Source organism: Alosa sapidissima, chromosome 2 (genome assembly GCF_018492685.1).
Source record: "Alosa sapidissima isolate fAloSap1 chromosome 2, fAloSap1.pri, whole genome shotgun sequence".
Lineage (NCBI taxonomy): Eukaryota > Metazoa > Chordata > Actinopteri > Clupeiformes > Clupeidae > Alosa > Alosa sapidissima.
The window spans coordinates 14,093,818-14,165,906 of record NC_055958.1 but is presented as its reverse complement, the minus strand read 5'-3'; the positions used below and the strand labels follow the sequence as shown (position 1 = coordinate 14,165,906).

The window sequence follows — 72,089 nt, the reverse complement described above, 5'->3', positions numbered from 1 at the left end:
AAATTATATTTTTTTAATCAGTTAATTAGTCATCAGTTAACCTCTGTAAATATGTATTTAATAGAAAATGACAGTTGTTTGCTAAAATGACACTGTTTTTACTGGAAATGTCCACATAGCATAGCAAAAAGTGTGTAAAAATGTGCCATTTTGGAATACGGCGGCCATATTGGATTTTTGAACAAAATTCAACATGCCCCAAGTTTTAATCTGTTCCAATAGGGGTTCTGACCAGGAATCCACGGAGAAAACTTTGACCAAAAAATAGGCCTAATGTTTCCAGCAGATGACCTGTCTATATTACTGCGCTACACTCAAAACTTAATTTTAGTGTCTCTACCTCTCAAAAGTTAGAAAAAGACATAAGCAGATTTCATGTTTATGGGTTGTTGAAGTGTGGACTAACTCCTACAGTAAATTGCGTTCGAGAAACCGCTAACCAGCTAAAATGACATCCTGACATGACGAATAGCCTAGTCTTGAGGTTACAAAATGTTTCGACGTGATAGCTTGCCCTCACTCACTGACCGTGTCAGTGTAGAGCTGACGGTAGGCGGCATTTGTGCAGGCAGCTACAGACATGTACCGTTTTTGACGTGATTGAGCGGGTCGCACAAATTTGCATATGATTAGGGAAGTGAGGCCTGCATTTCTAATGTGTCCAGTGCCCCTTACTGGTCCTGTGCCCCTGGGCAAATACCCAGTTGCCCTAATGGTTAATCCGGCCTTTAAAGGTTGGATTTTTCTCATTTTTTAAAAAGGTGCTCTAAGCGATGCCACACGTTTTTTAGGCTAAAACATTTTATGTCACTTACTGCAAACATCACCTACTGTAACCAACTGCTAGCTGTCTATGTCCTGAATACACTGTAAAAAATGTGATTTCTGTGGACAGCACAGGCTCCAAAAACGGCAACAAAAACAACCTTGAGTTTGAGCAGCACAGGAGGGAGGGGAAGGAAGTAGCGAGCTAGCTCTCTGTTTTGTTTGAAAGTCAACAGAAGTGATGTTACCCAGCATCGCTTAGAGCCCCTTTAATTAAGGCATTAAGATCCATTTCCAAAAGATGATTCCTCTTTTTAGTCAACTTTAGCAAGGGGCTGAATACTTTTAATAGGCACTGTACATCCTTTGGTCAGTCATAGGACTTCATCAGACCTTTAGTTCCTTAAATCCAACAAAAACATTTGACCTATATGTTCATAACTTTGCAACTGTTCAAATGGATGCAACAATATAATGAGTGAGAGTGGTCTGAGGAGGAAGGGAGATTAGAGAACGTTTTTCCAACTGCTGAGTGGTATTGTAATATGATTGAGCATCCAGTCTTGTTTGATATATTTTTTTTAATTTGTGCTTCTTTGTTGTTTTGTTTTACAGCAAAAACAATCAGAAAACAAATATGCTGGACTTCTGTAGCCACAGATGTACACTGCTGGCAGCCTTCCTTGTCGGTCTCACGTTTTTTGTCAGTTTTTGGCTTATCCAGTGGCCTTCACTGTTAAATGGCCTTCACTGGAAAATGAAAATGACCTCAAGAATTGAAACTGAAGTCATTGACTTGAATATTAATGCCAAAAATACAACTGTTTTAGTGTGGTACTGGCCTTTTGGAAAGAAATCTAGTGTGGATGGCAATGTGTGTTGGGAGAGGTTTGGCATACCAAACTGCAAGTTGGTGGACGATCGGTCCATGTTCTCTCAAGCAGATTTTGTGGTTTTCCACAACCGTGAGCTAATTCAAGGTCAACAAAGACTGCCCGTGGACCAGACCCGACCACAGAGGCAGAAGTGGGTATGGTTCTCACTGGAAAGTCCAGCACATAATGGTAATGTGAAGCCCTTTGATGGGCACTTTAATTGCACCATGTCTTACCGCCGTGATGCAGATGTTTATACACCATATGGCAGTTTGGTACCCCAGGACTTCGGTACTGGATTGACAGTTGAGGATTTCATACCAAAGAACAAGTCATCTATGGCTTGTTGGGTTGTGAGCAATTATGCAGCCCACCATAAGAGAACTGCTGTTTACAACAGACTGAAAACAATTATACCAGTGAATGTGTATGGTGGAGCAGTGAATAAGCGCCTTGATGGTAATGTTCTGTTACCCACAATTTCTCACTGCTACTTCTACCTGTCTTTTGAGAACTCCATTTTCAAAGACTACATCACAGAGAAGTTGTGGTACAATGGCTTCATGGGTGGAGCAGTGCCTGTAGTTTTAGGTCCACCACGGGAACAGTATGAGGCGGTGGCACCAAAAGACTCCTTCATCCATGTGGACGACTTCCCTTCATTAGAGGAGCTTGGAAAGTTCCTGAAGAGTCTGGCGGAGGATAAGGAACGCTATGCCTCATACTTCAACTGGAAACTGAAGTATACGGTAAAAAGACGATTTGGCGATTGGAGGGAGGAATTTTGTAAAATTTGCCCCAAAGTCAGTAGCTTACAAAAGCATAAGGTCTATGAGGACTTCCATAATTGGGAATGGCAATAAAATCAGAGGAATCAAAACACCAACAAAAAGGAATGGATTGGGCCTTCTGTGACATATTCAGATCATGCTGTTGCATTTGTATGTATTTCAGAAATCGAATTAACTTAGAGGGTACCATGTGTTCAGATACAGCCTTCATACACATAACTACTTACACTGTCTTCTAAAACTGATAGTTCCGGTCCTTGATTGTGATTGGCTGAATCACGTTCGATGCCGTTGTAAAATCCAGCACAAACATACACCTTGACCGCATTCCGTTCTATAGTACTGCACTACCATAACTTGATACAAAAGTTAAAGTAACTGCGTCTAGACGTTGCTTGGCAACCATTCAGCTAGAGGAAATATATTTCTTGGCGGAAGAATGATTATCTATGAATAAATCGTTACATTTCGTGCTTTGCCTTTACTTTATGAAACTTTGCCAGCTATTTATAGCAACAGTTTTAGAAAAGCAATAAGCCACTCGAGTCCGTAGGTTTCGCTGATTCTACAACAGCTAAGGGGAGTTTTAGGCCTCTCCATAAGTCAAATTATGTCTGATAATTTGTGACACAATTGATCATGGAACTGCAGTTTGGGAGGGACAGAAGAAGCAGCGCCCCTATGTGTGGCTCATGTGACATGTAGGCCTACATGATCTACCTGCTATCACTTCACTATTTGACACTACCCTATATGGAGACATATCGGATATCTCATGTTATAAATCAAGAAATCATTTCAGAAATTAAGTTTTGTGCATATGGGTTAGCAGGCTACAATAAATTGCCTAACAGACAGCCTAATTTCGAGGTATCACTAATACCTATTAAATAAATATAAAGGACACAGAATAGTGACAGAACTGTAAGCTCAAATTCAAAAACGTTTGAAGTCTACCCAAACATATGCAAAGGGAATATAAATAAATTGTGTTGCATATAGCCAACTTAATTAATGTAAATTTAAAGATTATAATTAGCAGTTTCTATGCTTTTTCCATTGATAGTTACAGGAAGCCACGTTGTTGTTTAAACTATTGTTGCTTTTAGCCCACACCAGTTTCACTTGCTGCATTGAGGTATTCTCACAGATACCTGCAACTGCTTCCCCTCCATCTAACCCTCTTCTCAATCAATTGTTTTGTTTTTTTTTTACGTTTTTATGTATTCATAATTGTTATTTTTTTTATATTCTGTGCTGTTTTATTCTACTGTTGTTTCTCTATTCTTTCTCACTGCCCCTTTCCCCTTATCTTCAAAGAAGCTTGTGCTTCTTGTCAGGCCATCACTGTAAATAAGAACTTGTTCTTAATGATCTGCTTAGTTAAATAAAGGTAAAATAAACAAATAGAGTCAATGAGAGTAATGCAATGAAACCATTGTAAAGAAGTCCTTTGATGTGTATGGTTTAGCTGAAAACCTTTTGTGAAACTTTGCATTGAAAACATTGACAGCTTTAGTCATGCCATGTGCACAAACAACTATAGCCTATGTAATGTTGTCCCCTTTGATCAGCATTTGGTAGGAACAAATCTTATCAAGCAGGAAAATGATGCTCAGTGGAAACTGGTTTTGCGAGGATACGGAACAGTTTGGCAATCATGTCAAATAGAAAGCTAAGTCACCTATCATTAAGTCACATGATCAACCGTTAATAATTGATTATAGTTGAAGAATTATATGGTTTAACACAATGCCAGTTCATCTGTCTGACCTGCTACAGTCAGGCTCATAAGTCCCATGAGGGAGTGTGAGGCAACCTTTGAGCAGGGATGGGCAGTAGAAACTGACTTTGAAGAACCTGACTTTGTATTTTGTATCAGAATAGGTATTTTTATAATTAAATTTAAATTAAATTAAAAATACTGCCAAATTTTAAAAGCAATCACATACTTGGTGATGTGATGACATCAATAAATGACAATGAATGTAGACTGGTGCTGATTTAGTCATTTGCCCAGACTTGTTTTTGTGATTAGAATATTAAGATTCAGGAAGATGATCCAGTTCAAGATGAGTAATGTGTAGGTTGCTCACAAACAGAGTGTGAATTACCCCACTATAATTGGGGGGTACTGCTCCTTCACTTCTTCTATGACCGTCATGGTCCACTACCATATCAATCCCCACCGTGATCACCAAGTGCAACATGTGTTGTGCAACACACACAAGGTCTAAACATGCGACAAACTGATAATCAGTAGGCTACAGAATATCTCATCGTTCTTATATATCCTGTCGTATCCCTGCGGCCTGCTCACGGCATTCATCCTGTGCCTCTCCTGTCTGCTGAGCACCCCTTTCCGTAACACATATGAACAGTGTATAAAACCTAACTGCACCTACACTTTTAATGTAATTGTTTGTAGATCTTAGTGTTAATATTTCATGCTTACTCTTTTAGCATTAAAATGTCTGTGTGCCATTTCCTTCTCCTCATAGTGTCTCTTTGAATAAAATAAAATCCTAGTTTCATTAAGATAGTATCAGGGTTCTCAGATGAAACTACATTTATCAAGCTAAAAATATGAAATAATAGAATGTAAAAACAATACCAACCAATTAAAAACATTCAAATACTAGCATACTATTTAGCCTAGGCTACTTGGGCCTTTTTATGTTTCCACAGGTTTCACTGATGTTATGTAGCCTAGGCTTAGCTACATCAGACCCTCTTGTGCATACCGGTAATATAAAAACACAGGATCTGTGCCAAACTAATTTCAAAAGGGCACAATAATTTATTCAAAATAAAATGAGAATAATCACATAGGCTATGGAGTTCATCTCCTTGGAAATGACAATTGATTTTACCTAACCACAATGAAAGGTCCACTTTACTAGCCTCAGTGGGTAAGTAGCCAGTAATTCAATGTATGAAGACGTGACATGAGCTATGAAAGAACAAAACATGTTTATAAATTCAAGTCTCTAATGCTTGCCTACAAAGTAGTCTCCGGTTCTGCTCCCACCTACTTGAATGCCCTCATACAAACTTACACTACCTCCAGACCGCTGTGCTCCTCTGACGAACGACGTCTAGCTCTACCACCGGTACGCTCAAGCCAATCCAAACTTTTCTCATCTGTTGTTCCTCGTTGGTGGAACACACTGCCAGTTCCTATAAGGGCAGGGACATCCTTTTCCACTTTCAAAAAACTCCTGAAGACCCAGCTCTTTAGAGAACATCTACTCTCATAGCAACACTTACAACAAGTCTTACTGATCCTAGCACTCACCAGCCGTTTTAAACTGACAAGTAACTGTTAAAAACAGCACTCACCGACGCACTTATTCTTACTGTACTCTAATGTTTTTTTAAACTGTCCTAAAATTGTGAGAATTGTTCTAAAACTTACTGTTTACCATGTTGTTAGTCGCTTTGGTTAAAAAGCGTCAGCCAAATGTAATGTAATGTAATGTAATGTAATAAATGAAGGTTGTAAAATAACACATTTTCAACAAGCTAGACGTCAGCTAGCAATTTACATTTACCCATGCACGTCAGCAGCAAACCGAATTTAGCCTACTGGAGGAATTTACCTAGCGTTTTGTCATTCAATGTTGACACTTGCTTGTGAAGTTGAAGTCGTTCGCTTTCTCAGTTGCTTCTAGCGCCACGGTGGTTAAAAATGGTACGGTCCACAATAGGGGTGTCTGAAATAGCTTTACATTAAAATATTCTTACGGTGAAAATAGGAGTTGACTTGTATTGTAACTGTAATGATATTTTTTCACAATATCAGAAAAATTATCTGACCCCCCCAACTGATATTTCTGTCTATTTGGGGGGTACTGGGTCTTCATTGGGGGGTATAGTACCCCCCAGTACCCCCTGTAATTCGAACTATGCTCACAAACACAATACACTCCCTCTCACACCAACTTCATGTATGTTGTACATATTGTTGTAATATACTTTGTTATGGATAATAATGCATATATTCCTTGAAATACTTTGGAGTAAAGATTCACATTTTTCAAATTAATGCTCGTCTCAGTTCTTATCTTAGTCTTATTGAAATGATCGTGGCTGGCTGAGGTGTTTACATCCAATAGAATAATATTGACTAACATTGAAGACATTGACATTGTTTCCCTGTGTCTCTTAAGATTTTAAAGAGCTCAATGAAAATCAAACCAGCTAATAGGCTAACTGAAATAAAACCATGAAAAACTCTAGGTGAAGTGTGCTCTATGGTGAAGTGTATGTGATGATGGCTATTTTAATTTCAAAGGCCAAGGGAACTTTATCAGTGTAGCCAGTGGGACTTTAGGACCCAGGAGCGAGTGTTTTCAGTCAGCTGCTTAGCCAGGAAAACGGAGCAGAGTGGAACCAAAGATGGTTGATTACGAAGATACTTCCTGAGAGGCCATTTCCTGTCCTTGGAAATGTATGCAAATAGGGTAGCAGTAGTACACGCCCTGCACAAGGGGGGACCACTATCCCCCATTTATGCAGTGATCGGGCAGAATTTGTCAAAGCCTTGGATGCACATTTCGGACACAGTATCATGATCTTCAAACCCTCCTCCCCATTTCAGGAGAATGTTGTGACAGTATGACCCTCCAGTCAGGAGAAAATCAACATTAAATATAGCCACAAGCGGCAATGGCGGGCCCGAGCACCTGCGGGCCGCAACCTGTGACATTTCAGAATCCAACAAAGCACCGACGTGGTGCATTTGTAAAAAAATGTACATTGTGTGTCATCATAATCATAATATAAATTAACCTGAGATATTTCAGATTATTCATTTTAAGCAAAGAAAATTTCTGATACACTTTTTGGCCAGATAGTGGCGCTATATTAGGCATTTGAATTACACATTTGAATATCATCACAATAATGATATCCAATATTTTGCAAAGTTTCAGATCAACCAATATAGGCACATTTTCCTGCTTGGCCAGGTGGTGGCGCTATGCCAGGCAGGTCCATAGGGTCTCTGGATATCATCATAATTATAATATCTATTAACCTGAGAAGTTTCAGACCATTCATTCAAAGCATAGAGCATTTCTGGCATATTTCCTGTTTGGCCAGATGGTGGCGCTATGCTAGGCATGTGAATTATATGTGTGAATATCACCACGATAATGATATCCAATATTTTATAAAGTTTCAGATCAATCACTTAAGGCATTGTCCATTTCTGGCACATTTCCTACTTGGCCAGGTGGTGGCGCTGTGCCAGGCAGGCCCATTGGATGTCTGGATATCAACATAATCGTAATATCTATTAACCTGAGAAGTTTCAAACCATTCATTCAATGCACTGTGACTTTATGACACATTTCCTCTTTATATGGTGAGATATTAAAATCTTGACATATTACAACATATCAAAAATCCCTTCGCAATTTAACATCAGCAACATCCTGGCATCATATTTGCTAAATTTATCATGAATCTGACAAACCGTCTAGGAGGAGTATGTTAAAATTGATCATGTGACATCACTGTAATTGCCATTCTTTCTGTTGCAAGGTGGTGGCGCTATGCCAAATATCCATAAAGGGCATGTGAATATCATCACTCCCAAGGTATTCAAAGACCTGTGAAATTTTAAACATTTCAAGCCATGCATGGTGAATTAAGACACATTTATTGTTTATGTGGAAGGGTATTAAAATTCATAGTTTTGCCATTTCGTCAAATTACAACAGATCAAAAAAAACTTCACAATTTAGAATCAGGAGCATATTGGCATCATGTATACCAACTTTGACATGAAACGGATCAACCGTCTAGGAGGAGTACGTTAAAATGGATCATGTCCACAATCAGGGGGTCAAGAGCGTGCAGATTAGCTTCGGCATGTTAGCATACGCCATTTTCAAATATGCCGCTGCATGGAGCATTTGGAATGCGCGTACATGTTGGTGGGCGGGTACCTATCCGGCGGCTACAACCAAACGTTATTCAGTGCGTATTTCTTGAGGAGCCTATAAGAAGACGTGCATATTATGGTTGTTTATCCATCATATGACAAATAAAGAAAATTCTATTGATCTTCTTTCGTTGTTGTTTGTCCCGAACAAACATAGCCTAAACATGATTAAAGACAATAAATTACACAACAGCGGCATAAAGACTTTGTCTCGTTGCACCATGGGTCTCCAACAGCTCTCAACCTATAGCCGCCCCCTTTGGAGCTTGCCAGAGGCTGAAGCACTAGGCTACTACATTTAAACACAATTATTGCCGCGAGGCATTCCAGCCTACGAATTTAATTAAAAGTAAACCATGCATAATTAAAAAAAAAAAAAATCAATTTAGGCTACTTCGCTATGCAATAAGGTTTCCATTAGAGCACAGCGCACGTTCATTGAATGAAGGAAAGGCCTTGTCTCGCAATAAACAGCTGGAAATTCCAACACGTTTTCAACTACACGAAACTTTACAGTGATCATCAAATACCCTCTAGATTTAAATGCCCATCAGTCTCAACATTTAACTATATAATAAAAGTCAAAAAGTAAATCAAATCCCATACCAAAACCGAAAATCGTCTGCATTTGATAGCCTGGTATGCCGCTCCAAACAAAACGCATGTCTCACAATAACGTACAATGTAAGAAACTAGATGTACCGCATAGCGGTACAAAATATGACCGCCGCTCAGTCCTGTACATCCGTTCCGCGAAAATAAATCACACTTCAATTTGTCTCCATATTTTACTCCATCCCCCACTCTTGAAACTTTTGTGTATGCTTGTTTGGCATGCCTGAGTGTGTGTGTGCGGCTGCACAGAAAGTAGCCTACTGGTGCTGAAAAGGTGAATAGATTGTAGAATAGCCAAAGAAGATGTAGCATTGTTATAAAACCTTTAAAATCTCTAAACAATCACAAGTAGGGCAGTTCATCACAGTTCATCCATTGCAACTGGATTGATGAAAGGTCACTTACACCTGTAGGCTACATTGTATTTGGGAAAAGCAAAAGGTATCAGCATAATGTTATTTTTTTATTTTTATTTTTTATGTATTTATAAACAAAAACATCTCTGTCAGTTCCATGCCGTTTTCAACAGCTATCAAAAACAAAGGTCATTTTTGGATGGATGGATTTTTTGTGAATGTTTCTTCTTCTACATAAGATTTTAGTCATCTTTAGTTCATGTAATACTTTATTGTCAATGCACAAATTAAGTAACAGTAGTCTGAAACGTTATTGTTAATGCACAAATTAAGTAACAGTAGCCTAGTCTGAAACGAAATGCTGTTTTACATCTAACCAGTGGTGCAAATAACTGACATGTCCAAATGGGCCTTGATGAAATGCGTCGCTAGACTGTTCATACACATTTTAACGGGCCAAAGTTGAAGAGCTTTTGTCCGTTATTGTTAGTGCAAATATAGGCCGATTCATGTTCCCTTGCATTGTTTAACTGAGGTCCATGGCTAGTCTGGCTTTCATCAGACCAAGCTCAATCTTTTAAGAAATCATGTATAGGCAAAACTGTATCAGACCGGTGTAACGTTGGTAAATCTTCCATTGCACAGAATGATTTTGTAGCACGTGCAATAAATGACAGTCGAAAGATACAAACAGTGCTGCTATACATTTGCTTGGTATAACCGCATTTATAGTTTTCTACAAATGCAATAAATCAAATGCCTCCATCACTCAACCAACGCTAACGGTAACATTACCTAGGTTCTTATTGATATTACAAGATTAACGTACCTGCAGTAAAAACCAAGCATGTCCGATAAACATCCTCAGATTTATTTCGGCTTCAAGAAGAAATGGGAATTACACTTCATGTGAACATCGTCCTATCCTTATTAGATGTTCGCTGCGGTAAATTACAGTCCTTGTATGAAGCGTCCATTGTTTTTTCCAATCCACTTTTAACTTCCAACAAAATTACGTCTCACTGCAACGATGCGCCATCTAGTGGACAAACGACTACTTCTCGCCAATACTGAAAATGCAGCCATGATGATGATGAATATTTATTTTGGCTTTCTTTTAATCCTACTGATTTTCATTTTTTACCGGGGGGTCAAATCACAAATGAGTGATTATGAGCCAGGTTGATGTGGGCCCTTGAGACCAACATACCATAAAAGATTCACAGAGAACTGTGTCTGCCCTACCCTCCTTTCGGGGGGTCCAGTCCAGCGGGGGGGCTGCAGATGAAAACGAAAAATGACGGTTCCATGCTATCCATGTGGGGGTACATGCCCACCAAGTTTTGTGTACCCCGGTCTTTCAGTGTCCCGGGAATCCTTGTTGGTGTACGTCACTAAATGTACACATAAATTATTTTATTGTAAGGCCCCCCATGAACGAAAGTACACAAAACTTGGCATGCATTCAGAGGGTGTCATAATGATCCTACACTTTTAATTTCGTGTAGTTTTGACCTTGTCAGCCAGAGATATTGAGATGAAAACACCTAATTTTTTGCTTTTTAATTTTTAACTAGGTGGCGCTATACATGAAATAAGTGGTAATGGGATGGGTTGACATGCCCCCTTAAGACCAACATACAAAAAAAAGGTGGACCTCCTAGGCCCTACGGTTCTCGAGATATTCACAGAAAACTGTCTCCGGCCACCTACAGGCCAGTTGGTGTATAGTAACATAAATTAATTTATTGTGTGGCCCCCCATGAACGGAATTCCACAAAACTTGGCGTGCATACAGAGGGTGTCATAATGATCCTACACTTCCAATTTCGTGCAGTTTTGACTATGTTAGGTCACAGATACCTTCAATTACACCACCTCATTTTTACTTTTTTGTGTTTAACTAGGTGGCGCTATACATGAAATGAGTGGTTATGGAATGGGTTGACATGGCCCCTTGAGATCAACATACAAAAAAAAAAATGGTCCTCCTAAACCCTACGGTTTTCGAGATATTCACAGAAAACTGTGTCTGCCCTACCCTCCTTTCGGGGGGTCCAATTCAGCGGGGGGGGCTACAGATCAAAACGAAAAACGATGGTTCCATGCTATCCATGTGGGGTTACATGTCCACCAAGTTTCGTGTACCACGGGCTTTCAGTGTCCCGGGAATCATTGACGGAAATTTGGGCATGCGAAAAAGAAAAAAAAAAAAAAAAAGAAAATCTGACTAAACCTATATGACCGCCGCTTCGCTGCGCGGCGGTCATAATTATGTGTTACTGTATGTTTGGCTTTTATGTGTCATGTTTGGCATTACATCAGTCATATTGCTAGCCTATTTGTTTAAATATTTTGCACACAGAAGGGTGGAATGTAGCTTATTATAGCTTAAAATCACACCTGCACACTGCAAGCATTCCACAAATATATAATTTAGGCCACCTACATGGATCTATCCTTCTACAATACCCTAAAACGTACCCGCGCTCAAAATAATGTGTCACTCTGAACTGTGATTTCATCCTGGCACATGGTTTTATTAAGCACACAGAAGGGTGGAATGTAGCGTATTATAGCTTAAATCACACCTGCACACTGCAAGCATTCCAAAAATATATCATTTAGGCCACCTACATGGACCCTAAAACGTACCCGCGTTCAAAATAATGCAACGCTGGGGTACAGTGCCTCTCACACCACACCATCAGCAGCACCAGCTGCACCGTCACCACCAGCAGTAGCAGTGGCAGCAGCACCACCATCACCGCCATCAGCAGCAGTATAGTTATGACATGTATATTGTGTTTTACCTTTTCCGATCTGATCTGTAGGGCCAGACAGAAAACTGACAGCAACAGTAATGAGAGGGATTGTTATGGCATACAATGCCTTTTACAACTTGTCTCTAGTAAGTGTTTTCTTATGCTGAGTTATAGAGGAGGCAAACAGAACTTATTATTTTCCTGTTTTCTTGTCTGCTGTGTTACAGTACAGTGGTGTATAATTGTCATACTCTCAGATGGAGGTCTGTGGGGTTAATTTAATATTTTCTCTTCACAATGTAACCCCAATATGCACACCTTCACATCTGCAGAGAAACACCACTGAAGAAGAGGACGACTCTGGGGAGGATTTCATTGTGTAATCATTAAAAAGACAGAATATAAAACAGTTTTTTTTTTTATTGCAACCAACTTTATTGGGAAGAATATGCCTACTGGTCCAGAGCCAATGGTATCAGTTGAGGTAAGACATTGTAGCAAATACGTTTTTGTTTAGCAGGGGGAGAAGCATTAGTTCCTACAGCATGCGCATCTTTCACTTTTGGCTGAATTTTCGGACCAAGCACCTCAACACATCCATATAGTGCTTTTATCTAATATATGCAAGTGTTTTCACATGATATTAACATGATTTGCATGACATCACCCTGCTGGTCAGTTTTGACCTATGCGACAACCCTGCAAAGTACCATCCAGACAGCTATTTGGCTGCATTTTCAGACAGACCGAGCACCTGAAAACATCTATATTGTAGTTTTATCTGATATATGCAAGTGTTTTTGATATGAAATAAATTGATTATGATACAAAGAGGTGTGCTGTACTGAAATATACCCAATTTCACTGATTTTACTTGCTGTGGGAATTTTGATCCACAAGACATCTTCAGAAACTGACGTTTTGAGAGCATATTTTTGACATGCATTGATAAACAAAAGTTCATTAATCATACCCAAACCATTAAAACATCCATATTTTGATTGATTATGATACAAAGAGGTGTGCTGTACTGAAATATACCCAATTTCACTGATCTTGTCTTGTGGATCAAAATTCCCACAGAAGTTATCTTCAGAAACTGACGTTTAGAGAGCATAGTTTTGACATGCATTGATAAACAAAAGTTCTTAAATCATACCCAAACCATTAAATCCATATTTTGATTCTGTATGATACAAAGAGGTGTGCTGTACTGAAATATACCCAATTTTACTGATCTTACCTGCCTTGGCAAGTTTGATGTACTAGACATACTCAAAAACTACAATTCAGACACCCATATGGCCAGATAGGCCTAAGTAAGTGTCAGACTCATTATTTCATGAAATGTTGGCATGTGGCACAAATTTTGATACAGGGAATGTTTGTGTTTGTCAAATTTGAGACCTCTAGCTGCTTGTATGTTGACAGGAGGCGGAGCCAAAGATCAGAAAATCTAGATTTCTAGGGGGCGCTATAGAGTCTGTGAATATGTGAGGTGTGATTTTACTTCGCTCATATATTTTATGTCATACATAGATGTCACGTCAAATTTTGTCTGTCTATGAGGTATGCAAGTTAGAAATGCTAACCCTAGATTTAGATGGTTATAATTTGCATAGGTCAGACAGGCCTTGATAGGATTACACCAGTTAATTCAAGACAGTGCCAGCATGTGGCACATATTTTGATATAGGGGTTGATAACAAACTTGTTTGTCAAATTTGACACCTCCAGCTGCTTGTATGTTGACAGGAGGCGGAGCCAAAGATTGAAAAATCTAGATTTCTAGGGGGCGCTATAGAGTCTGTGAATATGTGACGTGTGATTTTACTACACACTCATATTTTGTGTCACATACGGATGTCACATGCCAAATTTAATCAGTCTAGGGGGTATATAAGTTACAAATGCTAACCCTAGGTTGAGATGTCCTTGATTTGCAAAGGTTAGACAGGCCTTAAGGTTACACCAGCTATTATCAACTAATACCAACATGTGGCACATATATTGATAAGGGTATAAAAAAAAAATTGTTTGTGAGATTTGACACCCCTAGATGCTTCTGTGTTGCCAGGAGGCAGAGCCAAAGATTGGAAGAAAAGGATTTGTAGGGGGTAGAGTCTGTGAATATGAGGGTTGATTCCATTTCACACACATATTTTCTGTCATCCAAGGATGTTACAAGCCAACTTTAACCAGTCTACAATATTATAGTTAGAAATGTGTAATCTTACGCCACCTACAAATCCCATAAACATAACGCACGGCAACGCCTTGAGGCCCCTAACAACTGTTCCAAAGGTGGGATCTCTGAGACACCCACAAAAAAAAACTGTGAAGGAAAAACTTTAAAAAGGTTGACCACTCCCACTTCAGAGGTGGAGTTGTGGGTGGTAGCATGGAGCTACGAGCCTGAAATTCAAGTCAGACCTTCTGCACATGACCCACATGGAGCGTGCAAAGTTTCATCAACAAACTAGCAACCACAACCCTATTCACAACCAAAATGATTACCCTAGCAACCACTTTATTTAGCATAGCAACCACCATATCTACCCTAGCTAAGTAGCCTTAATCATATATTTTTGGATTGCTTGTAGTGTGTAGGTGTGATTTAAGCTGTAATAAGTTATATTCCACCCTCATGTCCATGAAAATCTTTGTTTTTATACCTCACTCATAAAAAAGACCTTAAACTTCTCTCTCTGACCATTCCTCGGAGAACACTTAATTGGTCAATTGCTCCAAAAATGTTGTCTCTGAACAAACACTTTTTACAGGTTAACTCATCTCAGACTCCCCTAATATAAACCTAATTTCTGATTTTGTCCAGACCCATGTACCTTTCAAAATCTTAACCCTAAGTTAGGTTACAAGGAATCCCTATTTATTGCGTAATTAAAGCAAATTAGCAGTGCAAGCAATTATCACAAAATCCATCACATATCAAAATAGCTGTTGCATTGCAGAGAACTGAGTGGAATTTGTTTAAAAATACATTAAACTATATCCTGCATATGCAATATTTCATGAAGTTACAGGAAATCTTGAAGATCAAAGTTCCCACAGCATGCAAGATCAGTGAAATTGGGTTTCTTTACAGCACACCTCTGTGTGTCATAATTAATCAAAATATGGATGTTTTAATGCTTTGGGTATGATTTAAGAACTTCTGTTTATCAATGCATGTGAGAAATATGCTCTGTAAACGTCAGTTTCTAATGATGTCTTGAAGATCAAACATGCCACATAGCAACTTCCTAAGGTGATTTTACAAGCGATAAGACGTGCTCACAGTGCGGCAGAAGGGCCCATTAAGAGTTTATGTGCCATCAACATGATTTGGAAATGTTATTTTATGATAAAAAACAATGGCCATGAATTGCATACAGTAGGTCAGACAGGGTCACACCACAACATTTCATAACATCAGCACATTATTACATTAATACACAGGATTAGATGTTAAAATCCCTTGTGCCAAAATCCAAGGTAAAACACATTCAGAAGCCCCTGCTCAAGTTTAACTTTAAAAAGCACACTACCCACAAATCCGCCAACAAATGGTCACAAGCACAATACAAATGGCCCATCCAACAGCAGTATATAGTATGCTGCATGTCATTGGGGTTATCAAGTGGGCACCCTCATTCACCGATGTTTCGTTAAGTTAGGCCCATGACACCTCATGAAGGCTTAACAGTGAAACCAGCGTCCTGGAGACACTCCCCTCCATGCTGCCACCATATTACCACATTGAAATATCCAGTACCCAAAATACTCTTAACCAGCCCAGGCATGGTCAAGGTTGGCTAGGTTGGTCCGTCCCGTTGATGTGGACTGAACCATCGCCATAAAAAACCCTGGCCAACCAACCATCAACCTAGGCACAGCCCATCAAAAACACAAAACAAATTAGCCAGTTAGCTTAGCCAGTTAGCTTAGGCCCCATCACAAACACAAAACAAATTAGCCAGTTAGCTTACGCCCCATGCTGCCACCATATTACCACAACAAACATCCAAATACCCTTAATCAACCTAGGCATGGTCTAAGTTGGCTAGGTTGGTCCGTCCCGTTGATGCGGACTGAACCATAAACCATAAAAAACCTTAACCAAGTACCATCAACCTAGACACAGTCCATCACAAACACAAAACAAATGAGCCAGTTAGCTTACCTTAGCTTGCGCCCCAGGAAGGGTAATTTCTCCTTACCCACAACCATTCGCTTGCCCGTTCTGCTGCTAAAGACATGTTACTAACCACCTGCCTTAGACTTCGACCACAAATGCCCAATTCAGACAGCAAGCCAATAGCAGATCTGGCCACAAACCCATGTGCACCGATTTCAATAGGCCTTAATCGTGCACTCCAACCTCGCTTAGCTGCCTCCTCTGCTATTTCAGTATATTTAGTTCTCTTCAGCTCATTGGCCACTTCCACTCTGTCTTCCCAAGGAACAGTGAGTTCAATGAAGTAAACTATCTTCTCTGAATCCGACCATAGAATTACGTCGGGTCGTAGCTTAGTACTCACTATATGTGGAGGTACCGCCATCTGCTGGCCAAGATCAACCTTCATTTCCCAGCCCGCCCCATTTTTCAACTGGCCGGTTTTATACCTGGCCTTCGCGGAACAAGGTTTATCCCCCTGACGTACAAAGTTAATTTGCCTTACCTCTTTACTAGCTGCTAATGAATTGACTTCTCTCCTTTTATCCTCTATTGCCGCTGCCACACATTTCAATACCTGGTTATGACGCCACGTATACCGCCCCTGGGTGAGACTTACCTTGCATCCTGATATGGTGGAGACTGCCCACACACGAGCAAAGTATGCATTTATCATCCTCACCAAACCATTGACTTAAATTCTTGGGAGATGGGAGCACATCATATGTAGCACCTAACATAAATCTGATCTTACCAGCTTTCATGCCCCATAGATCTTTCCATTTAATCCGTCTTTTTTCCACCTCTTCCCAGTTCACCCACTGCCCTTGTTTTGCCTGCGACACTGCCTTAGTACATCTTACAGCCTCCTCCTGTCTATGCATTTCCTCCACTACCATTTTCCTCTTTTCTCCTGCAGAAGCCTTACTCCACAAGGTTTTACTTGCACCCACCCCTAGACCCCCCCGCCCGTGCTGCACATGGCCCATTATATCCCTATGCTTCAATGCTGATTGAACTTGCTTAACTGCCTGCTCTGGGTTCCACTTCCTTCCTGCATTAACTGTGGGTGCAACTTTCCTCACCACTGGGTCCTTGGACTGAGTAAGAGTCAATTCCAATCTAGCCTTAGCACACTTAAATTCCTCTGTCAGACTAGATATTGGCAACTCTACAATACCCTTCCCATACAAGGCTACACTGCTTAAGCAGCGTGGGACTCCGAGCCATTTTCTGACAAAGGAGTTGATCATTTTTTCCAACCTCTCTACCTTTGACAGAGGAACTTCATAAACTGTCAATGGCCACATTAGCCGAGGCAACAAACCAGGCAAAGCTTACCTGGCAGCCCTGACTTGTCAATTTTTGCAATACCTTGCCTAGTGACCGGTCTCAAGTCTTCAACCTGTGATTTATCACTAAGGCTTGCATCATACCACCTTCCCAGACTCTTCACTGGTTTCTCCAGAACTGTGGGAATCACCTCCTTATCTATAGCAAACTTCTTATCTGTTGCCTTCCCTTTAACAATTGAGAGACTCCTAGACTTACTTGGTTTCACCTTCATTCTGGCCCATTGCAGATTACTATTTAACTTACCCAGCAACCTGTTGGTGCATGGAACAGTTGACGTCCAGGTTGTCATGTCGTCCATGAAAGCCCGAATCGGGGGGAGGCGTGGCCCTCCCTGCAACTTCTCCCCACCCACTACCCATTTTGAGGCCCTAATGATGACCTCCATTGCCATTGTAAAAGCAAGTGGGGAGATGGTACATCCGGCCATGATTCCTATCTCAAGTTGTTGCCACCCTGTGGTGTAATCAGCTGTAGTAAAACATAATTGAATATCCAGAAAGTATGCTTTTACTAGGTTTTTAATGCTACCTGGGATTCTGAAATAATCAAAGGCCTCCCACAACAAACAATGCGGCACAGACCCAAAAGCATTAGCCAAACCCAGAACACAACGTGCAGGTCTCTCTTCTCACGCTTTGCTAATTGAATTTGGTGCCAAATCATGCTGGTATGCTCTAAGCACCCGGAGAAGCCAGGAATTTCAGCTTTTTGCACCATGGTATCAATTAGTTTATTCCTTTCAAGGTAATTTGTCAGTCTCCGTGACACCACACTGAAGAAAACCTTCCCTTCAACATTATAATACATTGGATAAAAACAGACTTACTTGAGGTTATTTATGTATTTATTTGTTTGTTTGTTTGTTTTAAATGTAGTGGATGGGAGTTGAGGCGTCTGTGCCTTTAAGACACAGTGGCCGTATTGTGTCACACCTGACTGACGTCACTAGATGCGACACTCAGTATACCAATTAAGGGCTCCGGTGTTTCTTTAAAAAGTATGGCGCTGGTACTGCCACTGCAGCGGCAGAGTTTTGTTTGATTGTTTACCGTGTGTCGGTGTTCAATGCGGGTTTCTTCGGCGAGCTGGAGCCTGTGGATATTCGTCTCTTGACTGCAAAGGTATGTTTATGGCTTGTTTTGCTCCGGTTTAGTCATATCACATGATTAAATGGTCTAAAGTTTGCCTCACCCTAGGGTGCAGTTGTTGGCGTTGTGCTTAATAGCATCATTGGCGGTGCTTTTGCTGTCCTTCCCCTTTAGAGCAACCGGAGTGTTTCAGGCCGGAGGCTAGGAGGTTTCTGCCTTTTCGTATCGGTACGTAGCAGTCTTTTATACTGATTGTATCGCCCGTAGCATGATCACATTTGACCCGCTGTAACTGCCCTCATTAGGCTGCTTAGGTTGACTGTATGCCCCTCCCCGTTGCGAGGAAGTCCCTGTAAATCCCCGGTTGCGGTATGTTGCTATCTCAACTTTTAATGATTCTATTTTACTATTACATATGTGCTTATATGTCTCCATTAACCTCTGTTGCACAGGTGGCCTGCGCACTGCAAGTAACTGAGGCTTCCTTCTCCCACTGACTGCTGTTTTGTTTACAGTGAACTATAATACAACTACCTTTTGATCTGCGTCCTTCCCGCGTGCCCAGATCCTCAGCGTGGTAAAGGGTCTGCATGCGTGATTGTGTGGTGCCATTGATTGACTGGGTGTGTGTGTGTGTGCATGCGTAATTGTGAGGTGTGGGGTGCATGTGTATGTGGTTGTGTGTGCATGTGGTTATTTGGTTAGTTTTGTTTGGGTTTGTGTAGTTTCCTCATTTTGTGTGTGTCCTATATATTTTGTTTGTTTTGTCTCTGTATTTTCTTTGTCCTTTTTGTGAAACCCCATTGGTGGCATGTTCCTCCCTATGTCGTGGCGCCTAACACCGTTTCGTCTGCCTGGGTATTTGTAGTGCTTTCTTTCTAACGTGCCTTGCTGTGCCTGTTTGAGGGTGTATTGGTTTGCTGTGCTTAATTTATCTGTCTGTGTAATCCCACTTTTGTTTTATATCCGCCTAATCAGACGGAAAGGGACATCTATCGGCCATAGAGTCCTGGGCCATATGCTGTATAACCGGTGTGGGTTTTGCTGTGTCTTACCCCTTTTCTTTTGTTTCAGGAGTGGAGGCTCTCGGCAGGGAGGCTGGGCCCCTGGTGGTAGGGAATCTGTGTGCCTCACCGTCAGTGCAGTGTAGTGTCACCTTGGTGTGCCGTGTTCACGTGTGGTCTCTTTGACCCCTCTTCCAGATCGCCTCCCTGTGGTAAGCCCTCCCTCCTAGTTTATGTGTTTTCCTATACCCAAAGAACCAGTAGGCCTACTCTAACCAAACCAGTTCTGAGTGTGTGTGTAGCTGCCCCATTTCCATCTGAGTGCTTTTCACGCTTTTACTGTATTATAACTTGACTTTGAGAGGAAAAATAAAGAAAATATTTATTATTGTCATAGAATCCTGTCTCTGCTTCATCCTTGCACGAACCTGTGTGCTTTATGTTCTGGTATCCTTTGTTTAGGCTATCCAGTTTATTTATCCATCTTTTCCTAAGGGTGACCTATGTCCCCTGGGTGGCGTAGTCGACACTTCAAATTCTAATTGGTAACCTGGTCCCGCTACATATACTTGTAGTGTGTAAGTGTGTGCGACCTAATCACAATCCTCCTCATCATCACTGTCATCATCGCCCTCATCATCATCATCAAATATTAGTGTCTCTATCATTGATATGGGGTGGTTGTTATGCCTTGTCGGATCTGAAGCATGCACCTAAAGCATTGCAGTGGCTTGCATTTGTCTCTCCAGCTGTATTCGGCGTTGGATCAAGAGAGCTTTTGGTCCCACCCGCTCTGTGGCATTTATGATAGAGCATATTGAACCATGCTGTTGGTTCAAGTACTCCACAATGTTCTTCATCTCCTCCAGTACCATGCTCTTCTCCTCAGATGCTCTATTCTTCATGTGCATAGCATCAATTCCTCGCCTTTTTAGGGTCCTGGAAATGGTGTCCTCCTCTATCTGCAAGAGCACAAAAGACAGAAGAGTGCTGTCATGACAGTCCTGTTACACTAGAGTTACTTGAGCTATATTCTGTGATTATAACAGTTAACTGTACTTACGACCCCATCCAAGCAACTATACACCACACAAGAGGGATCACATGCCTCTTCAAAAGTAATCTGGGCCGGATACATATTCATCTGTGGTGACCATTCAATTCCACTGTAGAGATGGATTGCCTGTCTTGGCCTTTTATTGCCCTTTGCCACCTGCTTGGATAACCTAATGGCAATTCCCTGCCCATCTGAAACAAAGATGGAAAACAGACACGCAAAGAGAAGCATTAGTTAGTTTACACTTTTCATGACATTTTCATGTGTCAAAGTTTATTGTAATTCACCTTATTCAGCACTGCCCATTTTTTTTAAATTCCACGTTGTCTTTAAACTTTCGGTCGGCTAGCTACGTCTAGTTAGCTTCATTGGGATAATACGGCAGAAGAAGATAGAGAGGCTAACTTGGGAGAAATGATAAATGCCATCAGGAGGTCAGACTGCAATATTGTACTTCGCTACCCAAGGCTATTCAGCCCTACAGAGTGGGTAGACGATGTGGCAGTAGCCGCTGTATCGTATGGAGAAACTCGCAAATCCTTAGCCTTATTGTTTGGTAACTATAGTAACTAGTTTAGAAAGTCATTATAGAACAGCTGCTCCAAAGCCAGTGTTTACCAAACTTCAGATTGGAAAGGTGTATAACAGAAATGTCTTAAGTCACCAAAATCCTTAATAAACGTTCCTAACTTTAGGATGACCCATAACATATGATGCCAGTCATCTCGATAGAGCTCTGTTTTCTCAATGTATCGCAATGGATGTACTGCTCAATCGGAAGTTCGGAGACAATGTGGGCAAAGCTAGCGCCCCCCATGTTTGCGCGCGGAATAAGGTGAATAGGTCAAGTATGGTGTACCAAGTCTGGTATGAGGACTGGTAAACTGTAGTCAATGTCATACAGTAGATGGCTTGTCTCTGTACCAGCCTCTAAAAGTACTTTGTTACAATGGGGGTATACACTGCAGGAATAACTTTCAGTCTCTATTCTCTGACCAATGTTCTTATCATCCACACACACACACACACATACAGAAGTATAACACATAAATGCACACATCATCTTCGTAGCATCTCAACCTCAGCAGAATGCAGTTTACCTGGGTATTTTTTTTTTCAGATGCAGGAGGACTGCTCTCTCTTTAGATGCTTCTCTTATCCTGCCAATCAGTTGACATCTCACCTCTCGGTCCATGTTTTTCAAAGTTGACTGAAAACATAAATCTCTCTCCTTCTGCTAATTCAATGTTTTTTTTCTGAGTTCTCAATCCTACAGTATACAGCAATAAAATGTTGTTTATTATTATTTACACACTTGATCAGACAACTGTAACAGGCAGATTCTGCTTACTTACTCTGCTGCATCCTCCTCATTTAACTGATGAGTCCCAGCTCTACATTAGAAAAAATGAAGCACAACAATTCAGTACACCAGAAAGCGTAATCATCTGGATCAGAGCTATGTACCCTGGCTTCCATGCTGAGGTGAGGCACATTAATAGTGTCCTTAAAGATGGGAGTAATCATAAATAAATGTCATAAATATATTCAACTCTTACTTGAGCTTGTAGAACTTCATCAGTTTGGTGATGTATTCCCTTTTCCATTTAGGGACAGTGTCTGGAGAACAGATACAGACTTTTTTACATGTCTAAGTTATTTTTTTCGTGATTGACCCACACACCTTCGTTGATGGACTATATATACTCACCTTCCGTGATTGACTCAATGTGTAGATGGAGAGGTGAGCATAACTAATACAAGGGGTTTGGCACCTTCATTCAAATAGCAATTTATTATAACACCAGTGGATGAAACAGTTATGTGAGATTATGTGAACTTGTTAGACCCATAGTGTCAACAACAACCCAAAACCTGGTATTTCACAGCTATCCTGGCAACCCAAAATACTGGAAGAATTGCATTGCCACTGTGTATATCAAGTTGAATCTGAAGACATTTACATTAATTGCTTACCGGTACTTGTTGTGTGTGTACTGTGTGTTGGGCTATGTCCATCTTCCCTTTCTTCCATCTCTCAATATCTCTCTCAGAAATCAACACTAGACAACCAAAATCACAGGAAACGAGAGCAGCCAATGTTACTTACCCTACATTGTTACTACTCTCAACTATTGCTTCTTATGAGCATGGTTTACCTGGTGCCTCTTTGATGACAGATGAGATGTCCTCTTCAGCAAGAACTGTTGCATCTCTGTGAAGACATCATTTATCTCAGACCCGAATGTATGAAAATGAAACAATTGAATACAGTAACATACTTAACTACCACCAGTGACTTTTAAAGGCTGTGGTGCAGGTTTTTTTTTTGTCTTTCCTGGCAATTTTCTAGTTGGTAATAAACATTTAAACAATTATCCATTGTATTTGATGTTGTAAAGTATCACAAAAAAGAAATATAATAAGGAAAAGTAGGTGATAGTTTAGCGGTTAGCAACAGGTTTGCGAGCATTCTTATTTCTCCCACAATGCATTCCATGACGTCACATGAGGTACTCGTTGTGGGACGACAGAGGAAAGGCCGCCTTGATACCATTGAGAGAGACGACGATTAACTTAGTGAGAGTAGCAGCTAGTGAGAGAGTAACAGTGTCAGATATATAAGTAAATATAAAGATAGAGATAGCCTAGATAGATAGATATATAGAGGTAGATAGAGATATAGATAGATAGATAGATAGTGAGAGAGAGAGAGAGAGAGAGAGAGATAGCATAGATAGATAGTAGTGAGAGATAGCATAGCATCATAACATAGATAGCTGATGGAGAGAGGGAGAGAGTAGATATATAAATAAATAGATAACATGGTTTACTACTGTGTTTGTGCCAGGTGCAAGAACTCCAGCAAAACTGGACTTAGGGCCCATTGCTTCCCCAAGGACAAAGGGATCTTCCGAAGCTAGGTGCAATTTGTCAAGGTTAGGTGGGCGGATTTTTCAGCTAGCTCTGTCACCGCCTTCTCGAGAATATGCAGCGCGCATTTCAAGGAGGAGGATTACCACTCAGGGGATGCCAAGATGGTCTCACTTGGTTTAAAGAGTGAGAGGATGGCGAAGTTCATTCCTACCGCTGTGCCGTCTGTGCATGCAAACCTCTCTGACTGCCCTGTCCCGAGGTCCAGAGACACCGTCTGCCGCAAGCGAGATATTGTCACGGTAAGCATCATGCTAATGTTCAAAAGCTGCGCGTTAGCTAGCGCTGTGTGTATTTTGCATACCGTGTTCCCTTTGACACAGCCTCCACTACAATCATGATCAGTCTGACATTAGAGGATATTTCGTGATTCACGAAAGTAAATGTCCATATCGTCATGAAAGCATCATGGCTAGCGTTGGGATCAGTGATCATCAAGCAGCTTTCACAACTAAACAGTGTGTTTGTGTTAGACTGCTACGGTTCTCTTTCACATATATTTGGCCATAACCGTGTCACCAGGGCTGTAGTGGAGGCTAACGCAAGTAAACACAGTTTACCCACCTCTGACATTTCAGAAACAGAGTTTATCCACTTCTCACTTCAGAGTTTAGCTACCTCTCAATACAGTAAATGCACTACCTCATAGAGTTTATGCACCACATGCACTCTAGACATTTATTACCACTAGTATTGATGTAAACATTTAACAGTAACCTTCAACATCATCAAATATGTTCTGAATGTCTTTCATGTATTTTTTAAAACATCGAGTAGCGCATATCAGGGTCCACTGTACTGTAATCTTTTTTCTCTTGTATACCCTCTTCGCTGACCTTTTTTATATTTGTTTTCACAAGATGTTGACAGACGCCTCACAGCAGGAGACCATGGACAGTGTGATACTGGGGATCAGCCCTTGCCCACCTCCACTTCTGATGCTGGGACACAGGTGTACCAGGCTGGCTTTAGTCTGTTGGTTTGTGATGTCATCATATTTGAGTGTTATACTGTATTGGTCATGTGTGTTTCATTCAAGTTTCTTTTTTTACATATCTAGGTCGGTGTATCTTTCTTTCTGTCCCTTTCATCTCATTTGGTGGTGGTTCCCTGCATGTTGCATGTTTTGTTTTGTCTTTGTGTGCTGTTGCTTTGTTTTATACTTTGCACAAAATCATTACTTTTTCTCGTCTTTGTAAGTGGTAATAATTGTCGCTGTACCCCATTCAAGGGGTGCTGCATGTCTGCTCCTCTGTCTGTGTGCTTGGATTTTCTTTTTTGTTGTTATTTGCATGAAATTTCTTGTATGTAATTCAAAATAATTTACCAATCATTTTACCTGTGCCTTGTCAACTTCTGTGTGCGGTGTTATCTGGGCTCACTGTGTGTCTGCTTGATGTGCTTTTGCATGTATCACTGCATGTATGCATGCATGAAATATCATGGGTTTGTGTGTGAGAAAGGGAACCATCAGCTGACCCTCAGGTAAGACCACAATATTGCACACGTTTCGCGTCTAGCCCTTCATCAGTGTTCCTTGTATGTTTTGTGCCTAACCATTTTTTTATAGAGATTTGTTTACTTCCAACCTGTGTCTTTGTCCTTGTTCAGTAAATGTTTAAATGTTCAGTAACCATTACAAGCAATGCCAATAAACTGTTTTTTTTTTTTATCAAAATTCATGTGTTCTGTGTACTTTATAACATTTTAAGGGCAATGGAGCGATCACAACAGAATAAGCATAACAATTCTTTTTATTCATTTTCATCTAAATGAGGCCATTGAAAGCCCTGATAGGTCTGGTCACCACTTTGGAATTGTTGTCTGATGGTTGAAACCACACAAGAGGGTAGAGGCTTCCTTATACTCCTGCCTAAAACCCCATAAGCCCAGCGTATAGCCTGCCTGTACACAGTGTACCGGTATTGCATAGGGATAAGTAGGAAAGATTGTTCAGTTTAAAACTCTTTGAGTAGGTTGAAGACGTCATTTTAAGCCTGTGTCTTATGCATGTTTATTGTGTATGCAACACATCTCTCTCCTATAACTGTTGGTTCAAAGAACTCAGTGTAAAAAGATTGGTAAAGTAAACATAAACCATGAGCATACTCGTGCGTGCTGGCTTGAAGGGGACCATGATCTTGCCTGAAGTGTGAGTATGCTATGTGTAGCACAAACGGATTCAGGCAGTATGCCTCAAATCCAGGACGCTATGTAAGGCACGTTATTTGCTGGCCGCGGGGTGAGCTCCTCGACCAGCGACCAAAACGCGCCCTCCCTACAACACAAGCTCTCCACCACAGTTTCCATGGGACGACACCGCCCACACAGACACCAATTTGCTAAACACAGCGACACAGACACGCTTATTACTCTCTCCCGGTAAGCGGTACCCTGACGGTGTCAATGACAATGTCAATCACGGGGAAAACTAGCACTATAATCACACTGAAGACACGACCAGCCTACTCGGCGTCGGCTACGTTTGCAAACAACATTTTCACCGGAGAAAGAGTAGTTCTAGCCTGAAAGCTTAGAAATAAACACTAGGGGTTCACAGGTGGGTCAAGCTACATCTAGCATAGCCTTCTATTTCTAGAACTTCTGACTAAGTTTAGGGTACTTCTGAGCCAACGACATAGTCACTGTCACTAGATATAAAGAAAACGTTGACTTTCACTCGACAGTAAAAAAAATTGTTATTGTAGGCCTACCCACTGCTATTCATAGACTAGCTCCAGCGCTCGTTGCTGCTAGCAACTCACCAGGACACTTCACCAACTCTCCAGTGATTCTCCTCTGACCATGCATTAATTTCTCTTTGATGGCCATCAGCTGTCGGTATTTCCTCATTCGCCCTCACACGTCTAACAGGTTCCAAATTATATGGGCCATCATAAATGTTAACTGTGGGTCTTGCCTAATCTTCCTCATCCCAGTTAGACAGTGCTAGTAGTAGCTGCTATAAGGCTGAGGCTACTTCCACCAAAGATCTTTTTTTTTTTTTAAGTATAGGCCTATTTTTTGGGCTTTTTGCCTTTATTTGTATAGGACAGTGAATAGTGAGACAGTAAGTAAGTGGGAGAGAGAGATGGGGTGGGACAGGGATATGACCGCAGGTCGGATTCCTTCTTATCTCTGCTTCCACCGATAGACTGTAAAAAATAGCTTCCACCACGTCTACCTCATATGACGTCATCGCCGAATAAATAAAAAATAACCGTTACTAACCAAAAACTACAAAAACTGGACTTTAACACCATTTTGGAGACATATCTAACTTTATATACATATCTTGAGTGCTTAATGTACCCATTAATTGAAAGTGTTGTTTAACCTGCACCACAGCCTTTAAACATTTTTACTGAGAACATCTTATACGGTGAACAAACCCATGTCAGTTGATTTCCTTCGACCGTAATGGAGAAGCCCATCTGTGAGCAAGTCCAGAGATGGGGTCATCTCCTTTGTGACCCTAGCAAACCGTCGAAGGAAGGACCACAGCCTCTCCATTCCCTCCCCATCTGTAAGACCATACCCGTCAAGACGTCTGGTGCTGTACTTGACTTCGGACTGACTGACACTTTTGAACGGTGGTAGTTTTTAGTCAAGTCAAGTCAGGTCAATTTTATTTAGTATAGCGCATTTAACATGCACAGAGAGCAACCCAAAGCGCTCCACATACAGTACAAGACATTGACACAAAACAAAAGACAATAAGACAAAAGATGCTTCCGTGTTCTGAGTGTGGCCCAATAACCAGGACTGCGTTAGCCTATAGCCTACCTCCTTTAGTAGCCAAGGCTAAGCCATAAAAGCGTGACCCCAGATCTAACCAGTTTTGCAAATGCACAAATCATAATACCAAATGCATGTGTGCAACACAAGGCAACGTAGACTAACACATCACCACCTTTCCCGATTTAAATTCTTCGTTTTAGCCCATCCCTGCTCAGTAATTTCCGTTTCAGGAAACGTACACTAACACATCTCACCACCTTTCCCGATTTAAATTCTTCGTTTTAGCCCGTCCCTGCTCGGTAATTTCCGTTTCTGGTTGGATTCTGGGATCCCAATATGTTTGTATCGTGGTCAACCATGTGAATCGATGATAACAGCCTTCTGAACCTGCTAGAAGGTGTAGATGGCCCCTTCTAACCCATAACTATGAGGCTGATTACGATTGATAACGCCCATTCAATCGAGTGATAACGTTCGAGTGATAACGCCTCTAGAGGGACCTGTGCTCACTGCCCAGCACCATAGAGCTCAATTGGCATTTGCCATAGAATACAAAATTGGCAGGTCTGCCACTAGCGCCCTGTGCTTTTTACAGATGAGAGCAAGTTTATCCTGAGCACATGTAACAGACGTGAAAGGGTTTGGAGATGTCGTGGAGAACGTTGTGATGCCTGCAACATCATTCAGCAGGAGCAGTTTGGTGGTGGGTCAGTGATGGTCTAGGGAGGCATATATGCTTGGAGGGATACAGAGACCTCTACAGGCAAGACAACGGCACCCTCACTGCTCTTAAGTATTGGGATGGAATCTTCAGAACCATTGTCCGACCTTATACTGGTGCAGTGGGCCCTGGGTTCCTCCTGGTGCACAACAATGGCAATGACGAACTCCTGAGTACCATTTTGAGTTTCTGTGATGAAAGTTAGGCAAAATGGACTAGCCTCATTTTTCACTTTGATTTTCGAGGGGTCTATGAATTCAACCCTCTGTATAGGTTGATCCTTTTCATTTCCAAAAAAATGATGTGGCATCCTTTCATTACTAGTGACACCTATGTAGTCACAAAGCCAGAACTGAGAGACTCAGGAGAAGTTTTTATCCCCAGGCCATCCGAACTCTGAACTCACACTAGACTGACTTTGCACTCATTCACTCCTCAGCACTCATGACCCCCCCCCTCCCCCCACTCACACACACCTACATTTATAGCACTTTTACATCCCTCTCCCTATGCTACAGACCTTTTATTTATTTTCTTATTCAATCACACGTCAAAACACACACACACACACACATATCTGACTTTCTCCAACTTTTGCACATCTCCATAGAACTTTTTATTTATTATTTTTGATTTCTCCTCCATCTATCTACCCATGTCCTTGATTGCCTAGCCTTTCTGACCCCCCCATCCCCAACACACACAAAAAACACACACACTTACATCATCACTGTCATCATCTCACATACATACAGCACACTGCTTGCTACAGTAAGCCTCCTCTACATACTTGCTGCACACTGCCCCCCCTCCCCCCCACATACGCAGCACATTGTCTTCAGGATCTTCTCCAACACACATCCTCTACATACTTACAGCACACTGCCCCCACCTACCCACACACACACTACACACACACACACACAGTCACTCCTCCACTCCCCTCCTGCCCACACACACATCTTCACTGTCATCACTCACATACATCATACATACAGTACTCTGCTTGCAATAGTAAGTCCCTTCACCATACTTGCAGTACACTGCCCCCCCCCCACATACACAGCACATTATTTCATCAGGAAGCTTCTCCAATACACATATTGCACACTGCCCTCTCCCCACATATACAGCACACTATCCCATCTCCCTTGTCATCCTCCCAACACACATACCAAGACCCCTGGCAGTTGGGTTAGCCCCTTGAGCCGTGGATCTGCCCAAGGTTTCTTCCTTGGAAAGGGAGTTTTTCCTTGCCCCCAGGAGGCACGGGGGACGTGGGGGATATGTCCCACGCAGTGCTGAAGAGACAGCCGTCGTCCCCCTCACTTTTGATAAGGAAAAAAAGCCTTATAGGTACGTTAAATAAATAATAACATATAGGATTTGCGCTAACTGTAAAACTCCCCATTAACAGCATATCATCATTAACCACAGCCATCTACAGTACTGTAAGACTGCACAATCTCATATTCACTCTGTTGGATATCTGAAGCCAGTTTGTCTACTAACAATCATAAAATAATCCAGGCTACTTGCTTAGCATAAATCATTTATCGTCATCTTTATTTGAGGCAGGCTGGTATTCGAGGCAGGCTTTAGACATGCATTTTGTTTGGAGCGGCATGCATACCCGTAGGCTATCAAAAGCATTTTCGGTTTGGTTTGGGATTTAATGTACTTTTGGACTGTTTGATTATATTGCTAAATGTTGGGACTGATGGGTACTGAAATCTGGAAGATATTTGATGGTTCACTGTTAAGTTTCATGCAGTTGAAAAAGTGTCGGGATTTCCACTGCTGTTTATTGCGAAACAAGGCAGCCCTTCATTGAATAGGGGAAGTGCTGTAATGGAAACCTTTTTGCGTAGCCAAGTAGCCTAAATTGAGTTATTGTTTAATTATGCATGATTTAGTTTTTTTTTTTTAAAATAAAATTCGTAGGCTGTAATGCCTTGAGTCGCAACAATTGTGTTTAAATGTAGTAGGCTTCAGCCTCTGGCAATTAGCTCGAAAGGGGCGGCAAGAGAATGAGCTTGAGAACGTGTGTTGGAGACCCATGGTAGGAAAACGACTTTTCTTTGCCAACCGTAGGCTATTAATCCAACCAACATAATACAATACAATACAACAAATAATAAAATATTAAGAAGAGGTTATTTCATTGACTTAAATCGAACAATGTCTTCTAGTGGACTGATGGCAATTGTTGGTATGGTAGGCAATTGTTACCCCGTCTTGTATATGGGAACCTGCCTTTATTTGTCCTGCTATAAATAGAATCAATCCCGGGCATAATTTGAGGATTTATGGTAGCCTAGTGCTCAACTCCTCCTGCTCAACATGATGTTAGCTGTTATGTTTATGATAACAAACTCAACTAGCCTACTTATCAACTCGTTTTCACGAGCCTAACTATAAAATACAAGTCTATCAACGTTTTTGATAGACATTTATTTCAAACATAATTTCAAGACACAAATTGGATACTTCAGTTATCTTGGTGCATAAATCCCAGAAAGTAGGCTACCACACCCCAGAGTGATGGGCCTAGCGTTCTTATGCGTTCAGTGTGGGGTATAAACAAGCTGAGAATTTAGCGGTGTCACGTCTGCCTGTCACAGACGTGGGGAGCTCTTTGAAGTTTGGGATAATGTGATACAGTCACTACAGTAACAGTATTTTATTTTACTTCTTATGTAATTTTTTTTTTTTTCAATTTTATAAATTATTTGTTTAAATGCTGTTTGAACAAACAGTTGATTATATAGGCTATCTGTGTGTTCTGGACTGGTAACTTGTTAAGCCAACACTTGTTAAGTTCTAACGTTGCATAAATATTAACTGCAAACACAGAGTGGAGAGTTGATTTGGTTTATACCAGACAATTTAAGTAGGCCTAACTAGGCTATTTGATCATGTAGTCTATGTTTGGATCATAGGCATGATGATTCATTCATGGCTTCATAAAATATCAACATCCCATGTTGCTTTTTTCTACCATTAGCCCAAGTAGTGACCAGTATTCTCCTTGTTGGTGCCCCCCCAGTCCCAATCCTCACCCACCTTTCTTATGCAGCCCTTGCCACCCCCCCCCCCCCATAAATGCACAAATAGGCTGGCACCAGACATAATTTCACTGCATTTCTTACTTCCAGTAACTATATGCATGTGACAATAAACTTCCTTGTATCCTTGTATCCTTGTAATGCATACCCAGTCCATGTCGGTATAGATATCCAGCATGATATTTTTTTCCCATTGAGATGTGTTCCTTTAATGTGTGTGTGTGTGTGTGTGTGTGTGTGAAATCCAAACGACCTGTAGTTTTTGCATTTAGATCTGCCAAAATGTTGGACTTTTTTCTAGCGACCTTGACCTACTCTATGATGTTGACAGTTGATAGTAATATTAATGTTGGGCAGCCGTGGCCTACTGGTTAGCACTTCTGACTTGTAACCGGAGGGTTGCCTGAAGTGCCCTTGAGCGAGGCACCTAAGGGCTATTTCAAGACACCACATTTTAGATGAGTTGGGGACGTAATTGTCCATTCACATTGGCCGTTCTGTGCATTATCTTTCATTTTCGAAACAGGGTGGCTGCATGGGCTCTGGCTCCAGTCATTATTGTGGCTACTGGCTATTATTGGCTTGATTTGGTCATGAGCCCTGGATCATAGAGCACTGGATGAGATGGCAAACAATAAAATAAAAAAACAAATAGACTCATAGACTGTAGAAATGCGCTACACATGGCACTAAAACTTGAATAGTTTATTTATAGTTCGACTACGGATATTTCACATCATGTTCAAATAAAAAGTGACAGCCCTAAGCCGACTCCCTGCATAGAGAGCTGACATGACTTTGGATTACAGTAAATGCATCTTTTAAAAATGAGCGTAGCCTAGCACCTATTACTGAACAATGCTGAAATGAAATCGCGAAACCCAGAGCCTAAAAGGTATCCATCTACAAAGCTCTGGCGAAACCCAGTAACACTTGTTGATCAAGATGCATTCTCGCCTGTTTCGTATATAATGCGTTATCAATGATGATAATGATAATAATAAAAGGAATGTAGCCTACCTCTCCCAGGTGCACTCATTATCACCTACTCCTGAACAATGCTGAACTCAATCTCGAAACTCGCCTGTCAACACCGGATAATGCATTATCATAATATTTGAAGGAATGTAACCTAGGCTACCTCTCGCTCTAGATGCACCCATTATCACAGTGAGATATTAACACATTATGAACACAAAGAGTTAGGCTACTTCAAAACTTTTATTGACACGTCATAATTACAGGTTTTTGGTTCATACTTTTTGGTATGAGGCAGGTGTGAAGACTCAATACAAATTTAACTGAGGACATCTGTACGCACAACTAGGGTTGGGTATCGTTTCAATTTGAACGATTCCAATTCCGATTTCTTATTTCGATTCCAGTTCCTAGCGATTCTCGATTCCGATTTTTTTAAGGGCAGGGTCAAAAAAAGTTTAGGATATTTTAAATGAGCTAGCTAACCAACAGTCTTTCTCAGGGTATCTGCACATTTTCCAAGTGCAAATTTAAAGACTTTTTAAGACCTTTTCAAGATATCTAAATGAAAATTAAGACTATACCACGACAAAAAGATATATATGACTGTTTATGCAATAGTTTTGTTTTCCTACTAATTTTAACCCCACCCCATTTTGGATGTCTACAGAAGTTACCAAATATATTTTGGCGAAAGAAAAATAATTGTGTGTGAATTACCTTCACAGCTATAAATGCGCAATTTTAGGGTCTGGGCTGCTTGCTTTTGAAACTGGCTGTACATATTTGGTTTTGCTTAATGCTGAGGCTGACTGTTCTTCACCTGTGTCTGTAGTAGCCTAGGGCTACTTGCCAAAGACATGTGCACTGGACTGGATTCCCTTCAATATTTTTTTCAAAGTTAGACTAAGCTATTTACATATTTTAATAAGCCTACTTTATATAATTAACTATGCAAACAGATCAACTTAACATATGCAGCATTTTCTCCTGATTGCGAAGCACTGCACATAATTTGACCAGCAGTCTTCGGCGTCCATAGTTTGTGAAACAATGCTGCGTCCGAGCAAAGACTTTAGATGCCAAGCGCAACTCCAAAAAGGAGAACAAATGAGCTTCTGGCTTGAGGCTGCGCCGGACGCCGGACAGGGCTTTTAAAATCCATAGGCTATGTCCGGCCTAAATTCGAACATATGGCCAACCTATCGCTAACTGGCTTACCAACTCTTTCTCCCGCTCATTCTACCATAGGCTCTCTCATTCCACGTAGGCTACCTGTCCATCTCTCAGGCCTCAACTACACCACGAAAACGTCAGGCATATTATTTTGTACATAGGCCTACTGTATTATTACCGTTTTCACACCTTTAACCAAACCCGTGAAAAACATCTTCACTCTGCAACCACTACCACTACCACTACTCTTCCTCCCGTAGCCTAATAGCCTAGTCACTTATACAATTGCGTTTTAAATACACAAAACTGGATGGAGACATCACTCGCTCTCTTGCACTCGCTGGCGGTCCCATATCCACATTTAATACCTCTCTTTCGAAAATTCAGTTGTATTTAAGACTTAAGGATCTGCGGGAACTCTGCTTTCTGAATGAAATAGTCTGACATTCTCCATGAATTTTAATTCTATGAACTATGCGCTTATTCGTTTGTTTTCAGCCGTTTCTTCTTCCGTTCGGCGGACTGGGAATCGAAACTAGGAATCGAAATTTAAACTTTTGAACGATTCCGGGAAAATCGCAAAGATAGTCCCGGTTCCAACCAATACTCGATATTCGATACCCAAGCCTACGCACAACTCTTTTTTTACCATGTGTGGCAAGAGTGGTATTTTTAGGTAGCCTGACTACGCCACTCTGGGAATTTCACCCAGAGAAATATTGATTTAATTGTAACAGGGTGAGTATGGCACACAAGTTCGTTTACTCAGCAGGCAAGAGACATGGTTCCATCCATAAAAGTATGTTTATTTTAACAAAGGAGTAATGGCACAAAACAATAAAATTGACACACGACAAATGAGATCCACACACAAACAAATGACAGGTACAGGGGAAGGATATCGGGGCTGAGGCTTACTGGCGGGGAGAGAGGTCACCATAGGCCAGGAGGGATCCTGGGAAACCACTCACACGTGCCCACCCACACCCACACACACGGCAAGAAGGATACCCGTCCACGAGCACACGTGATCACAGCACACAAGAAGAGGACACCACCACCTCAGGAGAGCAGCTACTCTCCCCACTTTTAGGCCCCCAGGTCCTAAGAAGAGACAAGACGGGAATTAACAATAGACCAGGACAAGCGCACACACTCACAGGCACACACAGACACCGACACACACACACACACACCAAAAAAAACAAAAACTAACTAACTAAGTGGCCTCCCACCAGTGTATAAACCAAAATAAAGAAATATAAGACAAAAACACACAATTCACCACATACACTATACTAAGTATGCTTATGCGCCGAAGCAACGCTAACGAGAAGCAGGAAACAGCGAGCAGTTTGCAGGGGGGACACACGATCATACAGCAAAGCAGCAGTGAGCTAGCCCAGGCGGCGGTAGTTGCCAACGCAGGCCTGTGATTGCAAATAGGCAGCAGCTCGCCACTCGGAGCCAGACAATGATCTTTAGCAATTCGTCTTTCCTAGTGTGGTTGGCGGAGAGAACCATATATTTCGCCAGAGGAGTGAGGCAAAGACTGACGGTGCGGCAACCAGGCAGGAGGAGGCGTAACGGGAAGTGGCAAAGGCAAGAGTCCAGGCGTTTTCCTAAGCGAACTCAACCTATCATTTTATAGTGTGACCAGGTAAACCAATTGGCTAGCCAATTACAAAGGGTCTCCACCCATTAATCCTGCTACACATTGCACTGCTGTGTTTAGAAAAATGTCTTTACTTTGTATCACCCTCGCGGCACCGAGTCACTCAGCTATAAGTAGCCTAATAAGCAAGTAAGCTATAAGCCAGTCTCTCAGCCAACAGGTATGCTGTGTGTGTTCTGGTGGATGATAAATGGAGCGATGCGATGGGCCAACTTATCAAACTTCCCAGCAGACAGGCGAACGTACTCGTGGTGCTTCTCCCCATCTAACAGCCGCATCTTTTGCACATACGTGTGGAACACTCCTTCACTAGCTCTACCTTCGTTCAGTGCTCGCACATCCCACATTCTTCTTTTCTTCAGGCGTTTCAGGCTTCTTTGGTGGTTGTGTCCTACTTTCAGCGGCGCCTCCAGTTGGTGGGGCAGAGTATCACAGTTAATCCGTAGTGCGCAGGCGCTAACCTTAATGATCTAGGGCGCATTCAGGACAACAGAAATTGAAGTATGCCTCATGAATGCGTCAAAAATGACGCATGTCTTTGACACGCACAAATGTGACGGAGGAGTATACCATTTCCCTCACTGCTCCCCGAGCGCCGCTGTTTCAGGCAGCTTACTGCGTCGGGATTAGTGTGTGCTTCACCTCACTGTGTGTTCACTGTTTGCTGAGTGTGTTTCACTAATTCACGAATTGGGATAAATGCAGAGACCAAATTTCCCTTATGGGATCAAAAGAGTATATATACTTATACTTACTTATACTTAATGTTATAAATGAACTGCACATGCCTGGAAACATGGAAATGCATGTTTAGTTTACATTTCTATCACATTTAGATCCAAAGATACCCCCTTTCTAATTTCGTCCATTGACGTTTCATAATATAGAGGTCAACGACCTCTAGCTGACCTCAGAGATCAAACTGAGAATGGCTCCACATCTTATATCTTATCAAGCGTACTGTATGTCATCAAGAACAAACCCTGAAAGTTTCATGCTCTTGTCATTTTGTGCACAATTGTTATGCTTAACAGCTCCACTACTATGGTACTATTTGGTATTACAGTGGCCAAATTTGACAATAATCTTATTTTTAAGTATTTAAATATTTTAGGGACTTGTTCATGACGAGTATGTGTGAGGAATTACACTGATTTATGGTGAAATATGTAATTATATTAGTTGTTAGTATTCAACCCTTTTCCACCAAAGACCGTATTTTTCAGCCATTTTGAAAAATGGCCGCCGTGGCCCTAAAGGGGTCAAATCTGAGGTGCCTACAATCCTAAATCTGATCAGAGCCCCTTTGTAACTTTCTCTACCAATTTTGATGCGTTAATCACAAAGTGATCTAAAATTTGGGTAGCCCAGACTGTCCTGAAAAAGGAAGATATAGCATGTGATAGATGACCATTCCAATGTCTAAGATAACTACAGTATCTTATCTTAGATTACAACAGCTCAATCTCAACAACACTGGTGACCACTTCTGCATAATTTTAATGGAGTGCAGAAATGTACAGTATTTTTGACCATTTCTGAACTGTGAAACTCAGCAAACATGCTACGTGGTTGTGAACTTGCAGTATAATCATAAATATCAATGTGATTGGTAAGGCTGGACCAATGATTAGCAGTGACGGACTGGACGGTCTGGCATTTGGGCAGATGCCAGAAGGGCCGCGGCCTCTCGTGGGCCGTTTGGGCTGGCCAATCACGGGGCGGCATGCTTGTTGGGTTTGCGCGGCCCCTTCATTGCAAGGCCGGTTCCACATTATCTCTCAGCCCACTATCAAGCATCAGTAGTGTTAAAGGAGAATTCCAGTGTGATATTGACATAAAGTGTGTTGAAACATGATACCGAGTGTGAACGTACTGTATGTCTCATAGCCCATCTCGGCTTGTCCCCTGCAATCTGGCGCTAGTTAGCCGATGCTACCAACAGCTTTTTCAATGGTGGTGCTTCGGCATCGGGCTAGCCATGCAAATAAATCACTGTTTTACACCATTTACGAGGCTCAATGTATCTCCACACTTCATTGGTAGACTTCCGAGGGCTCTGACATTTAAAACGAGACATTGAGAACTTTGAAAAAGCACTGGTAGTTAACTTACAAGACGATGTATACAGACAGTATCTTCACGAAGTTTAGCGTTTGCAGCCATCTTGAATTTAGTCACGATAAGTCGAGCGACGAGTAAGAATGAACAGGTTTGATAAGGGATCAGATTCCAAAAAATAATTCCGTGGAAATGCATGGATTCCAGTTGCTGCTACTGGAAGAAACTGGAATTCATGCATTTCCACTGAATTATTTTTGGAATCTGATCCCTTATCATACCTGTTCATTCTTACTGAATGCAGCAAAATTTGGTAGAAATTGTGCAAATGTATGCACAATTGCACAATTTCTACCAAATTTTGCTGCTCTTATTTCTTCATTGTATGTGCCTTCTTATTTTTACTTTTTATATTGTTTACATATATATATGTTATGTTTGTCTATAGACCTAATTGGTAAAATATGTCTTGTCTCCACCGTGGGATAGTAGGAAACGCAATTTCGATCTCTTTGTATGTCTTGACGTGAAGAAATTGACAATAAAGCAGACTTTGACTTACTCGTCGCTTGACTTATCGTGACTAAATTCAAGATGGCTGCAAACGCTAAACTTCGTGAAGATACGGTCTGTATAAATCGCCTTGTAAGTAAACTACCAGTGCTTTTTCAAAGTTCTCAATGTCTCGTTTTAAATGTCAGGGCCCTCGGAAGTCTACCAATGAAGTGTGGAGATACATTGAGCCTCGTAAATGGTGTAAAACAGTGATTTATTTGCATGGCTAGCCCGATGCCGAAGCACCACCATTGAAAAAGCTGTTGGTAGCATCGGCTAACTAGCGCCAGATTTTGGAGTGCAGGGGACAAGCCGAGATGGGCTATGAGACATACGTTCACACTCAGTATCATATTTCAACACACTTTAGGTCAATATCACACCGGAATTCTCCTTTAAATGGCTTCATATCAGCCATTTATCTCTAACGCCCTCTTCCTCCTATGCAGTGGGAAACTGATCAGTATTTATACCAGATATGAGTCTCTATAGTACAGTCATGGTGACCCTCAATATTTACATCAGTCTACATTCTTTTGTAGCCTTATTCAATCAAATGTTTAAAAAGTGCATTGTGCATAAATATGCCTGTATCTTTTATTTTATTATTGGTTTACAAAAGTTATATGAAGCAATGACTTCTGGAAATTTCAAAACCGAATGCGTCTACTTCCTTCAGCACGGGAACTGTATGCCGATCTAGCATGCCTTGATCCTCGGAATTTTCCCCTTATAAAAACTAATAAACTGCCCCCAAATGCACTTCGAAACATAAGTGAATGTCTGCTTAAATTTAGTGAAGATGCTACGGTCGAAAATCTACAGTCGGAATTGACACACCTCGCTTTACGCACTGGGACTGTCTGAAATCATAAACTATCTGAAAACAGGGCTTTAAGTGTAAAATACCGAACTTGTCCTTTAAGGCTAATATTAAATTGTTTACAACTGTAACTGACTCCAGGTGGATGTCGGAAGGCAACTGCAAGTTCCACAATGTATTGCTGTGACTGCTAATTATGATGCCAATTACACAATGTTGTATTTATCTGGAAATAAATTGTTCATATAAAGGCGTTAGATGTAAAATTATTCGCTATCGAAGTGAGGCCTTGCAACCATATGGCAAGTTGCATTTTTTATTGCAAGTTAGCTCTGGGATAGCAAAAGTCAAAGTTCACCGTCTTAATGTACTGAAAATCACAGGACCCACTCGAAGGCAGAGGACAAGTGTGTAGAGCAAAACATCTGCATTTCAGATGTTTTCGTCCCCACAAATCTGAACAGGTGTGATAATTAAAAATTCCCATATTATTTTCCCATAGGAAAAATCGCAAGATACCTGATCTCTTTGTATGGCCAAAGATGGAGCTTTTTTTGTAAACGAACCTCAGAGGCCTATTGTTTCCTGCACTGTGTTCACCTCTCGTTCCTTGTCCATCTGTGTCTTGTTGTCTTAGCCTATCCCTGTGTATGAACCCCTAGTTTTGTTCAGTCCCTTACTGCACCTTATATCACTGTGTTATCCTGGTTTCCTATTTACCAACATTACTAGATGCACAGCCACTGGGTAAAAGACGTTCAGTGGCCTCGTCTGCTATAACCTAGAATTGGCATAGTTTGTATACTCATGTTGTCTCAATAATAATTAGGTTTCATCTCAGAGTTTGTCTTTCATTTGCATTATTAGTATGCCGTAACCTCCACCTATTTTTTGATGAAGGCATGCATTCCTTTGCATAGAGACCCATGTATATTGTCCTTATGCTGGTCCATTCTTTGTAAAGTAAAGATTCGTTTGAGTTTAATTGTGTGTTGTTGTACATTTGGGTCCAACCTCAACTGAGTATCTTGACATAACATGGCTGGCAAGCAACCATAGGACTCAATATTTTTCCAGTAGGGAAATAACAAGTGTATACTGTATGTAAAGTAGGAAATCCAAAGAAGTCCAAGTTTCCAGTTATTTTATTTCACCATCACAATGTAAAAGTAATTGATTTAATGATAATTTAGCCTTTCTTTACCCAACCACATACTGTAAATTATTGTAAATATCATATCATATCATATCATAATATTGATAATAATAATAATAATATAATAATATCATTATACCTGACATATAATGATAAATACCCGACACCTTGATTAGTGTAAACATAATGTTATATTTGATAAAAATCCAACTCAATTCAAAATCATTCATTTAACATTAAGTCCATAATGTTGAGGCTAATTTTGGCAGATAACTACACTCTTCTATTTGTCAGACTTAGAAAGACTTACAGTTCAGATAACATAAACAACAGAGGGTTAAAGCAAAGCCAATGAGAATTAGAGGGCATCTTAGTCATGACTTAAACTGGCATACCTTGCAAATCAACCAGTTGTAACAAGTTTTTTTGTTTCTCCCATTTATGGTAGCAATTTATAAACAAAAATGACCTTTTTAAACCATCCTTTGATATGTAGCCTTCCTGGTTCTGTAGATCACCACTCCACAAACCATGGCAACAGCTACCAGGAAAGCTCCAAAGAACATCTCTAGGTTTGGGTCCAAGTTTTGGGCCACTGTACAACAGAAAGGGGAACGTTTTCAGAGACAGTCAGGACTCAACTGACTCGCCAGAGGCGAGTGGGTAAACTCAACAACAAGAATAAAACATCAGCACTTAAGACTCAATGAAATTCGATGTAAACAAACCAAGCAGCACTGAGCTGCTAATAACTGTCAATTATAAAATGACAACCTCCACAGGGAGCACCACTTCTCTGAAATGGCAAATGTAGCCATGACAGTTAGTTCCAGTAGAGTAATTGATTAATTTCTGATTAATCACTTTGTAATTGTAACTGCTGCACTCTGCAGGTTTTGGTTTACGTGACCAGAGGTTGTTATCCAGGTAAGGATTTCTAATTAACTGATTATTACGCTTCGCATCACGGGTCAAGTGGTCTCTGGTTACGTTACCTTGATCGGGCACACTTGCAATTGCTCGCTGGGGCCTAATCCGGACGGGACCCTGGGAGATGAAGTGATGTGAGGTCTCGAGGGGGGCGTCCCTCTTGCTCCTTTGGAGCTCAGTGAAGTGGGTAACCTGGCCAACGGGCAGGAGAGAATGCTCGCTCTCATTCTCCTCAGTAGGGATAAAGTTATCATCAGTCAGGCTGGGAGCTTCCCTCTTGGGACGTGATGCAGGGCAGATCTGAGAGCAGGTGCTGCCCGCTATGCCGGCCTTACAGAGGATGGTGGAGCAGGTGATGAACACCTGCACACAGAGGACATGGCATCTCAAGAACCAACAGAGGACAATAACCTTATAATGACCTTATAAATTACATAAACAGTAGACTGTCTGCACAATAAGCTATGATCATTACCTGGTCATAGAGGCCGATAAACTTGAAAGCCTCCATTGCAAACTGGACCTTTGAGTCATTGCCATTGGTATAGATGTGCACAGTCTCATCCACTTCACATCTGTAAAATAGCAGCATAATGGTAGCTTCTAGCTAGCTGTTGCTTTCAGTTCAGATCAGAGAATATAGTTTGGACATCAATGGTTTTGGAATGAACCAACACACTCATTAGCATGCAACGACTGAAAACAGTCTGCAATGGAGAGTGCCCAGACCCTGTTTCAAATGTGGTTTGGTGAAACATGGCAAGTATAAAGGGTTATCACTTAAACAATTGTGTCAAATTCCAAGCAATGTAATTTTATTCACACATTTTTCCTATATATGGGCATTTAATATCTCATCAACAGATAATCACTTTTCCAATATTAATGAAAGTCATTTCCATACTACTTCATAAATCTAATTTGTGGATGTCAGATAGACCTTATTAACTCTTAGTAGATGATCTATCTTGCACCTGCATGATGCTTCATACGTTCAGATCACAACTGGTCTTACCCATTTTTAAGAATCTGATATTTGCGTTGATCGGCAGGAAGATCAGTAGGAGCAGCGGTGCAATCGAGTGCCCGCAACTTGGTGTTGGGAATAGAAGAGATGGAGGCGATCTGCATGTACATCATCTCTCCCAGGTCGAACTCCAGAGGGTAGGACGTTGGGTCCTCTGCTTGACTGTAGAATTCTGACTTGAAGAATTCAAACTGCAATGTGAACTTACCAAAGCCTTTCTGCGTGAAATTGATTGGTGGCCTGTGACCATTGAATTCAATAGTCAGGTTACTCCGTTTGGGATACTTGCAAGAAAATTCAATATCCACCAAAGGATGCCTGACTATGACAGCACTGGTATCATTATAGGACACAATAGCATTGGAAAAGATGAGATATTCTCCATCATCCTTAAAAAAACAGATATGGGGAGCAAAATATTAGAGGCAAAGATTTCACAGGGGGTAGGTCAATAGAACAGGGGCAGATTAGCAGAACTGAAGACCGAAATGTTAAAAAATGTATAAAAAAACACAGAAATATTTGAAACATTTTGAATTTGGTTCTATCTATCAATAGAAAAGCCTAGCCCTTTAGGCCTAATTGCAAACAAGGACAAGTAAAGATTTGTCACCTATTTTGAGACTCCAAAACAAGGCCTAGCAGTTATTAGCTGCTCTAGATTGCTCTTATTAAGGCCTTACTATAATGCATGTGTCTGTGGATCAATACTTCTTCTGTTGAATGTTCAGTTAAAGCTTAAAGGTATCCAATGTAGTTTCGGGTATTTTGGTGACTAAACCAAATCAGTGGCAAACACAATCTGACAAAATGTTACAGATGGGCAAAGTAGTCTTTTTAATGTTTGTTGAGAGCTGCTTATGTTCTTACATGTGCAACTGAATGCCACAGGGTTGTAACATAATTTTAGCTCAATATTAGAAAGATTACCGTATTATGGCTTTATGGAGTGAAACATTGAGTTATGAGCTTATGGCTCCAGTGATGCAGTGTTGTTTCACTACGGCAACGTATAGTGACTATTGTACAACTATGTACTGTGTACAACACTAAAGGCCATCTTTTAGATTTACATTTACCACCATCAGAAGAATGACAAATAGCTGTTAGTTGGATATAAGCATTACTGAAAGTTATTTAAAATAACAGGACATTTTTACTATGACCGCCGCTATGAAACTGCATCTAGTGAACATAGTTCCGAGAAAAATTTGAATCTTTCCTGTTATTTAATGGTATAGCAGGTACAATTCAGACAGTGGTTAAAGGGACACCAGGCAAGCCTGATGCTTTTTCTCTACGAAACTCCCCCTCGCTCGGTCTGAAGCTCTTTTCCTTTTCTTTGCATCTTCCGTCAAGGGTTTTCGCTGCTTCTTCGCCGGCTCTGCCATTATACACACATTTGCAACAATCGCTAGCGTTTCGTTAGCCTGCCTCTGTGCTGTGGATGCAGGATGGAAACTGCTTCGGTCGCCGGGTACGATACACTGAACTTGCAAGCGGGATATTCTTCCTACAGGCAGTAGGGGCGGGCGAGAGAGTCTTCATTCGCCCTGTAATGAGTCATTTAACCATATACCGACTTAGGAAGACGAGTAATTAACACGAAAACGTTGCCTGGTGTCCCTTTAAATTCACCAGCGTGTAAATGGATGACCCAGGTTTGATTCCGACTGCTTTGTAGTAAAAAGTTGCTTTGGAAATAAATATCTGAACTAAATATCTAACTTAAACATATACTATGTTTAATTCTTTATTGATTATATGGTGTGCTTATTTGCATTTAAGCTGCGTCTTAGAATTCTAACAATCTGGCTTGAGGATGTGAAGTCTCACCTCCATTTCAGTGCCGCATTTATCGAGGAACACGTTGGCTAACAGGTGAGTCCCGTTTGAGAACAGAGTGCAGTTGGAATTGGCAATCCTTAACTGATGTTCTTCCAGCACAGATTCTTTCAGCACAATGTGCATAGAGGTTTCCATGCAGATTACATCCAAATCTGTAAGAGATTAACAGACATTTTAACCCATTTTCTGGAGCACTAACGATAAAATACATTGGTAGGGCTTCAAAGCTTTTTTTATTAACCCTGCAGTGGACAGTTTGGTGCCTGATCACAGATAAAATGTTGGGAAATTATTGTGTTTCCTGGTATTCTGGTCACTGGGTGTTAAACCATCAGCATAATTACCTTGTTGGGTACAATTGGGTTCTATGGAACTATTTATTTGTTTCTGATTGGTAGAGAGACATTCCATGGGAATATCCCTGGATATTTCAACTCAGACTTTGCACAGCTAATAATAAATCACTCCGTGATACAATGCAATACTGCAGGAAAATTACCTTGTTTGGTGTAATTTACCTGACCTATTAGGAGAAATATTCTGCATTAGTATGTGCTTATACACCATATCCCCGGAATCAATTTAATTATACAACTGATTAATAACAACACTGAAAAGCTCTCACCTGCTGTTGTTTCTATCATACCTGCCAGAGAAAGGAAAATGTGTTCAGCTTATCTGACCACTGTCTGAGTCAACTACAACATGGCTAACTAATTAGCAAATATTGTTTTTTGTTGATTGCCTCATTGTGCAAAAAGATCTAAGGGTATTATTAATAATGCTGGGCAAAGGGCAAGATGCTTCACTGGAAGTTTCAGCAAGTTACGATATATGGCAATCTTCACGAACACCTAATTCTATGGCATAGAAATATTCATAATTGAGTTCCATAATGGACTATGTGTCTCAAAATCACTTACCAGCAAGCAGAAAAATACTTAAAATAAAAAAAGCTGAGAAAACATGGGTATAGATGTGTTAGAATATAAAAAGGATATGTTATAATAAATATCATGATTGCATATATCAGAACAACCACAAATGGTGGTACATCTATAACATGTTGCGAGAGATAACAGATGTGTTACTCATACCTGTTAAATTTGAAGCGGGATGCACTAAAGTAAAACAGAAGAATTTAAAGGAAGATTTAAATATTTTTTATATAAAAGATAACATATTACCAATTCTAAGTGAAGCTGATTTGGCTGGCTAAAACGGTTCATACCATATTTATCCTTACTGACAACATACTGAGCCCTCACAGCAATGTGAATTAGTTAAGTCTAGTAAAACAGTACAAAATGATGTACAATTGTTTCCATATTAATAGTTATTCTCACAGCCAATTCATTATCCATGCCTTAAGTAATGTACATTTTGTAATTATTTTGTCGTAAATTCATTTGAAAATTATCAATGGGAAAAAAATCATTGAGTTATTTTGGAAAACCTACTGATGAATTTGAAGTGGAGCACACGCAATACGCTGGATGGTGGATGCTTAATGATAAACGTTATTGAATGTTCCAGGAATTCTTCAAGAGAAGAACAAATAGCAAAATAAAATACCGATAATAATTTAATTTGTTCATGCATAGATTCGATTAAGATTCAATTAGATTAAGATTCAACTGTATTGTCATTGCACAAGTAAGGACAACAGTACAGCAAAATGCAGTCTACCATTTCTTTACGTGCCTTACTAGAGTACAAATAACATAAAACATAACAGAAGGCTTATATAACCATGTAATAACACTTGATACACTGAAAATGCCACACTATTATTAGATGAATGACATCCAATATTTTGTTGTGGTGCAAGCAGTAGTAACATATTTTCAGCTATCAACAATTACTGCTAATTTTAACATGATGCTGTTATATCATAGCAAAATGGGTGCCGTTATGACAAGATCCATCTTTCCTGATTTATGCATGCAGTAGCAGTTGTAAAGGTTGTGGGCTTGATTCCCAGTTGCTCTCGAGCAAGGCACTTAAAGGAGAATTCCGGTGTGATATTGACCTAAAGTGTATTGAAACATGATACCGAGTGTGAACGTATCGGCTAACTAGCGCCAGCTTTCTGAGTGCAGGGGACAAGCTGAGATGAGCTATGAGACATACGTTCACACTCGGTATCATGTTTCAACAAACTTTAGGTCAATATCACACCGGAATTCTCCTTCAACCCTGAATTGGTCTGGGGACACTGGCTCTGTAATAATGGATGTCTGTCGCTTTGGACAAAGGTGTCAGCGAAACTAACGTAATTTAGAAATGATTTACAAAAAAAATGTCTGTCAGTCTCAAAGGGTTCAGTTAAAGTGAAATAGAAAGTGTTGTCTTCTGCACAACCAAAGCATTCATTTGCGTAAGTAAGGTGCGTTAGGTACATTTGCGTAAAGTAAATGCCAATTTCACCCTTGACAGTAAATGCAAATGTCAAGTGAAACCCTTGTTTCATAGATTATGGTATCTTGCAGAGAAAATCAGAAGAATTGTGTTGTATCTATTAGCACTTCATAATATGTTTTTGATACTGTGTATGTTCTCCACAATCTCTTTCCTTGAATGACACTCCTAACTACACAAGAACACCACTTTGGGGCATCACTGCCAACTAAATATCCTAATATATGCACAATCATTTAAACACTCAACAGAGCATCTTTACATCTATACAGGTAAGCAGGTAGATAGATAGATAGATAGATAGATAGATAGATAGATAGATAGATAGATAGATAGATAGACAGACAGACAAAGAGACTAACAAAGAAACAGACAGATAGATGAACTCACTTGTACACAGCGGTGGCGTTCACAAAGGCAGCTGAATGAGCTGGAGCCTCCTGAGCACTTACTGCAAGGCTCCTCTTCTTAAATAGACACAGCAGTCCCTCTCTGACACATCGCAATGAGGCCGATCCTGCCCCTCCAGCCCAGCAGTGACACCAGGTTCACCCCAGGGACAAAGCCTTGGGGCCACAGCAGCATGACAGACAACTGCAATAATGAGAAAGGTCAAAAGAACAGGGACACTATACCTGTTTATTATTCTGTCCTTTCAATTAGAACCAGAGGTGGAAAAAGTATTTATTTATTTATTTATTTGGGTGGGGGGCTGACTGAATTTTGTATAGAAAAAAATAGTTACTGTCTAAGGCAGGGGTGTCAAACACCATGCCCGCCAGCAGGTTTCATACGGCCCCCCAGATGTTTTGGGCAGGAAGGGAAAATTAGAAAAAAAAGATATGAAAGAAATGATAATGACCATAACAATGATGGCCCCCCACAAGTTCTCATTCCAACAAATCCGGCCCACTACCTAATATGAGTTTGACACCCCTCTAAGGTCACTCTCACTCTCCCTTGCTAAAGCGCAAAATGGTTAAGTCCACCTGCACAACGATTTATAAGGTTTATGTAGTTGAGCATCGCTAGTAGTGGACCGCTAGGGTGAAGTAAGGTAATTTGGGACACTTTTTGATAGATTACAAATAAAACTATTTAAAATGCTACACAGGGTGGAAGTGAATACTTTTATCACTCCATATGAGTCTTAGCAACATTTCTGTGCAGAAAATATGTTGCCAATTATAATATTTATAAGATAGGCTATTTATTAACCTTCAAAGACACTCAGTCAGGTAAAATGGGACAGTCAGTTGTAGAATTGAAGAATTTGCAACACATTGTACAATAATGATAATGTTTATTTTTATTTTTTAATAATTGAATTAGATACATAAAAGGGGGAGAGAGTGCATGTGTGGGGCATGTCCACTTGTGTGTGTGCTTGCTAACAGCTTTTTAAACTGCTTTAATATCTCTGCAATCGAACTGAGACAACCCATTGAAACAGCGGAAAATACACTTTCCTAGGTTACACAGGTAATTGAGGTATCTTGTGATCCACATCTCCATCTATTTCAGAAAGACTTTGCGCCAGCTTGATTCCTACCCTATGGGAGGCTACATGCTGATCATGGGCACTAGTGCTACTGGATGCAATTTTTTACCTTTCCCTTTTCGTTAGTCTTAACCTTTTTTTTATTCAGTAACGGATGGGATTTGTGATGTACAGTAGCGAAGTACAATACTTCACTCAAAACGTAATCAAGTAAAAATAAAATTACCGATTTTAAAAACTACTTAAAAAATACAAAATACAAAAAAAAAAACTAGGCCTACTCAATAGAGTAATGTGAGTAAATGTAGGCTAATTCGTTACATTATACAATACATTCCACCTCTGATTAAGCATTTTTGGCATAGAATGTTCATTGAAAATTTAGAATTACAACCAGCACATAGGCTTGCACATTATCGAATCGGCCCTAGTCTTATGGTTTTAGCAACAATTATTGTGATTTGCCTGGTATTCTTTAGTAAAATATATGTACAACCCTGTTACCAAGAAATTGGGACACTGTTTATATGACCTGCAAAGCCACATTCATAGCCAAAGGCTCCATCTACCTCAAAGCGAGGATTTGTCCTCTCAAGAATGTTTTGAACCACATGCTGACTGATGGAGCTAATGAGTGATAGGTATGTCACAAAAGGTTGGCCGTGGTTTCACAGGTTGCCTATTTTGGACACTAAATGCAAATCTGGCAAATGTGAAGCAAAGTGGCCCTCCAGGGCAAAATGAGCTGAAAGTTGTTAGGGGTGCTGAGATGCCGATCAACATATTGTCAGGGTTGTGCAGGAGGACCCAAGTGCTAGAACCAGACGTAACCAGACGTAAATGGTAATGTGTTTCTTTTTAATAAACTGCCTGTACACTTACAAAGTTCTCAATGCTTCGGTTTACATGTAGAGACCCTCATTATGCTACTGTGTAAGTGTGGTGCTATTTTGAGCCTTGTTAGTGGTATAGAAATAGCGATTTCTTTCTACTGTATATGTGCCCCGAAGGCTAGCGTTAAACGCTAATTAGCAGTTTGCAATAAAACTGGTCACATTCGACTAGCATGAAAACAAATCCCAGCGAACGGTCGAACTCGGTACACATGTGTTATTAACCCCTAGGTTCATTTTGCACCGGAATTGTCCTTTAACTGTTAGTCACATGGGGTTACTCATTTTTCACTATTTCTAAAAACACAAGTGGAAATGCAGATTCCTTAGCCTGGGTGCCATTCCGAACTTAGTCCTGCCCACAACATTTGAGGTCGGGAAGTTGGCATTGCTCCATTGTGGAGCAAGTATGCTCGCCCTAGATCGGGCGGACCAATCAAATCGGGCTTTGCGATGTTGAACAGGTGAGCAACAGCGCCTGGTCTATCACGAGTCTATCTGAGCACGCTTCTGGTATATCTGAGCACGCTTAGATTAGGCTTATGTTTGAAACAAAAACGCTGTGGCTAGAAGGATACATGGCTTTTAAAGGAGAATTCCGGTGTGATATTGACCTAAATGTTGAAACATGATACCGAGTGTGAATGTATGTCTCATAGCTCACCTCGGCTTCACTCAGAAATCTGGCGCTAGTTAGCCAATGCTACCAACAGTGTTTCGTTGCGGTGCCTCAGGCATCGGCCTAGCCATGCAAATAAATCACTGTTTTACACCATTTACAAGGCTCGAAGTAGCTCCATACCTCATTGGTAGACTTCCGAGGGCCTTGACATTTAAAACGAGACATGGAGAACTTTGAAAAAACACTGGTAGTTTATTTACAAGACGATTTATACAGACAGTACCTTAAGGAATTTTACCGTTCGACACCATCTTGAATTTAGTCACGATAAGTCAAGCGACGAGTACGAACGAACAGGTATGATAAGGGATCAGATTCCAAAAATAGTTCAGTGGAAATGCATGGATTCAGTTGCTTCCAGCATTTCCACTGGTGTATACCTCTCAACAAATATTCTAAAGCCTGAGGCACTAGGTTTTTCTTTTCTGTGCTTTTGATCAGTGGGTCTTGAAGACATGTTAAGGCTCTTTAACTCTTATAAATTTATATTTATATTCTTAAAGACAAAAATACAAAAATAGTTGTTTAAGGAAAAGGGCCACAGATGGAGGCAGCAACTTGATATTTGGAGTGAGACCTCTTGGGACAAGTGGTTACACATGACAAAACTAAAAATTGTGGTAGCACATATTTATCATACCATAATTGGAAGTCAAAGTTGTGTTTTTGAAAAAAGAAAAAATTAGACATGATAAATATCAGATTCATGCGAATGTAACTCCTTGTAGTTATAGAGATATAAGCATTTATGTTACAATACTATTTTTAGTTGTTAGTCACATGGGGTTACTCATTTTTCACTATTCCTAAAAACATAAGTGGAAATGCAGGTTCCTATGACCACATGGTAAAAAATGTAATGTACTAAGGGTGACACATGCAGGTTCAAGTATCAAGTGTATCAAGTATGAAGTGGTTAAAAAAAGATTGTCCTACATGGTTTTGGGGAGATCTGGGGCCGTATTCACAAAGAATTTTAAGGCCAAAAGTAGCTCCTAAGTGGCGAATTTAGGAGCAACTCCTAAAAATAATGGGCATGTCACTCCTAACTTTAATTTTCCTAATTTTTTTCACTAAAAGTAATTCACGAAGCATTTTAGACCTAAAAGTAGCACCTAAGTCTGGGACAGCTTAAAAGAAGTCGAGAGGACTCCTAAGTCAAGTCAAGTCAAGTTTATTTATATAGCGCATTTCATACACAGAGGTCATTCAATGTGCTTTACATAAACAAAACCAAACAATTATAACAAATAAAAGCAAATAGGGCAATATAGTCAAAGAATAGTTAAAAGGTAAAGATTATAATAAAAAGAAAACATAAAACACAAGGTAAAATCATTTAAAAATAAAGAATAATTAGTAAGCAAAAACAAAGGCAAAAGTATAAAAAAGTAATAAAAGGTAGAATAATTATCATTCAGAATTTGTAACTCGGCACAGTTAGCAGAAAGCATTTGAGAACAGTTTGGTCTTAAGTCTAGATTTAAAACTGGATACAGTTGGGGCCTTTTTGATGTCATCCAAAAGTTAGTTCCACAGCTGAGCCGCATAGCAGCTAAAAGCTGCTTCACCATGTTTAGTTCTAACAGTAGGTTTTACTAGCAGGTTTTTCACCTGGGACCTGAGAAGACGAGAAGGTGTGTACTGCTGAACTACTACCACTACTTCTACTCCTAACTTACATTGTGAATATTCCTATTCACAAACAGACCTTACATTGTGAATATTCCTATTCACAAACAGCTTTACTACTACTACTTCTACTCCTAACTTACATTGTGAATATTCCTATTCACAAACAGCTTTACTACTACTACTTCTACTCCTAACTTACATTGTGAATATTCCTATTCACAAACAGCTTTTTGTGGCATTTCACGTTGCAATGTTTTGAAATGCGTATGCGGCAACAGGAGCTTCCAATCGCGAGGGAACAATTTTGCATTCATAAAAGGGATGCAATAACGCCACCAACAACAACCAAAACTACTCATTGTTAACATGTAAATTAAATGTAACGTTTCATTGTGAATCAAATTAAAATGTTCTCTTTACAAATGTAGGCATATGGTGACAGATTAATTTAATAATGTTGCAAAGATACTGCATCAATCCGTAGGCCTATGTTTCATTAGGCTACTAGGCTATTTGTTTTGCCTTACTCTTTATTCATTTAGGCTAGGCCTGTCACTCATCATCGTAAGGGAGGTGTTTGGAATCATTCCCGCGTTACAATCATCAGCCAATCAAGGTGGTCACTTCAGTCAAGCTCGTGCATGAGTAATAACGTCATCCATAGCAACGAAGACTCACTCTTAGTTTAGGAGTTGTCATTTATCCTTACCAAGAGTAGGTCTGAAAGGCATTGTGAATAACTCTTAAGAGAAAACTCCTAGCTAAAATCTTTTAGTGCTATTTAGGAGTACTCCTAGTGGTAAGATAAAAGGCTTTGTGAATATGGCCCATGATGAGTTTCAAGAACACATTTATTTATTTATTTTTGTATTTTATTTTATTTTTTGGGTGGGGGGCATCCCAGTTCAACATCTCTGAAACTTTGTATCATCCTCCCTTTCACACACAAACACACAGAATGTTTCTTGAATTTCCCCTGGGGATCAATAAAGTATCGATCTATCTATCTATCTATCTATCTATCTATCTATGTTGTTAGAGTCAGATTTGTTGAAATTGTCACATGTAAGCTACCTTTTGTACAGGTGAGTGTGTTTATATGTGTGTGAGCTTGTGTGTGTGAGTGTTTGATTCTATGTATATTTGTGTATGTGTTTGTGTGTGTGTGTGTGTGGGGGGGGGGTATTTGTGCTTTTGCATATGTGATTTTGTGTCCTATCACTTTTTTTTACTGGGCACGGTAAAAAAACAAACGATCCTAAAGTTAGGAGTGACATGCCCATTATTTTTAGGAGTTGCTCCTAAATTCTCTGTAGGAAACAAACATATTGTGTGTGTGTGTGTGTGGGTGGGGGGGGTTCTCTGGGAATACTGAAGGGAGGGGTGAGCTACCTCTCTGGTGTGTTTTGCTTGGTCCTTAATTACAGTGCATGAAAATGCACTGTTCTGCTATCCGAAGTCTTCTTCTTCTTCCCACCAATTTTCTGCTTCCAATTCAGCTTCAACCGTTTAACGTAAAAACTCTGTTCAAACATAGGTCTTGAAAAGGACACTTGAGGAATGTATTTTTCGTTTTTATAAACTTTATACTTTTTGAGATATTAACATAAATCAAGCTTATTTTTCCTGATAGACTTTGCATTGGCACTATGACATCACAATGGGCTAATCAAACTGATTTGCACCTGTATCAACTAACAGCTGCTCAACTAGGCCCCCTCACAGAGCCAATTAATGACTTAGAATGCAATCAATTGCACCTGTGCTCTCTCACTGACTGCAGCAACTTCAATTGAACCTCTTATCTGTGTCTCTCTCCATTGAACTGATAGCTCACTTTTCTCTTCCCCACTTTCTTTCACTTCTTTTTCTTTACTTCATCCATTAAACTATCTGTCTATCAACATCCATTAAACTATCTACCTATGCACATCTATTAATTCACTATTAAATGATTTAGCTATTTAAACTACTCAACTATTGAACTGTTCAGCCATTTCAACTGTCAGTCATCAACTATGACTCCCGCCAACTGTTTTTTAGTTAAAATATAATGTATGTTGTTTTGAACAAGCATCTACTAAGAAATCTCAATATAAACACAAACATAAAGAAACACAACATCATGCAGTCACTGACTGCTCCTTTAACCTTTATTAATCTGTAACAGGTGTGACTTTTGAACTAGAAAATGTAATTTCGAGGAAATTACCAGTGCATGAAAATGCAAAACATACTGTATATTAACATAAAATACAAAACAAACGTTTATTTGGAAGCGGTTGTGGGCAGAGGAAACAGTTGGCTGGAGTCATAGTGGATAACAACTGACAGTTGAAATGGCTGAACAGTTAAATAGTTGAGTAGTTTAAATAGTTACATTAATTAATAGTGAATTATTGTAGTGAGGACATTTATTTTAAAACAGTTGTGGGCAGAGGAAATAGTTGAACAGAAACTGTAGTCTTAAGAGAGCCAGATTGTATGCTTAAAGCCTGAGACAGAGTATATAGTTTAAAAGTTGATTATATGCTTGTAGAATGGAGAGACACAGATAGAGTTGGCCTAGTTGAGCAGAAAGCAGTTGATACAGGTGCAATCATTTTAACTGGCTTTTTGATGGGGCCTAGTTGAGCAGCTGTAAGTTGATACAGGTGCAAATCAAGTTAATTAGCCCATTGTGATGTCATAGTGCCAATGCAAAGTATATGGGGAAAAATAAGCTTGTTTTTTTTAATTAATATCTCAAAAAGTATAAAGTTTACAAAAGTGTCCTTTTCAAGACCTGCGTTACAAAGTTTGAACGAAGTTTCTACATTAAACGGTTGAAGCTGAATTAGACGCAGAAATTTGGTGGGAAGAATAACTAGAAAAGCATTTCCTGAAGGAAATACAGTGCATGAAAATGCAAAAAATATGATACAGAGTAAAAAAAACTATATTGGTTGCTAGATGGATGAGGTTTAATATAGTTGGAATGACTGAACAGTTAAATAGGTGGATAGTTTAATGGTTAAATTATTTGCTAGGTAGATGAGGTTTAATATAGTTGGAATGACTGAACAGTTAAATAGGTGGATAGTTTAAATGGTTAAATTATTTGCTAGGTAGATGAGGTTTAATATAGTTGGAATGACTGAACTAGGTAGATGAGGTTTAATATACTGTAGTTGGAATGACTGAACTAGGTATATGAGGTTTAACCCTTTAGGCGCCAGAGGTTTTTTTCCGAAACGATCAATTTTGACATCTTCATTTCAAAAGGTTATATCTTAAAAGTGATAAGAGATAGAGACTTTCTGTAAATTAGAGAAATATTAAGGATGACCCAAAGTTTATGTAGAGATTAAATGTTTATATCTAATTTGCATATTATGACGTCATATGGTGGCGGCCATCTTGGATTATAGAATTTTCATGAAAAGTCGCATGTTTGAATGATAAAATGCACCACTTCTTTCCCCCCAAAATGTCCCTCACCTTCTGTATGCTATATTGCACAATACTGAATGCTCAGGTAAATAGTAAGTAGTGAACAAACTGTGTAAATCATTACTAATAAATGGCAGAAACAAACCAAATGCATGTAGCGGTAGACTGGCCTTTTGCTGTAGAGATTTTCCATTTACTACATACAGTAGGCACTCTGATTCCATGTATGGGCCACATATATATTATTCAGATGACACACAAACACAAGTAGACAAGACCTGTTTAGTTCAAAAGCTCATTTGCCACGGCAAGGCACAGATCAGGAGTGAGATGACGAGACAAGACAAGAGACAATGTTAGTATTTTTTTTCTTTTTGTTGATGTTTTTTTTTTTTTTTTTTCTTAGCTGACAAAGACACACACATCACAAGGACATGAACACACAAAAAGGAACACATAGTGTACTGTATGTCCTAAATGATCAGGGAAGTAGATAGCAAATCAACAGTGTAAATCATTACTAAATGGCTGACATTTTTTTTTTATGTAGCAGGCCTTTTGCTGTAGAGATAATGACTCCCTATCCCTATCCATACAGGGCCGGCATTCCCATCATCTTGTGATAGACTATGCATGACCTAATGTGTGTGTGTGTGTGTGTGTGTGTGTGGGAGAGGGAGAGAGCGTGTCACCACCTCCACCATGCGAGCAGCATGGCCAGATCTGCCTCGTGCGCGCCGAGTGGAGAGAATTTGCGCAGCTCGGACTAGGCCTACTGTCATTCTCATTGCGACTCCCCACACTGCCACTACGTTCCCCCCTAACTGTCCTATGAGCACTTCGACCTCGTCTAACATACCCAGTGGCATTAGACAAAGGCTCCACCACGTTACTGTCGCCGCGATTGTGGAGAGGCACACGTTCAGAAGACAGAAGCTAGCGCTATGGATATTAGGCTACCTCCAGCCTCGTTCGCCACACCACTAACACCCTGCTAACTTCCCGATGAACACTCCGAACCCGTGAAACATTATTCCCACCAGTGACATTGGGCAAACGATTCAAAGTTTGTGCTTGGTGTAACCTAAACTATGGAGTAAACTCTCACTTTGTCCAGCTGCATCATTGCAAGGCAGGGACGCATCTGAAGCCTCACTAAACAAATCACCGTCATTTTCTGAAGGCAGATATTCCCCTTCAGAATCAGGGTCCGCGAATAGAAGACCCAACACTTCATTTCAGGTAAACTTTTTTGATGCCATTAGACGATAATCTAATGCAAATACTCGCTGACGTTGACAATATCGCTCTGACAAAGTGGCTCACACGCACACTAGCTCCGGTATTTCATGCACTGATTCAATGCGCTGTAGCTAGAAAGTTTTGTTTAAAGCGTGTCCTTTTTTCGACTCGGGGATGACGTATGACATGTCTGCCATCTAGTGGAGTGGAAGTCGAACGAAATATGACACCCTATTTGACTAAATCGGCCGTTTTATTCAGTGCCGCATCTTGTCGACTATAGTCGCCTGTGGCGCCTAGAGGGTTAATATAGTTGGAATGACTGAACAGTTAAATAGGTGGATAGTTTAAAAGGTTAAATTATTTGCTAGATAGATGAGGTTTAATATAGTTGGAATGACTGAACTAGGTATATGAGGTTTAATATAGTTGGAATGACTGAACATGCACTGTAATTATTGTGTCCTGTCCAGAGGCGGACAGAGTACACAGCTTCATTACTTGAGTAAAAGTACAGATACCCTTTGTTAAAGTTTACTCAAGTACAAGTAAAAGTACAACAGTCAGATGTCTTACTTAAGTAAAAGTGTTGGCGCAGCCATATTCGTTGTGTGTAGTAAACTGGTTATATGAGGCAATTACTGCTCACATCGGTTTTTAGGCCGGAAAAGAAAAATACTTTATTTGTGCACCAGCATTTATACAAATCATTACAACGTATGACGTATGAGGTCACTGTTAACACCCCTACTTGATCTCATGCTGTATAAATTATATATATGCAATACACACCATCTATGCAATAACCTAACATATAAGCAATTTTAACAAAGACAATCTAATATCTTGATGGAGTTTAGAGCTTACTGTACATACCAAACATAAATTTCACAAATCTCTCCATCTTGAACTTTGTCATTGGCTTAGTCATAACATCAGCCACCATATCAACTGTAGGACAATATTCAATTATCACTTTGCCATTAACTGCAGAACGAACAAAATGATACCTTATATCAATGTGCTTGCACCTCTGGCGGCACACTGGATCTTTTGATAAGGCTATTGTACCTTGATTATCCTCAAAAATCTTCACTGGTGCATATTGACAATCATTTTCCATTCCATTCATCAACTGTACAAGATGCAAACTCTCTTGGGTGGTCGCAGCCAGCGCCATATATTCAGCTTCACATGTTGATAAAGCAACTGTAGGAGCCACATTTAAGTTTCTTTTTTTTTTTTCTCATGTTTTGTTTTTGTGCATTTTGTGAGGGTGCACCCCCTTTAGGTGGCAAGCAAAGGGAAGCACTTGAGCTTAGCGTAAAATTGGACGCATCAAACGCAAAAATTAACTATTTAAAGGCTTCTGAAAGGAACACACATGGTCCCATTCCTTTTGATTTAGACACAGCTCATACATCAGTGGATAGAGGAGCATCACAAACTGCACACATGGAAGAGCTAGAAAGTACAATTTCTTTTCTTGAAACCCCTTCAGTGAAACCCAAAGCAAACACTGTTCATGTTAATGTCCCTCTGCTTAACCCAGATCACAGCATGACTACATCACCCAATAGGCCCACCAACAGTGACTGGCTGTACACCACACTGCTGCAGTACACCACACTGCCTAGTCTCCCCTATGGAGGTGATTCAAACATATCCTCAGTTCAAATTCAGCCAGCTGTTAGTTTAGCTCAAGATGCTCTGCCTACCCAGTTCCCCACTCAGCCATCCACAACTGAATCTCAGCCTCAGCTACAAGCGCCACTGCAGCCTCAGCCTCATCAACTGCCTCAAGCTCATCTGCAGCCTCAGCCTCATCAACTGCCTCAAGCTCATCTGCAGCCTCAGCCTCATCAACTGCCTCAAGCTCATCTGCAGCCACAGCCTCTGCAGCCTCAGCTTCGACCACAGCAGGCCCTTCAGCCTCAACCGCTGCCTCCACAGCCACCGCAGGCTAGGCCCCAGCTACCAGTTCGTCTGCAGTCTCAGCTGCTGCAGCCTCAGCCCCAAGCTCATCTGCAGCCACAGCCACTGCAGCCTCAACTCCAACTACAGCAACTGCCCCAGCCACCGCAGGCTCAGCCCCAGCTCCCAACATGGCCTCAGCTACAGCCTCAACCACCACAGGTTCAGCTTCAGCCCCCACTGTGGCCTCAGTCACAGCCTCAGTTTCAACTGCAGCCGCAGCCTCAGCCCCCAACATGGCCTCAGCTTCAACTGCAGTCTCAATTGCCACCTCGGCAACAGCCACAGTCTCAGCTTCAGCCTCAACGCCCAGCTCGCTGCATGACAGTCATATGATCAAAGTGTTGGAAAATCAAAATGAACTGACCAGACTGCTCATGAAACAACAGTTGTCATCCACCTTACCACAGGGCAGCATTCCGGTCTTTGATGGTGAGGTCCTTGAATATAAGTCATTTATTCATAGCTTTGAAAACATGATTGAAAGCAAAACCGACAACCAAAGAGACCGTTTACAATTTCTCATACAGTACACAAAGGGACAAGCCCAGCGGCTAGTTAAAAGTTGTGAATATATGGAACCAGATAGAGGATATCAAAAGGCACTAAAACTATTGAAGGAAAACTTTGGCAACGAGTATAAGATCTCTTGCGCCTACTTGGAAAAGGCCCTCTCATGGCCTCAGATTAAACCACAGGATGCCAAGTCCCTGCAGGAGTACTCCATGTTCCTGAGGAGCTGCTGCAATGCAATGGAGGAGATGTCGTATATGGAGGAGCTGGACACGATATCCACCATGAAAAGCATTGCTGTGAAGTTGCCCTACAAACTCAGGGAAAAATGGCGCAACAAAGCATTTGAGCTACAGCAACAACGCCAAAGCAGGGTAAGAATTGTCGACTTTGTCTCTTTTATGGAAAAGCAAGCTCTCATAGCAGGTGACCCCATGTTTGGAGATCTCCAAGATCAGTCAGCTGTTAAAGGAAAGGCGAAAGCTCCTGTTAAAATACGGCCCTCCAAGTGCTCTGGCAGTAGCTATGTGACTAGTGTAGCCCCTGCCACAGGAGCAAATGCCGACCCATCGTGTCTCTTTTGCAGCTCCAAACATGCACTAGACTTGTGCCAAAAGTTCATGAAGAAGGCCCATAGAGACAAGCTAAGCTTTTTGAAAACTAAGGGGATCTGCTATGGATGTCTCTGCCCAGGGCACATTAGCAAAGACTGCAGTAGGCGTCTTACCTGCAACATGTGCAAACGAAATCATCCCAGCATCCTCCACATCGCAACCAAGGAAACAGACAGTCCATCTGTTGTTAGTGTAGCAAAGTCTTGTGCTCATATAGGGGCCGGAGACCATGAGAGCGTTCTCTCTATTGTACCAGTGAATGTCAAGGCAGCAAAGGGCAGCCATGTCATACAAACGTACGCTCTGCTGGATCCTGGGTTCTGCCACCTTCTGCTCAGAGGAGCTCATGACGCGTCTCAATCTGAGAGGAAAGAAAACACACATACTTCTGCGCACCATGAATCAGGAAACCTCAGTCTCAGCGCATGTCATATCAGGATTGGAGATTTCAGCATTGGACAGCGACACATTCTTCCATCTTCCTGACACCTTGACCCAAAAGAACATGCCAGTAACCAGTAGCAGCATCCCCAAGCAAAGTGACCTGGCGCATTGGGCGTACTTAGGTAAGGTCACAATTCCCTCCATTAGTTCAAAGGTGGAACTGTTGATCGGCACGAATGCTCCACACCTACTTGAACCGTGGGAGGTAATAAATAGCCAAAATGGGGGTCCTTACGCAGTTAGATCAGTTTTAGGGTGGATGGTAAATGGGCCATTGAGAAGTGCTGCTGGTGCTGGAGGAAGTGTGACCGTCAATAGGATCTCCGTTGCGAGTCTGGAAAAGCTGCTAATCTCGCAGTACAACCAGGACTTCCAGGAAAATGCAGCGGAGGAAAAGGCTGAAATGTCTGTTGAGGACAAGGCATTCCTACACATGGCGAAGGAGGCAGTACTGGAGAATGGTCACTACAGTCTGAGACTGCCTTTCAGGAAAGCAAATGTGCACATGCCAAGCAATAGGCAAATGGCAGAACAGCGTCTGTACAGCCTAAAAAGGAAAATGTCAAAGAATGAGCAGTTCAAACAGGAATACACAGCATTTCTCGCTGACATCTTTGAGAACAACTACGCTGAGGAAATTCCACAGGAGGAACTTGTGCAGCCACCAGGAACAACCTGGTTCTTGCCACACCACGGGGTTTACCACCCTAAGAAGAAAAAACTCAGAGTAGTGTTGGACTGTGCTGCGTCATTCCAAGGTGTGTCACTCAACACTGAACTGCTGCAGGGTCCAAACCTCACCAACTCTCTCCTTGGAGTCATCATGAGGTTTCGCAAAGAGCCCATTGGAATCAGGGCTGACGTCAAATCAATGTTCCACCAGGTCAGAGTGGCAAAGTCTGATGTTGACTACCTGCGTTTCCTTTGGTGGCCACAAGGTGACACCAGTCAGACCCCAAAAGAACACCGTATGCTTGTGCACATCTTTGGTGCTGTGTCTTCCCCAAGTATTGCAACCTATGCTCTCCAAAAAACTGCCACTGACAATGAAAGCTGTTTTCCCCCTCAGGTAGAAAGACCATCAGGCACAACTTTTACGTCGACGACTGTGCCAGGTCAGTGTCCAGAGAGTCTGATGCCATCCAGTTGGTAAAAGATCTCACTACATTGTGCAGCAAAGGTGGATTCCAGCTAACACAGTGGGTGAGCAATAGTCGTGCAGTGCTATCCTCCATTCCCAAAGAGCACAGAGCCAAAGACCTTAAGTCACTTGATCTTGACAAAGACAGCCTGCCAGTTGAAAGAGCATTGGGACTGCAATGGTGTGTAGACTCAGATAGCTTCAAGTTCAACATCAACCTAAGCCAAAAGCCACATACCCGCAGAGGCATACTGTCTGTTGTCAGCTCTGTTTTTGACCCTCTTGGCTTTCTTGCCCCTCTCATTCTTCCTGCCAAGCAGCTGCTACAGGAGCTCTGTCAGGCGGGCTTTGGATGGGATGAGCCTTTGCCACAGGCCATATCAAAGCGATGGATGGAATGGACCAACAGCTTGGAGATGATCAAAGGCTTCAGTGTGCAGCGATGTCTGAAACCAGAGGGCTTCGGAGTGACCAGGTGTGCCGAACTGCATCATTTTGCAGACGCTAGTGAGAGTGGCTATGGCTCTGTGAGCTACATCAGACAGGTGAACCAGAAAGATGTAGTGCATGTCACCTTTGTACTTGGCAAGTCTAGAGTGCTCCCTTTGAAAAACATCACAGTGCCAAGACTGGAGCTGGCGGCTGCTGCTCTGTCAAAGTGGACAGAATGCTGAGGAAAGAATTGCACCTTGACTTAGAGCCCTCAGTTTTCTGGACAGATAGCCAAACGGTGCTTAAGTACATCGCCAATGATCAAGCCAGGTTTAAAACCTATGTGGCAAACAGGGTTTCATTCATTCGAGACAACACAGAGCTGTCACAGTGGAGATATGTAGGCAGCAAAGACAACCCTGCCGACGACTCATCCAGAGGGTTGAATGCCAAAAGGTTCATGGAGCAGAGGAGATGGATTCATGCTCCGGAGTTTCTATGGAAACCAGAGGAAAGTTGGCCAGTAGTGCAGGCACTGGGCCCCATGCTTCAAGATGATCCAGAGGTTAGGAGAACCACTACAGTGTTCACAACCATGGTGAAATCTAGAACCCCTACTGACCAGCTTATTTTGCATTTCTCAAACTGGATCAGCCTTTTAAAGGCTGTAGCTTGGTACCTCAAGCTGAAGAGAAATTTGATGAGGAAAATTGAAAAAGGAAAAGAGTTTGCCCCACTCACCCACTCCGACAGGTCACAGTCAAGCCAAAAGGTGGTAGACTTAAAGCCCCGTGTTGAACAGCACCTAACTGTGACAGATCTAGCAGATGCAGAAAGAGCAGTTGTCATTTACAGTCAGAGACAAGTTTTCTCTCCTGAATTCTCAACATTGCAGATGACACCTCCCAGAGTATCCAACAGCAGTAGGCTCTGCAGGCTCGATCCTGTACTGGATGATGGCCTCCTGAGGGTAGGTGGCAGACTACACAGATCCGCAATGCCAGATGATACTAAACACCCCTGCATCTTGCCCACAGATTCACACATCTCAGTGCTGTTGTTTCGACACATTCATGAACGCAGTGGACACAGTGGCAGAAACCACATGCTCTCGGAACTCCACAAGAAGTACTGGATTAAAAAGGGCAACTCCATAGCTAGGAAGGTGCTCTCCAAATGCGTCACCTGCCGCCGTGTGAGAGGCAAAGTAGGTCAGCAGAAAATGGCAGACCTGCCGCTGGAAAGAATCCTACCTGACCTTCCACCCTTTACCAATGTAGGACTGGACTACTTTGGCCCAATTGAGGTGAGACGAGGGAGGAGCACCAGCAAAAGGTATGGAGTCATCTTTAATTGCATGTCCAGTAGAGCAGTACATTTGGAAATGGCTTATACTTTGGATACGGATTCATGCATTCATGCCTTGAGGAGATTTGTGTGCAGGAGAGGCCAAGTCAAGCACATCAGGTCTGACAACGGGACGAACTTGGTGGGTGCGCATGCAGAGCTGAAGAGGGCCCTGATGTCTCTCAATCAGAAGAAGATTCAAGACACCCTGCTTCCTGATGGGATTGCATGGAGTTTTAACCCACCAGCTGCATCACACCATGGCGGGGTCTGGGAAAGACTCATTCGATCCGTCCGGCAGGTACTCAACTCCACTCTGCATCAGCAAACCACAGACGATGAAGGCCTTCAAACCCTGTTCTGTGAGGTGGAGGCAATCCTGAACAGCCGCCCCCTCACCACAGTGTCCTCAGACCCCCATGACCTGGAACCGCTGTCCCCCAATCATCTCCTTTTGATGAAGACCATGCCAACGCTGCCCCCTGGAGTCTTTCAGAAGTCCGACATCTACGCCAAGCGGTGCTGGAAACAGGTCCAGTACATGGCTGATCTCTTCTGGCTCCGATGGACGAAAGAATATCTTCTCCTGCTCCAAGAGAGGCAGAAATGGACAGGCATGAAGAAGAACTTCAACATCGGAGACCTCGTCCTGGTGGTCGATCCAACTGCTCCACGAGGGTCCTGGCCATTAGGAAGAGTCCTGGAGACGACATCAGATTCAAGAGGCTTGGTCAGGTCTGTGAAGTTGAAGACTAAGACGTCAGTCCTTGAGAGGCCCATCACCAAATTGTGCCGGATCCTTGAGGCTGACGATGAATCCTGATGACGACTCCAATGATGTCCCTGATAACACTATATAGGGAAGTAGTGTTTTAGTCATTTTATGTAATTTGCATACTTACCTTTTCATACTTGCCTTTGATTGACTTGCATACTTACCTTATTGGAAATGTCCTATTTTGGCTCATTTTTGCTAGACATGGAGAATGGATACTTTATTACTTGGCTCCTTTTTGTATGTTGTAAAATAATTGATTCTTGGAGAACAATTAGGGGCCGGTGTGTAGGAGCCATCTTTGTGCATTTTGTGAGGGTGCACCCCCTTTAGGTGGTAACTGGTGCCACCCAACCTGGATAAAAGAGATGCCACCTGCGCATGACAGGAGAAGAGCAGGCCGCAGAGAGACCGTTCTTGACCTCGCCCGCTCAAACACCTGCTTGACACGCTGCTCTTGTGCTGACATTGTCTTGCAGTTAGACTCTTATCATTTCTGCATCTCATTGCGTCTCTTGTTTGTATTTTATTTTTATTTGTAATAAAACCGGCATATTCTCGGACAAAACCATCTCGTTGGATTTTTGGGTGCGAGTCAAAACACTGCGAATTACCTGCCTTCTCAACTCTGGGGGAAAACGGATAAAGCTACAGGAAAAGCCAGAATCCATTTTTTCAGTACAGCAACTGTGGCCTGTTTCTTAGATTTCCAAGAAATTAGTGGACCATCATTAGTTAAACTAAAGCAATATCCTGTAATGCTTCGTCTGTCAGTCAAATCGGCTCCCCAATCTGAATCACTATATGCCACAAGTTTTAGATCTTTTAGAGCAGTTATGCTGTCTTGACATCCATCTGATGCAGGTCTAGATCATATTGTGCGACCATCTGCATAAGTGCACGTATTGATGTCAGATTTGCAGTTGGAGAGAAAGTCTCCTTGTAATCTATGCCCATCACTTGATTGTAACCTTTATCAACATATCTAGCCTTGTAAGTTTCTGACTGATCTGCATTAGTTTTTACTGCATAAACCCATCTACCTCCTACTTCATGTTTACCTTCTGGTAGTGTAGTCAGTGTAAATGTATTATTCTCTTTAAGAGAATCAATTTCCTCTTTCATAGCATTAGCCCAAATATCTGCCTTGGTTGAGCTCATAGCTTCCTTGAAAGTTTGTGGTACATCACACATTCTGTAACAATAGTCAATAGTAATTGACACCTGATCTTTTGACTTTACTCAGAGAGGTACTGTGGGGTTCTCCTATCTCTTTTCGGGGTAGCGAGGCTCATTTCCCTCAATCTGAGTAGTATCATGGCTATCAGAAGTTTCCTGATATACCTCTGTCTGCCCTTGACTCACATCAGTCACATCTGCACTTGATCTGGGGTCCACATATCTCTTCCCAAGAAAATCATTATCCAACATCACTGGGTCTGTCTTGAGTTTCTCTCTCAACTATGTTCTTTGTGAGAAACATTACAAGTCTGTGTTTCATAACTTTCTTTGTGTCAGGGTAGTACACTAGATATACAGGGCTATTTTTATCATATCCTTCAAAAACTCCCTTATCACATCGTGAGTCCAACTTCTTCCTGTCATGTTTGTATGCATAGCACACAGATCCAAAAACTCTCATTCTAGCTATAGGCTTCTTGCCCGTCAGCATATAACATGGAGTTTGCTTTGTTCTGCCATTAAAGCATCGGTTGCGTATCACTGCAGCTGTCATTACAGCATACGTCCACAACTCTTTTGGTAAGTTACTCTCAATCAACATGCATCGTGCCATATCAAATAGTGTGCGCCAATTCCTCTCAGCCGTGCCATTTTGATGTGGCGAGTATGGTGCTGAGGACTCATGTCTTATGCTATTCCTCTTAAGCAAGGTCTGAAACTCTTGTCCTGTGAACTCCGTGCCATTGTCAGACCTAATGCACTTCACATTCCCATAAGGCGCTACATCTGCTAGAAATCTCTCTGTAGCCTTCACTGTATCACTCTTAGCTTTCAGGAAATACACAAATACCTGTACCTGAGTAGTCATCTGTAAAAGCTAGAGTATATCTGAATCCATCTTTTGCCATGGGGTCTATAGGACCAGCCAAATCTGTGTGTACAAGTTCAAGTGCTGCTTTTGCTCTTGTATCTGGTTCTCTGTTCCTGCTCTGAACAATTACCTTGTGTACATATCTCACAATTTAGTTTAGATTTATCAATTTTACCCTTAATCTGCATTCCCTCTACGACATTCTGCAATCTGGAAACGTCATCATACAATGCCCAAGTATTTCGTGCCAAGTTTGGATATCATAACAGCCGTTACAAAAATCCTGTTCTTTAATATCAAACTTGGTACCGCTCTTGTGGATGAGTTCATCATGGCCTTGTTGGAACTTGATTGAAGCTCCGTTGGCTGTCACTGCTTTTACTGAAAAAATGTCCTGTGGATAAGACGGGATGTACAGCGCATTCATCAGCTTGGCTTTCACTCTTTTTCCTTCGCGGTTCACCAGACTCACCTCCGCTTCACCCCTCTTGAGCGCCACGCCGCTTGCTCTGGTGCCGTCGGCCAACTCGATGAAGTGCTTCTCGGGCTGGAACTTCTCGTCAAACGTCTTAAACTTTCCGATGTCCGTGATTATGTGCGACGTTGCTCCCGTGTCGTAGCCTGGCGGGCCATCCTATATCATTGAAATGTATAGTCTGGAATCGAACCATTTACCTCGCTTAATCCAAGGGGCGGGCAGAGAATTGTCTTTCAAACTGCCTAGGCATGCAATAGGCCAGCACTACGACCATATCCGTTTCCGGTCGGCAAAACGGTAAATACATCCTTCTTCGAAAGGAATTACTTAAGTGCATTGTGTTGCTCAACTTTCAAAGAAAAGTCCAACTCCTCCAAAGTTGACGCCAACGCCGATTCAAACAACCGCTCTTCGTTAGCCATAGCCACCTTCCTTGTTGTTCACCGTCACAGGACTGTCGTTATCCTGTTAAGCCCGCCTTAAGACTCTCTAACAAAATAGAGCGCTGTGATTGGATGAAGTCCACGGCGTCAGCCAATAGAAATCCCTATGGTTTGATACTAGACGTACAGGCTGAGCAAATTAATTTGCCGCCGCTAGGGTGCGTCTAGATTTCTAGGCTACCCGTGTCGACCATCAGTCCTTTCTGTTTCAATCCGTTTAGCTGGATGTCGCTTGCCTTGAAAGCATATTCGTGTTCATTACTTTCTTCATCAGCTACTTGTTTTACGTTGACTCTTCTTTTACGCCTGCAAGCTGTTTCGGAGTGTGTGGAGCTCTTGCAGTACCCGCACCATTGTGCTTGCCTTTTCTGCCGTTTGTTCGGACATGCCCGGGCCTTGTGTCCCCTCACACCGCAGTTGAAGCATACACCATCAGGGCCTACCGTCTTCTCTCTCCCTCTCCATTTAGGGGTCGAGGCACTCACTTTCATCACGTTGTCATCAGAGCTAGCACGAAACGTCTCAGTGTCCTCAAAACTTCTTAGCTTGGTCTTAAACTCTGCAAAAGCTAAATGTTCATCGCCCTGTGTAACGTGGATAACGAATGGCTTAAATGACTCTGGTAATCCCTTCAGAATCATGGCAATCAAAAGTCCATCACTCAGCCTCTCTTCAGCATTTCGCAGTGCTGTAATGGCTGATTCTGCCCGAATAATGTAGTCCGTAACAGTCTCATGTGCAGTCTTTTGCAAGGACATTAACTCCGTGTACAAGCTAATCACTCTGGGTTTTCCTTTACCTGCGTAATAGTTCCGCAATATCTGGAGGGAAGGGAAAGGCTTTTGTCATCCAAAAACTGAATCAATTCGGCATATACCTCCTCATTTTTCTTTCTGTCGTTCTCGACATAATCCTCCTCCTCGTTGTCAGAATCGGGCTCGTTCAGTATGGTGTCTTTCAGCCCCTGCAGACGCAAGTGACCTAAGAACTTTGTCTCCCATAACACATATTTTTTCTCATCTCCGTCAAAGCACAATCTATACCACCGGCTTCCTACATCACGCCTGGGCCCATAACCTGTTGGCGCAGCCATATTCGTTGTGTGTAGTAAACTGGTTATATCATGTATGGAGACAATTACTGCTCACATCGGTTTTTAGGCCGGAAAAGAGAAAGACTTTATTTGTGCACCGGCATTTATACAAATCATTACGCACAACGTACGTCCAACGTATGACGTATGAGGTCACTGTTAACAAAGAGTACTGAAGTACTTGTTTTTAAAAGTACTTGAGTATCAAGAATACAAGAGTAGCCTACATTTTCTAAATATTGCATTACTACTTCCACAGTGCTTACATTTATGTACAGAAATGTCCTACATGGAGTTATAAAAAATGTTAATGTTAATACCTTGGAGAATGTAAAAGGAATTGAAAGTAAAAACAAGTCATTTTCATCTTTTTACCATGTTGCCAGTGATGGGCAGTATTTCTAATACATGTATTTAAAATACGTATTTCAAATACAAAATACTATTTTGTAATTGAAACACTTGAAGCGAAAACTATCATTAACTTGTTCAGAAAATTGAAATAGTCTGGCGAGGTGGGGCCACAGGTTGGCACATTCCCGGGATGGACCTCCTGCGTCTTCATCCATTGTTTCGTCCATGGTTTCATCTCTTATCTAAATCTGACCATGGAGTTGACTTTGGCGGAAAGCTGAAGGTGATTGCTGATAGGCTGTCCCAATCAGTGGCGCCTGCACAGTCCAATCACGTTTGAGAGGGAAACAACAAATTGAGGGTTTCCGAGATTTTTCTTTTTTTCCTTTTTTTTTTAGAAGTAGTAACGGGTACTCACGGTTATGGATAGAGATGTAGTGGAGTACAATATTTGCCTCTCAAATGTACTTGAGTAAAGTCATGAGTACTCCCCAAAAATGATACTCGAGTAAAGTACAGATCCCTCAAAATTGTACTCAAGTACTGTACTCAAGTAAATGTACTCCGTTACTGTCCGGCTCTGGTCCTGTCCTTTGTAAATCAGGTGTCAAGACAGTGCTTCTAAGTGAGATGAAGGATGCCAGATGACACTATTGCATACCTGTCACCCATAGGCGGTCTTTGACATGAATGTGTGTGGGAGGGGGGGCACACACCTACTTTTTAACTTACGTCACTCTGGTGGCTACAAGACCACGCTGGGTGAATGCATATTGACAATTACGAGAGTGACACAGTAGAGTGCTAATAAAAATCATTCACATTAAACTTTGAAGCATTTTTTCACTTACATTGCAAAATGTCCTAGCTAGAGCAGAAGTGAACACAGATGTATGTCCACAGATGTTCTCTGGTGATAGCTGCACTGTTATTTAGCTCTCAATGTGTAGAAGTGCAAGTGATGTAAACCTTGTTGGTCCCATCATTGACATTGCTAGCCTTTCTATTCTAGAACTGCTCATAGTTGCCTCCATGTCTGTGTCTGTTAGTCATTGTCATTGTTGGTGGTTGTTGTTGTTAGAGTATCCATGTCAGATCCTGATGGCTTTCAGTATAGGTTCATTTCAAAAGTCCATGTTGCGTGTAATGTCTAGTTAACTAAGGTAATGTAACAACATGCTGGCAGGGTGGGGGGTGTGGAGGTGGGGGAAGCATGGCCCTAAATATTGGTGTCAATTGTGCATTTTGCGATAAAAGCATGAAACTTGGTACACATACTTTGTATCAGAAACATTTTGATACTGTATCTTACAACCCCTGTAATTGTAGTTTAAAGTTTCAAGCCATTTCTAATAATGAAGATGGCGGTAGCCCCAATGGTCACTGCGATTGCACACCTCCCACAATAGATAGGAAATGCCCCAATATTTAAAAGTGATGATAGGCTACACTATGTGATCACAAAGTGACAGATTGAGTATATATGCCACTGCATTATAGGTTAAAGACACGCACCATGACTTATAATGCTGGGCTTATTTCAGGGGATATGACGGATTACAAAGCAGCATCTTATAGTTTACGCAGAGCTATTAAAGATGCTAAGCGGCGCTATAGAGACAAAGTTGAAGCTGATTTCTTGGAGGGTGATCCAGCACGAGTGTGGAAAGGACTCCGAACCATCACTGGCTTTGAAAGAAAGTCCCCTCCTATGATGAATGTGAGTAAAGCCCTCCCTGATGAACTTAATGCTTTTTATGCTCGCTTTGACATGAAAAACACAGACTATCTTGCACTAGCTGCAGCATGTGAAGCAAATGAGGATGCACCTTTCTGTGTCTCTGAGGTCGATGTGAGCAATGCCTTTAGGAGGGTTAATTGTAGAAAAGCTGCTGGACCGGATGGAATTTCTAACAGGGTTTTGAAATCCTGCGCTGCTCAGTTAGCTCCTGTGTTCACTTATATCTTTAACACATCATTGCTCAAGAGACAGTTCCTACTTGCCTCAAGCAGTCTGTTATTGTTCCAGTACCGAAAAACAAAAGTCCATCATGTCTACCGCCCAGTAGCCCTGACGTCTACAGTGATGAAGTGTTTTGAGAAGCTTGTGAAAAACATTATCTGCTCATCCCTCTCTGCCTCCTTCGACCCCCTCCAATTTGCTTACAGAGCCAACAGGTCTACAGAGGATGCCATCTCAAACCTCATGCACACCACCTTAACTCACCTGGAGGAGGGGAATGGGAATTATGTGAGGATGCTGTTCATTGACTTAAGTTCAGCATTCAACACGATAGTACCTCTCACCTTGGTCACAAAGATGAAGGCCTTAGGACTGAACACCACCCTGTGTCACTGGATATTTGACTTCCTCACCAACCGTTCACAAGTGGTTAGAGTGGGGGGTCTGACATCTGACTCATTAACCATCAGCACTGGTGCTCCCCAAGGCTGTGTTTTGAGTCCACTGCTGTACAACATCTACACACATGACTGCAAAGCCAACAGTAGTCATACAGTACCTCCATCATCAAGTTTGCAGATGACACAGTGATCTTGGGCCTGATTAGTAACAACAATGAACAGCTCTACTTGGATCAGGTTGATGAGGTGGCACAGTGGTGTCAATCTAACAGCTTGACACTGAATATCACTAAAACCAAGGAAATGGTAGTGGATTACAGAAGGCAGCAGCAGAACTACAGTTACACCCCACTAATGATCAGCGGGCAACCTGTAGAGAGAGTCACAAGTTTTAAATACCTTGGTGTCCACATTACTGAAGACTTAACATGGACTGTTAACACTCAATATGTTCTGAAGAAGTCCAGACAACGACTCTACTTCCTTCGTCAGCTAAGGAAAGTTTCTACATCCATCATGAAGGCCTTCTACACTTCAGCGGTTGAGAGTGTTCTAACTGGTAGCATCATCACCTGGTATGGGAACTCCACAGTTAGAGATTGTAGTACTCTGCAGAGAGTAGTGCGCTCAGCTGAACGTACAATAATAACTCAACTCCCTGCTCTACAAGATATCTATTCCAGAAGAGTACTCCTAAGAGCCCAAAAGATTCTGAAGGACTCTTCTCATCCTAACAATGGATTATTCCTACCGCTGAAATCAAGAAGACGCCTATGTAGTCACAAAGCCAGAACTGAGAGACTCACACACACACACACACCTACATGACTTTTAGCACTTTTACATCCCTCTCCCTATGCTACAGACCTTTAATTTATTTTCTTATTTCATCACACGTCAAAACACAAACACACACACACATACACATACACACACACACACATATCTGACTTTCTCCAACTTTTGCATATCTCCATAGAACTTTTTATTTATTATTTTTGTACTATCTACCCATGTCCTTGATTGCCTAGCCTTTCTGCCCCCACCCCGCCCCCATCCCCAACACACACACAAAAAAAACACACACACTTACATCATCACTGTCATCACCTCACATACATACAGCACACTGCTTGCTACAGTAAGCCTCCTCTACATACTTGCTGCACACTGCACCCCCCTCCCTACATCCACAGCACATTGTCTTCAGGATCTTCTCCAACACACATCCCCAACATACTTACAGCACACTGACCGCCCCCCCCCCCCAAATCACAGCACATTGTCTCATGAGGAAGCTTCTCCAACACACATACACAGCTCTCCCCACATACACAGCACACTATCCCATCTCCCCTGTCATCCCCCCCAACACACACACCAAGACCCTTGGCAGTTGGGTTAGCCCCTTGAGCCGTGGATCTGCCCAAGGTTTCTTCCTTGGTAAGGGAGTTTTTCCTTGCCCCTGTTGCTCTTGGGTGCTCCTTGTTGGTGCCCCCCGCCCAATTCCAATCCTCCCCCACCTTTCTTATGCAGCCCTTGCCACTTAATCTACTAAACCCCTTCTACTGCACTTTTTACCCCCCCCCCCCCCCTCCCCCCCATAAATGCACAAACAGGCTGACACCAGACATAATTTCACTGCATTTCTTACTTCCAGTAACTATATGCATGTGACGATAAACTTCCTTGTATCCTTGTATCCTTGTAACCTTGTTATGTTCACCGGAAGTTTGTTTTATGACTGAGATAACTGTAGGATCTAAAAAAAGTCACTAAGAAACATTTGAAAATTAAAAGATGTCAAAGCAGCAATTTAAAGGCAGAATCACAGACTGTACCTTCAATATTACTTGATACAGGTGCTGGCACAGGAATTGTACTGTACATGGCACATTTGAAGGAATCCGCTTGCACGCAAGACCGTATGGAACAGGTATTCCACTAAACCATGCTTTACTAAAACCTAGCAGAGTATAGGCTGCATGCATCTGCACTCGTCTATTATTTGAACTCATAGGCAAAGTGACACTAACTTCACCGTGGTGTCATAGTCAACGACAAAACAGTTATACACAGTTAATTACTTTAACTATTGACTTCATTTGCTTCATATGCGCATTTCGCTATAGACCCGATTTTTCTTGGTCAGTGGCGTAATGCTATTTAGATGGTGTAAGATAGCGATTTTTAAAATTGAATTAAATTAAATTATTTTTAAATTTAAAAGTGAAGTGCATGGCGAAAAATCCGAGTGTAAGATAGGAAAAAGATTTGCGCCGGGTTTTTGATCGCCAAGATAGAGCCCTTTGTGTGTGTGTGTGGATAGAAGTAGAATAATGTAGTCTATAGAATTGAGTCATGGCCAAAAGTTTTTAGCAGCGACACAGGTTTTGTGTTTCACAAACATTGCTGCTTCAGTATTTTTGGATTATGTTCTCTCATTTCACACGTATACTGAAGAACAATTATAAGCATTTCAGCTTCAGATGTGTCTTTGTTGTCTTATAATTGAGTCAGAATTATAGAGTGATTTCAGCTGATTTGTATACTGATTCACACTTTCCCCCGTGCAGATTTAGCCTGGATACCAGACTCTCTGACTTTGCAGAGAGTCTGGCCTAGATCCATTGGAAAACGTTTATTTCCTGGTTGGTGGATGCTTGTCTGAAGTTTAATATCATTTGAGTTCAATCACTAACGTTTGGCAATGACGTATGTTAACCACGGGGGGACACAACGATAACGATAGGCTTGCAACTT

General features: G+C 41.4%; 2 protein-coding genes and 3 long non-coding RNA genes across 7 annotated transcripts; 3 read left to right on the top strand and 2 right to left on the bottom strand.

Annotated features, from left to right (window-relative positions):
- Positions 1–1,451: 1,451 nt before the first annotated feature.
- LOC121695470 (alpha-(1,3)-fucosyltransferase 7-like) lies at positions 1,452–2,526 on the top strand. Its single transcript, XM_042076358.1, has one exon. The coding sequence runs from the start codon at positions 1,523–1,525 to the stop codon at positions 2,501–2,503; it is 981 nt and encodes a 326-aa protein (XP_041932292.1). The 5' UTR covers positions 1,452–1,522; the 3' UTR covers positions 2,504–2,526.
- Positions 2,527–11,749: 9,223 nt separating this feature from the next.
- On the top strand, positions 11,750–31,981 carry LOC121695821. Its single transcript, XR_006026173.1, has 3 exons — positions 11,750–11,835; positions 21,646–21,650; positions 31,971–31,981. It is a non-coding gene; the product is annotated as an uncharacterized LOC121695821 (long non-coding RNA).
- On the bottom strand, positions 20,582–22,031 carry LOC121695816. Its single transcript, XR_006026171.1, has 3 exons — positions 21,903–22,031; positions 20,809–20,993; positions 20,582–20,707 (listed from the first exon to the last, which is right to left on the bottom strand). It is a non-coding gene; the product is annotated as an uncharacterized LOC121695816 (long non-coding RNA).
- Positions 23,283–25,403, top strand: LOC121695741. The gene is made up of 2 exons (XR_006026150.1): positions 23,283–23,978; positions 24,597–25,403. It is a non-coding gene; the product is annotated as an uncharacterized LOC121695741 (long non-coding RNA).
- Positions 31,982–39,661: 7,680 nt separating the features above from the next.
- LOC121695403 (ZP domain-containing protein-like) lies at positions 39,662–46,450 on the bottom strand. Of its 3 annotated transcripts, XM_042076201.1 has the most exons (11): positions 46,307–46,449; positions 44,956–45,036; positions 44,593–44,616; positions 44,419–44,451; positions 44,121–44,141; positions 43,995–44,018; positions 43,484–43,647; positions 41,636–42,036; positions 41,096–41,195; positions 40,686–40,983; positions 39,662–40,285 (listed from the first exon to the last, which is right to left on the bottom strand). In XM_042076201.1, coding segments are annotated over exons 2-11 (1,188 nt in total). In that variant the 5' UTR covers positions 44,957–45,036; positions 46,307–46,449; the 3' UTR covers positions 39,662–40,163. The 3 variants fall into 3 exon arrangements, with proteins under 3 accessions (XP_041932135.1, XP_041932143.1, XP_041932150.1); XM_042076209.1 differs by lacking the exon at positions 44,956–45,036 and having other exon boundaries at positions 46,307–46,450; XM_042076216.1 differs by lacking the exons at positions 43,995–44,018; positions 44,121–44,141; positions 44,419–44,451; positions 44,593–44,616; positions 44,956–45,036 and having other exon boundaries at positions 46,307–46,446.
- Positions 46,451–72,089: the final 25,639 nt, after the last annotated feature.

Bases quoted from the DNA above. Each gene is read 5' to 3' on its own strand.
- LOC121695470 (XM_042076358.1), top strand. From the start codon at position 1,523: ATGAAAATGACCTCAAGAATTGAAACTGAAGTCATTGACTTGAATATT.
- LOC121695403 (XM_042076209.1), bottom strand. The intron at 44,452-44,592 runs GTATGAGTAACA...ATGTTTTCTCAG, and splicing joins TCCCGCTTCAAATTTAACAG to CTTTTTTTATTTTAAGTATT. The intron at 43,648-43,994 runs GTAATTTTCCTG...AATCTCTTACAG, and splicing joins GGTAAATTACACCAAACAAG to ATTTGGATGTAATCTGCATG.